Source organism: Antennarius striatus, chromosome 5 (assembly GCF_040054535.1).
Source record: "Antennarius striatus isolate MH-2024 chromosome 5, ASM4005453v1, whole genome shotgun sequence".
NCBI lineage: Eukaryota > Metazoa > Chordata > Actinopteri > Lophiiformes > Antennariidae > Antennarius > Antennarius striatus.
The window spans coordinates 11,263,121-11,333,414 of NC_090780.1; the positions used below are offsets into that span (position 1 = coordinate 11,263,121).

General features: G+C 39.8%; 5 protein-coding genes across 13 annotated transcripts in view; 2 read left to right on the top strand and 3 right to left on the bottom strand.

The window, feature by feature from the left end:
• The first annotated feature begins 7,336 nt into the window (after window positions 1–7,336).
• On the top strand, window positions 7,337–15,754 carry rdh20 (retinol dehydrogenase 20). Its single transcript, XM_068315807.1, has 5 exons — window positions 7,337–7,867; window positions 8,925–9,023; window positions 9,300–9,445; window positions 11,542–11,673; window positions 15,414–15,754. Exons 1-5 carry the CDS (start codon window positions 7,415–7,417, stop codon window positions 15,532–15,534), a joined length of 951 nt encoding a protein of 316 aa, XP_068171908.1. The 5' UTR covers window positions 7,337–7,414; the 3' UTR covers window positions 15,535–15,754.
• A 764-nt stretch (window positions 15,755–16,518) lies between these two features.
• Window positions 16,519–27,363, bottom strand: stau1 (staufen double-stranded RNA binding protein 1). Of its 4 annotated transcripts, none has more exons than XM_068314936.1 (15): window positions 27,183–27,363; window positions 25,084–25,381; window positions 24,391–24,512; window positions 24,146–24,290; window positions 23,872–24,025; window positions 23,596–23,767; window positions 23,402–23,497; window positions 23,024–23,236; window positions 22,800–22,943; window positions 22,547–22,693; window positions 22,381–22,456; window positions 18,376–18,695; window positions 18,164–18,286; window positions 17,417–17,496; window positions 16,519–17,284 (listed from the first exon to the last, which is right to left on the bottom strand). In XM_068314936.1, the coding sequence occupies exons 2-15, from the start codon at window positions 25,274–25,276 to the stop codon at window positions 17,197–17,199; spliced, it is 2,073 nt and encodes a 690-aa protein (XP_068171037.1). In that variant the 5' UTR covers window positions 25,277–25,381; window positions 27,183–27,363; the 3' UTR covers window positions 16,519–17,196. The 4 variants fall into 4 exon arrangements, with proteins under 4 accessions (XP_068171037.1, XP_068171035.1, XP_068171034.1 ...); XM_068314934.1 differs by having other exon boundaries at window positions 23,872–24,028; XM_068314933.1 differs by having other exon boundaries at window positions 24,134–24,290.
• Window positions 27,364–27,651: 288 nt separating this feature from the next.
• On the bottom strand, window positions 27,652–40,544 carry pbrm1l (polybromo 1, like). 2 transcript variants are annotated; one of them, XM_068314604.1, is made up of 30 exons: window positions 40,469–40,544; window positions 39,996–40,182; window positions 39,779–39,876; window positions 38,660–38,807; window positions 38,371–38,517; window positions 37,939–38,055; window positions 37,782–37,850; window positions 37,585–37,683; window positions 37,266–37,351; window positions 37,058–37,149; window positions 36,753–36,969; window positions 36,425–36,566; window positions 36,018–36,103; window positions 35,632–35,911; window positions 35,431–35,536; window positions 34,442–35,081; window positions 33,778–33,992; window positions 33,476–33,667; window positions 33,085–33,242; window positions 32,742–32,984; window positions 32,317–32,462; window positions 32,025–32,182; window positions 31,260–31,443; window positions 30,938–31,145; window positions 30,653–30,851; window positions 30,500–30,571; window positions 29,674–29,835; window positions 29,246–29,310; window positions 28,573–28,777; window positions 27,652–28,073 (listed from the first exon to the last, which is right to left on the bottom strand). In XM_068314604.1, the coding sequence occupies exons 2-30, from the start codon at window positions 40,137–40,139 to the stop codon at window positions 27,910–27,912; spliced, it is 4,842 nt and encodes a 1,613-aa protein (XP_068170705.1). In that variant the 5' UTR covers window positions 40,140–40,182; window positions 40,469–40,544; the 3' UTR covers window positions 27,652–27,909. The 2 variants fall into 2 exon arrangements, with proteins under 2 accessions (XP_068170705.1, XP_068170704.1); XM_068314603.1 differs by having other exon boundaries at window positions 30,416–30,571.
• A 3,418-nt stretch (window positions 40,545–43,962) lies between these two features.
• Window positions 43,963–62,806, top strand: camk1a (calcium/calmodulin-dependent protein kinase Ia). Of its 3 annotated transcripts, XR_011035413.1 has the most exons (13): window positions 43,963–44,158; window positions 46,209–46,327; window positions 55,061–55,192; window positions 56,089–56,163; window positions 56,717–56,855; window positions 56,949–57,075; window positions 57,334–57,409; window positions 57,479–57,591; window positions 57,671–57,749; window positions 58,399–58,486; window positions 58,618–58,792; window positions 60,670–60,828; window positions 61,279–62,806. XR_011035413.1 is itself a non-coding variant. In XM_068315244.1 (12 exons), exons 2-12 carry the CDS (start codon window positions 46,242–46,244, stop codon window positions 60,771–60,773), a joined length of 1,194 nt encoding a protein of 397 aa, XP_068171345.1. In that variant the 5' UTR covers window positions 43,963–44,158; window positions 46,209–46,241; the 3' UTR covers window positions 60,774–62,806. The 3 variants fall into 3 exon arrangements, 2 of the variants coding, with proteins under 2 accessions (XP_068171345.1, XP_068171346.1); XM_068315244.1 differs by having other exon boundaries at window positions 60,670–62,806; XM_068315245.1 differs by lacking the exons at window positions 43,963–44,158; window positions 46,209–46,327 and adding an exon at window positions 49,518–49,549 and having other exon boundaries at window positions 60,670–62,806.
• Window positions 62,807–66,796: 3,990 nt separating this feature from the next.
• si:dkeyp-67f1.2 (uncharacterized protein LOC556106 homolog) overlaps window positions 66,797–70,294 on the bottom strand; it is a 3,865-nt gene continuing 367 nt past the window's right edge. Inside the window, exons 2-9 of one of the 3 annotated variants that reach the window (XM_068316158.1) lie at window positions 69,374–69,472; window positions 69,233–69,274; window positions 69,002–69,131; window positions 68,866–68,924; window positions 68,387–68,437; window positions 68,200–68,284; window positions 67,270–67,396; window positions 66,797–67,181 (exon numbers count right to left, since the gene is read on the bottom strand). In XM_068316158.1, coding sequence (XP_068172259.1) covers window positions 67,077–67,181; window positions 67,270–67,396; window positions 68,200–68,284; window positions 68,387–68,437; window positions 68,866–68,924; window positions 69,002–69,131; window positions 69,233–69,274; window positions 69,374–69,472 — 698 coding nt within the window. In that variant the 3' untranslated portion in view covers window positions 66,797–67,076. The remainder of the gene's footprint in view (window positions 67,182–67,269; window positions 67,397–68,199; window positions 68,285–68,386; window positions 68,438–68,865; window positions 68,925–69,001; window positions 69,132–69,232; window positions 69,275–69,373; window positions 69,473–70,294) is intronic. The other 2 variants (XM_068316159.1, XM_068316160.1) reach the window with 2 other exon arrangements.

The following is a 70,294-nucleotide window of genomic DNA, read 5'->3' on the forward strand; positions in this document are numbered from 1 at the left end:
TTGCTGATAACTATGATTTATTTTGAGAAAATATTACACAAACGCTTGCTCATCTTCTTACTGGAAATTATGTACGTTAAGATAGTAATGTGCACAGAAACATCATCACCACAGCAATGGTGTTATGTATAATATCTAGACTGTAAAACTGTGACAGGATACCACTATAATACTTAAATCCTTTTTTGGGGTGGGGGGGCACTTAACTATCCATTTCCTAGGGAGCCACTTACATTAATGAACGCTAATAGTATGACTACGGTTTTCATTCCCTTGAGATCCCTGTGGGGATGTTCTGATCTAAAAAAAATCTAAATCATAATGTTTTATGAAGAAAACTCACTCAAGTGACTTTTTTCATAGCTCATTTATTGATACAAGTTTCTCAAAAGTGTCTCAAAGTTTTCCACAGCAAGGCTCCCCACTGTACAGTAAATACTTTTAGTTGGGAACAAAATAAAACTGATTGTTGTGCTTGCTGCTAGTAAAGTGGTTCTTTTTTTTCTTTTTTTTTATTAGAACCCCATAGGATCCTTTCCTGGACATGTGGTAGTTTCTAAATCCCAGTGAAGACCACTGCTTTAGGATGTAACCCAATTCCACATACTCTTAATATAACACTGTATAACAGGGTTGGGGTTGATTTAGAATGCCTCGATGGAGTGCACATCTAACACTATTAAAGGAACCAGTATTTGAGCATGAGACAGATCCACTGCACATTTAAAACAAACTATATTTTTTTTACATTTTAAGCTCTCAGTGGAATTGGCCCCAACCTTGCCTAAGCCATCATTCTTTGAAAGTACACTGTTTCCAGGGAATTGAAAAAAAAAAAAAATACTGAATGACCTTAGCCAGCTCTAATATGATGTTGTTTGTAGGTCCCGAGGCTGTCTTTTTTGTAGAAAGAAAACAAAAACACAAAAACAAAACAAAAACATTTTTACCTGTTGACTTTCTATGCTGTTGTTTCTGTATTAATGTTCTGTTGTTCAGTGCATGTTGTAACTCTGGCGTTGTGACTGGTTGTGGTTCAAACAGAGCCAGTACTTGTCATGTAAAAAAAAAAAAATGTCTCTATGTCCCAAGATATTTCTATTTCTTAAGAAAAGTAATATTTCCCTTGAATGAATAAAATAAATCTAATCACTTTACATTTTTATTAGGATTGCTGACTTCATTTGTGAAAAATGTACGTTAGACAAACCAGTTCTTAACTGTTATGTTCTGACGAACATGTAGAAATATAGTTGCTGCAGATTCATCCTTGATATGAAATGTAATTCAAATTAAATGTTTGGATGTAGTTGCTCTATTATTTTTGTTTACAATGACTAAAAATCCATAGCTAAGCTCTGACACGCTGGTTAACGGAGCATGTGCAATGATTGGTGTAACTGTTCAGCCTTATTTGTATTCACACTGGTAGACTGTTCTTTATGCTCCAATTTAAGTATACATGAACAGGATGGAAACTAATGGGAGGAATGTGGATTTTAGGTGAAGAGGAAGCTGTGGGTTTGGCAGGGGCAGGCCTCCATCCTCCTGGTACACCTCCATACACCCCTGCATCGAGGGTTTTCCACTGCCTGCCACTGGAGAGAGTGTCTTCTGCAGTAAGCAGGGTTGGAGAAATTAGTTAGTGGCCACAAGATTTCTTTGCAGAACCAAGTGATGAACAATTTTGCCACCTAGTGGTTATCTTCACTGCTACCAATCAGATCTGAGAGATCAGGTGTCTTTCCAATCGGTGGTCTGGGATGAAATACAAATCCTAGAAATGTAACCCAGGCACATCTGTTACAACCTGTTTGCATATCAATTCTCTATGCATCATCATCCCAACATGCAAATGTTAGTGTTAGGGAAAAGGACTTCCCTCTCTGCACTGTAGTGGTCCTTCATGGCTGCAAATATGATCAGATATATCTACAGACATGCTAATATGCACAGTATGTTTTAAAAATGCTCCCTTAATATGAGTATGTTTAGACTTAAAGAGACAGTAAAGTTAATTTTAAGTAACATATATGTTATTCATCATTATGAAAAATAGAAGAAAATATAAATTTTATGTGTGTAGCATCATCCGTTTGGTCAAAAAAGCTTAAAATCTGCGCTGCAGCAGCTTCCGCATTCAGTGGTCACGTGGGCGTCAACGTCACTTCGCCCAACATAGCTTGACAGCCATAAGAAACAATGGAGCTCTAGACGCGGTTTACACCAATAGTTAGTGATGAGCAAATGAAGCTTTTGTGAAGCACTGAATCACTTGAGCCAACTGGTTCGAAAATGGGTTCATTACTCGAAGTTTCAGTTATAGTGACCTCTCCTGGCGAAGTTCAAACCCTGCACTGCAAGTTAGTTTGACAAGAAGCTTTCAACTACACACATGCACCATTATCTCCTTTTTGCTTGGACTTAAAGCATCTTTCATTTTAAATTTTGATATACCCTAGACTAAATATTATATTCGATGTACTTATAAAAATTGACAAATGTGTGGAGTGTTGTTGAGGAGCGAATGCAGGGAAAATCTGGTATTGGTTGGGTGTGCTTGTGCAACTATGGAAGGGCTGATAATTTGGGATGAGGGTGATCAAAGATTTTTATTGAGATACATTATTTTTTCCACAGTATTTGGATTAAGTCTGTTTCTTTTTTTAGTCACAATTTCTCCACATTTGGAAAAGACTTATTCACATGGAACAGATGAAGCCGGTGTGCATTAAAAAAATTTGCCAGTTTAAACATATGTGGGTATACATTCTGGTGGTTCTTCCAGTAATCCACTGGTCTTCTGACCTGGCCAGCGGTGGTTCGATCAAATACCGCTGCACCTCCACAGTTGCGTCTGCAGTAGCATTCCTTGCCCTCCTTGCTTCCGACGCAACGCAATAACAACAGGAACAACAACTCTCCGACAAAAACCCACAAACGGTGCATTTTCCAGAGCGTATATAAAGGAGTTTTGGCGCTAACATTCAAAACTGTCACAGGTGAGGAAACGTGTCAGTGAATGACATCCTTGGACCGCGAACCAGTCAGGTGGTTCCCTCGGGAAACGAAGCAGTTGCTGCTTTGGACGTCATTGTCACGTGACTGTCTTCCGCCCCAAAGCAAGCTCCGAAGCAGTGGTTCTATTGAATTGTAGTTCTAGGGTTTGAAACGTATACCGAAGCTTCAGTGTCGAACTAGCGTCTAGAGCTCCATTGTTTCTTATGGCTGTCAAGCTATGTTGGGCGCAAGTGACGTTGACGCCCACGTGACCACTGAATGCGGAAGCTGCTGCAGCGAAGATTTTAAGCTTTTTTGACCAAACGATGATGCTACACACATAAAATTTATATTTTCTTCTATTTTTCATAATGATGAATAACATATATGTCACTTGAAATTAACTTTACCGACCCTTTAAATTTAGGTAGAAGAATATCTTGAAGTAGATATGCTAAGTAGAAGCATTTAAAGTTCCCATTGGGGTTTTTTGATGTAAAGTATCCCTAGGAATCAGTATTTCTATGCTGCTCCGTGTTTTTTTTGTTGTCTTGTGCATGTGCTGATATACAACAAGGCAAAAACTGTGGAAAAAAATGTACTGATAAAAAAAGTTAAAAAAGAAAGTCAAAATTAATTTAAAAAACATTTCAAACTGTTGTACAAAGAAAAAAATTCACAGCTTATTTCGGTGAATCGTGTTGATGCACTCCTCCTAAAGTACACAATATTGAAATAATTTATAGTTACTTTTCCCTGAAATGATTACATGTATTTTTAGAAGAATAAGTCCATATACTGTATTTTAAGAAACTGACTTCCTTGTCGGCGTAAAATAATCTCCATCCATCCATCCATCTTCACCGCTTATCCGGGGCCGGGTTGTGGGGGCAACAGTGTCAGGAGGGATGACATACTCCCCTGTTCCCAGACACCTCCTCCAGCTCCTCTGGGGGGATCCTGAGGCATTCCAAAGCCAGCCGAGAGACATAGTCCCTCCAGTGTGTCCTAGGTCTTCCTCTACGTCTCCTCCCCCGACGTCTCCTCCCAGGCATTTGTTCCGGCATCCGGAACAAATGCCCGAGCCACCTCTGCTGGCTCCGTTCGAGGCGGAGGATCAGTGGCTCTACTCTTCCCAGTGACTGAGCTCCACATCACATCTCTAAAGGTGCACCCAGGAGGTGAGCCTGACTATATCTGGTCAGTACCTCTTAACCTCCCTCACAAGCTCTGGCTCCTTTCCCCCCAGCAAGGTGACATTCCATGTCTCTAGGGCTAGACTCTTTGTATGGGGATTGGGTCATCGAGCCCCATGCTGACGACTGCCACCCAATCCACACTGCACCCGTCCCCTACAGTTTGCTCGATGGGTGGTGAGTCCAGCAATGTTTGATAAGAGACTCAAAATGAGATGATTATGACAGGGTGCCCAGAGAGGAACTGTGGTATTGTATGAGGAAGTCTGGAGTGGCAGAGATGTTAAAGCGGTGAAGGACATGTATGAGGACTGTAAGACAGTAGTGCGGTGTGCTGTAGATGTGACAGAGGAGTTCAAGGTGGAGGTGGGACTGCTTCAGCGATCAGCTCTGAGCCCCTTCTTGTTCGCTATGGTGATGGACAGGCTGACAGACGAGGCTAGACAGGAATCTCCATGGACTATGATGTTTGCAGATGACATTGTGATCTGCAGTGAGAGCAGGGAACAGGTGGAGGAGAAGCTAGAGAGGTGGAGGTTTGTCCTGGAAAGAAGAGGAATGAAGGTTAGCCGCCATAAGACAGAGTACATGTGTGTGAATGAGAGGGACCTGAGTGGAAGAGTGAGGTTACAGGGAGAAGAGATCAAGAAGATGGAGGATTTTAAGTACTTAGGGTCAACAGTCAACAGAAAATAGGTGCAGAAGCGTGTACAGGCAGGATGGAATGGGTGGAGAAAAGTTCTCAGGAGTGATGTGTGATAGAAGAATTCCAGCTAAAATGAAAGGAAAGGTGTACAAAACTGTGGTGAGACCAGCGATGTTGTTTGGTCTGGAGACAGTGTCACTGAGGAAAAGACAGGAGACAGAGCTGGAGGTAGCAGAGATGAAGATGCTGAGGTTCTCTCTGGGAGTGACCAGGAAGGATAGGATCAGGAATGAGTACATCAGAGGGACAGCACATGTTAGAGGTTTTGGAGATAAAGTCAGAGAGGCCAGACTGAGATGGTTTGGACATGTCCAGAGGAGAGATAGTGAATATATTGGTAGAAGGATGCTGAGTTTTGAACTGCCAGGCAGGAGGCCTAGAGGAAGACCAAAGAGGAGGTTTATGGATGTAATGAGGGAGGACATGAAGGTAGTTGGTGTGAGAGAAGAGGATGCAAAGGACAGGGTTAGATGGAGGCAACTGATTCGCTGTGGCGACCCCTGAAGGGAAAGCTGAAAGGAAAAGAAGAAGAAGAGATGATTGTCGCCAAAAGAAAATTGAGTCCTTCCATCCATCCATTTCTTGTAGATGAGAATTAAAACTTGAGATCTGATTGAGTCCTGATTTATTATAAAAATCTGCATATCCTGCTTTGTAACTCACATGAGCACCAGGGAGACAAGAATTAATTTAAATCAAATGAATATATAAATAGCAATTTTTTACTTTATTTTCAAGCAATTTGTTTCTTCATTAAGTATATTTCTCTCAGGCATTACGAAGTAAAATACAGACTCTACAATAAAACTAACTGATTTAAAATGATTGCAGAAATTAAGAAGATAATACAACTAGAAAAATGCTCAAATGTGACTGAGTTTTTTTATGTAGAAAATAATGAAGTTTGGAGTTCGAACTGTCTGCATAAACAACTTGACTACTCTTGTAGAAGTAGCTGGCTCCACATATGCTCCAGCAAAGGAAAAGAATGTATAATTGAAACTCCTGTGGTCTAGGTTATTCATGCAAAAAACAAAAAACAAACTATATGAGCAGGGCAGACTAGCAGTGTTTTTTTTTCTGTGTGTGTACTGACAGATAGGAACATAAAGAGAGTGGCATGCATGGAGCTGAACGGCCGATAATACGACCCCACAAGCCAAACTGATAGTTAAAATGATTGTGTTTGGTCCATGGTGTGCCTACTTTCTGGACCCTTGTATAAAATGAATAACTTGCTAGATTGCAGGCCATAGACTCATGCCCTCTGTTTTGAAGAATGTATGTATACAAAACACAAATAATGAAAAAAAAAAGTTTACTTCTTGTCCAATATTCCCACGAAGTATAATGAGAAATCATAAATTGTTTTCTTTTGGAAAGCAAATGGGATGCTTCACAGAAAATTATGACCACTAGGTACATACAGTATGTAATAAATTTGTTAAAACTAACTCTGTGGCTCAAATGCATACATACTGTAGGTACTAAACAAGGCCAGCACTGTTTACCTTAAAAACAAGAACGTGACACCAAAACAAGGAGCCTTCTTTGGCTATAAGTAACAATGAAAAGCTCAACGGTTTCAAATAATCTCCTTATGTTCTCATCCGCTTTGGCCATGACTGTTTCACTGTTTGTAGCCTCAGATTCACTCTACACCTTTCCAGTATTTATTACATCCAACCAAGTTTAGAACATGTACAGTACTGCACATGTTGTTTTTAGAAATAAACTTTCCGCCCAAAGGTCCGAGTGGGCTTGCCTCACTCTCCTGTGTCGTGTCCATCTCTGTTGTCAGTCACCCTGCTTTTTGACTAGTGGCGCAGGTACGAAGTGACGTCACTGCAGCCTACGGGTCCCTCAATGGGCCAGATTTGCCACTCGGGATTAATTGCGTTAATTTTTATAGCGCGTTAATTTGCAGCGTAATCAATTAATCTAATTAACGCATTAAAGTGACAGCCCTAATATATATATATATATATATATATATATATGTGTGTGTGTGTGTGTGTGTGTGTGTGTGTGTGTGTGTGTGTGTGTGTGTGTGTGTGTGTGTGTATATACACAGTACATATTGACATTAGGAACAAATACTACATGCATATAATGCATGCAGATGCTTACATTATGTGCATCTGCATAGCATATAAAAGACAGTCACAGATACTGTATAAATGTGCAACTTGTGAACTAATTCCCCAACAAGAATCTTTAACGCTGTGAAATGCCATCTGACACATGTTGTTTTGTCACTAATGGTGAGCTTGGAACAAAGTGGATTTATTAGGAGCTGGAGGCATTTCTCTAATCTGACAGGAGTGTTGAAATAAAGCGTGCACAGAGGCCGGGGGTCACAGAAGAGAAGGAAACACCAGCTTGGCTGTCTGCACATTTTGTACTCACACAAACTAACAACAAGCTACACAGGTACCAGGTCTGAGTTCCAACCCACTGTAAGACATCTTTGCTCTTACAATCAGCACCATCACAAGCAAAATAGATCAACATGATTTTTCTAATGGACCTCCAGATGATGCTTCTGGATGTGATTTATTTCATCCTGCGAAATTCTTTGCGTGTCATCCTGCGCCCACGCACAAAGGCTATTGATGGAGAGCTGGTGCTGATCACTGGGGCAGGCGGTGGCTTGGGTCGTCTTTTTGCACAGGAATTCTCTAAGCATGGGGCAGAGGTGGTGCTGTGGGACATCGACAACCGATCCAATGAGCAGACAGCCATGCTGGTGCATGAGATGGGGGGCAAGGCATACACCTACACTGTGGATGTGACCAACAGGGAGGATGTGTATCGCAATGCAGACCTTATTCGAAAGGATCTGGGCCGGGATGTCACAATGCTGGTGAACAATGCTGGAGTCGTGGCTGGGGAGCGCATGTTAGACTGTCCTGATGAGCTGATGGAGAGGACAATGAAAGTCAACTGCCATGCCCTCTTCTGGGTGAGAACATCTTAGTCTGGATGAAATGTGATGCTGACATTACACTTAAAGTGTTACGCCTTTTCTTTTGAGAAGGCAGTGAAAAATCATTATTTCCTAAACAGACACAATGCAATGCTTATCTGTCCAAATATAACATTTAGTTTCCAACGAGTTACCAACTAATCAAATTCATGAGTTAACTTTCAGATGATGCTTATTTATCTGTTTTCAGTTGCACCTGAACAGAAAAATCTGAAAATACGTTCCAGTATTACCCATGATTTCACTTCCTTACTCTTTCTTTCTCTTCCAGTCTATTTCCATAACTCTCTATATAAGTTTGTCTTCTGATCTTAATCAATCTCTTACACAAAACCCAGCCACCCTGAGTTTTGGATTCAATCAAGGTTTTTCCTCACCACTGTCAAGTGTTTGCTGATAGTGGATTGGTGGGGGGTCTGTACAATGAAGTGTCAGTCTAGACCTACTATCCTTGGAAAGTGCCTTTTGAGACACAGAGCCAGCAGAAAGATAAAAAAAAAAAAAAAAAAAATCAAGGTGAAAAAGGTTTCTCCAAGCGTAGCACAGACCAAACCTATAGACATAGGGTGACTTCTTTTTCATTTTTACTTCTATATTTCCCACTATTAATTTCTGTCAATGACATGTAACCTTCTTTGCAGGTGATACTTTTTAAATTAAAAATAAACTGAAAGTTTGACAACTGGAAAATAAGTATTTCAATTTCACAATGTACAGCATAATCCTTTCAGGATCAGCTGCCACGACGCATTACATGTAAGGTGTATCACATAAATGGCTTTATCCCCTTCACTTTATGGACCATAGGGTTCCCACGTACTTTAAATCCTCTTAATGTGAGGCTGCTCGAGTTTTATAAAATTCCTTCACATTGAGCAACATTTAAACCACAAATCAGATGAATTTTGTTGCCTCATAATAACCTACTGTGTGTGTGTGTGTGTGTGTGTGTGTGTGTGTGTGTGTGTGTGTGTGTGTGTGTGTGTGTGTGTGTGTGTGTGTGTGTGTGTGTGTGTGTGTGTGTGTGTGTCAGACAGTGAAGGCCTTCCTCCCTCAGATGAAGGCCCAGAACCATGGCCACATTGTGACCATCGCCAGTGTCCTCGGTCTCTTCAGCACTGCTTGTGTTGAGGTGAACCACGAAGAAAGCATCACAGCAACACTATGACGCTTCATAGTCTCAGTAGTTCACACAGCTCTTTGCTCTTGTTAATAAATTAACTAAAATCAAATAAATATCACAAGATGATTCAGATCCAATGACACAGTATTTAAAAACTCAATTTGTGCTTATGTGGAAAACCCATAACTATCTAGAAGAATATTATCAGGATGACATAAAAGTTAAAACGTGTCTAAAAATATGAAAACAAGCAAAACACACAAGTGTGGTTTTTGTCTGAGACAGGACTACTGTGCCAGTAAATTTGCCGCTGTGGGCTTCCACGAGTCTCTGGCCCATGAGCTGCTAGCTGAGGACGTTGAAGGCGTGAAGACGACTCTTGTGTGCCCTTACATTGTGAATACAGGCATGTTTGAAGGCTGTCAGATACGGTAGGTCAATGGTGTAACCATGAATATAAGAATACAGTGGTACCTCTAATTACGAAATTAATTGATTCTGGAAGAAATTTCGTAAGTACAAAATTTCGTAAGTAGAGAAGCGTTTTTCGATGCAAATGCCCTAATCCGTTCCAAGCCCTCCAAATTCAGACATAAATGTTTTATTAAGCATAAAAATGCATCAAAATATGTAACAAATACAGTACATGTTACAATTAGATTAATACACAATAAATGAGAGTTGTGCATAATATAAAAAACAAGAATAAAGAATGAAAATTATGGTCATTTACCCTTTAACTGCTATCCTCATTGTTTTTTGCCGTTTGGTTCATGCACTCTTGCCTCACCATGCCAAACAACAGAGTGAATTCCAGTCCTTCATTTGAACTTCTCAAACCACTCACGCGATGCCTTAAACTCCTTAAACTTCCTTTTGTTTTAATAACATGGCGATTGTAGATGCATTGCGGTCATATTCTTGGCAAGATCAACCAAACACATCCCTTTTTCATGCTTTTCTATTATCTCTTGCTTTGTTTATACGGACAAAAAAACTCTTTTCTTCGTCTTTTCTTTTCCTCCGTCACTTTCTTGGGGTCCATAGCGAATACAGTGGTACCTCTATTTATGAATGTCTCTACTTACGAAATTATCTACTTACGAAACTTCTCAGTAGGAAAATATTACCTCTAGTTACGAAAGAAATTTCGACTTACGAAAGGTAAAAATACAGTATGGGCTGATACTCGCAGCTCCCAAAGGTTCCTGAACGCAACATTCTCATAGCTGCTCTGCCATTGGCTATTACCTAGTGTCTTCCTGGCATCCCATTGTCTAAGAGGGACCTCTGTGTGGACCTAGATCGGTGTTTATGCAGGGTCCTCCTGATTCGGCTCTCGACCCATGACGTGTTCTGATAGTTATTAAAGACATATTGAAATTGGTTTTTTCAACACTGCATCCATATGTTTGCGAGCATGCATGCATTTTAGGCTTTTTGCAGAGTGTAGGGAATGGATGTTCTGAATGGTGGGAATGAATTGGAAACCTGTGGAGGATGTGTGAATAACAACGGCCGGCCTGCAGCCACGGGCTTCGACTGTTTTTATCAGCAGCTGCAGGATTTCAAGTCCATGTTGGATTTTGGTGGCATCTCATACCCAGAATGACATCATGTCAGCATATATACTGTATGTCTCCTGATTATAATTAGTCAGCCACTGTTGAATATGACATCTATATGTTAAAATGCTGTCTGCTAGTCTGCTAGCCATCAAAAAATCAGCCCAGGAAAGAGTGCCTTGAACGCACCGTCAACCCACTTATCAGACGTTTGGTGGTTTGACTCCCTTCTCATTACCCTTGAGCAATCTCAGATGTGGAAGGTTTTACAGTGGTACCTCTACTTACGAACGTCTCTACCAGCGAAATTTTCTCCTTATGAAACGCTGCTCTGCCATTGGCTATTACCTAGAATCCTGGCATCCCATTGACTAAGAGGGACCTCTGTGTGGAGTTAGATAGGTGTTTATACAGCGACCTCATCATTCGGCCCTCGACCCATGAGGTGTTCTGATAGTTTTACGTAAATATATTAACTTAACAGCTATAAGAACGTTGCGTTCAGGACCCTTTGGGAGCTGCAGTATCAGCCCATACTGTATTTTTACCTTTCGTAACTCAAAATTTCTTTCGTAACTAGAGGCAATATTTTACTGTTGAGGCTTTTCGTAAGTAGAAAATTTCGTATGTAGAGACATTCGTAAGTAGAGGTACCACTGTATATTGCAAAACCTGGACAAAAAATAACTGGTAAGTGGTAAAATAATTGCCAATACGCTATTGTTGAATTTACGTTGCAAATTAATTTTTCTGCATTTATACTAAAAATCATTCAAGAAAAATAGGAGAAATGCACGGAAACTTTTGTATTTTTTAATCTTCTAAATTTAGCGCAAAATACCAGTAAGTTTAGAATGTACAGTATATTCTGTAAAGAGTTTTGTGCAATTGTTTTAATAAGCTACTTAGACACTACACACTGGATGTGATGGTCTGTCTTTGTGCTTTGGTGCTACTAATAGGGAGGAGGTGGAACTGCTCCTGCCTCCCTTGGAGCCCCAGTACTGTGTTGAACAGGCCATGAATGCAATCCTAATAGACCAACCTTTGGTGTGCATCCCACGTCTCACCTACCTACCTTTCTTGTCCAGAGCGTGAGTATAAAACCTCAAAATCATATGGCCAAAAGTCCATACATCGTTTTTGTGGCACTTTATGAGACAGGTTGCAATTTGCAGAGAAATTCCAATGAAGGTATCATTAAAGTAGTTACTCGTTCCTGCTGACACTTGAATGCTGATATAACGTAGTGTAATGTCAATGTGGGGAACAGAAGTGTTTCACTGCACTGACATTTTGCAGATGACATTAAATTTACCTATACTGTATGATCTGCTTCATAGTAACAATGTGTTACAAAAATATCAAGAGAATAAGAAAGTAGGGGAAAAGAAATTCAGTCTTCTTCTTCTTTTCCTTTTGGCTTTTCCCTTCAGGGGTCACCACAGCGAATTAATTGCCTCAATCTAACCCTGTCCTTTGCATCCTCTTCTCTCACACCAACTACCTTCATGTCCTCTTTCACTACATCCATAAACCTCTTCTTTGGTCTTCCTCTGGTCCTCCTGCCTGGCAGTTCAAAACTCAGCATCCTTCTACCAATATATTCACTATCTCTCCTCTGGACATGTCCAAACCATCTCAGTCTGGCCTCTCTGACTTTATCTCCAAAACCTTTAACATGTGCTGTCCCTCTGATGTAGTCATTCCTGATCCAATCCATCCTGGTCGCTCCCAAAGAGAACCTCAGCATCTCCATGTCTGCTACCTCCAGCTCTGTCTCCTGTCTTTTCCTCAGTGACACTGTCTCTAGACCAAACAACATCGCTGGTCTCACCACAGTTTTGTACACCTTTCCTTTCATTTTAGCTGAAACTCTTCTATCACACATCACATCTGACACTTTCCTCCACCCGTTCCATCCTGCCTCATCCTGCCTGTACACACTTCTTCACCCCTTTTCCACACTCTCCATTGCTCTGGACTGTTGACCCTAAGTACTTAAAATCCTCCACTTTCTTGATCTCTTCTCCCCGTAACCTCACTCTTCCACTCAGGTCCCTCTCATTCACACACATGTATTCTGTCTTACTGCGGCTAACCTTCATTCCTCTCCAAACCAGGACAAACCTCCCCCTCTCTAGCTTCTCCTCCACCTCTTCCCTGATCTCGCTGCAGATCACAATGTCATCTGCAAACATCATAGTCCATGGAGATTCCTGTCTAGCCTCGTCTGTCAGCCTGTCCATCACCATAGCGAACAAGAAGGGGCTCAGAGCTGATCCCTGATGCAGTCCCACCTCCACCTTGAACTCCTCTGTCACACCTAAAGCGCACCTCACCACTGTCTTACTGTCCTCATACATGTCCTGCACCGCTCTAACATACTTCACTGCCACTCACAGACTTCCTCATACAATACCACAGTTCCTCTCTGGGCACCCTGTCATAAGTTTTCTCCAGATCTACAAAAACACAATGCAGCTCCGTTTGGCCTTCTCTGTACTTCTCTATCAACATCAAAGCAAATACTGCATCTGTAGTACTCTTTTTTTGGCATGAAACCATACTGCTGCTCACAAATGTTCACTTCTGCCCATAGTCTAGCTTCCACTACTCTTACCCATAACTTCATTGTATGGCTCATCAGCTTTATTCCTCTGTAGTTGCCACAACTCTGCACATCTCCCTTGTTCTTAAAAATGGGCACCAGCACACTTCTCCATTCCTCAGGCATCTTCTCACTATCTAAGATCCTGTTGAACAAACCAGTCAGAAATCCTACTGCCACCTCTCCTAGACACTTCCAAACCTCTACAGGTATATCATCAGGACCGACTGCCTTTCCACTCTTCATCCTCTTCAGTGCTCTCCTCACTTCATCCTGCCTAATCTTTGCTACATCCTGGTCCACAACAGTCACCTCTTCTAGTCTTTGTTCTCTCTCATTTTCCACGTTCATCAACTCTTCAAAGTACTCTTTTCATCTTCCCATCACACTGCTGGCACCTGTCAATAGACTTCCATCCCTATCCTTAATCACCCTAACCTGCTGCACATCCTTCCCATCTCTATCTCTCTGTCTTGCCAACCGGCATAGATCAGTCTCTCCCTCCTTACTGTCCAACCTAGCATAAAAGTTATCATAAGTTTGGCCTTTGCTACCTCTACCTTCCCCTTACGCTGCATCTCCCTGTACTCCTGTCTACTCTCCTCAGTCCTCAAGTACTCTCCTGCCTGTCTCCCTGATCACATTAGTTGTAGTTGTCCAGTCATCTGGAAGCACCTCCTTGCCACCCAGAGCCTGTCTTAACTCTTTCCTAAAAGTCATTTAACACTCTTCCCTTTTCAGCTTTCACCATTTCGTCTTCTGCTCTGCCTTTTCCCTCTTCATCTTCCTCACCACCAGAGTCATCCTACACACCAACATCCTATGCTGTTTGGCTACACTCTCGCCTACCACTACTTTACAGTCACTGATCTCCTTCATGTTACACCGTCTACACAAGATGTAGTCTACCTGTGTGCTCCTACCACCACTCTTATAGGTCACCCTATTTTCCTGCCTCTCCTGGAAGAAAGTATTCACTATAGCCATTTCCATCCTTTTTGCAAAGTCAACTACCATCTGTACTTCTGCGTTCCTCTCCTGGATACCAAACCTGCCCATCACCTCCTCATCACCTGTTACCTGCACCAACATGTCCATTGAAGTCTGCTCCAATGACAACTCTCTCACTTCTAGGTATGCTCTGCATCACTTCATCAAAGTCCAACCAGAATTTTCCTTCTCTTCCAGCTTACATCCTACCTGTGGAGCATACCCACTAACAAAATTAAACATCACACCTTCGATTTCTAGCTTAAAGACTCATCACTCTATCTGACACTCTTTTTACCTCCAGGACATTCCTGACAAACTCCTCCTTCAAGATAACTCCTACTCCATTTCTCTTACAATCTACACCATGATAGAACAACTTGAAACCTGCTCCTAAACTTCTAGCCTTGCTACCTTTCTACCTGGTCTCCTGGACACACAGTATGTCTACCTTCCTCCTCTGCATCATGTCAACCAACTTTCTACCTTTCTCTGTCATAGTTCCAACATTCAACGTCCCTACTCTCAGTCCTATACTCTTGGCGCTCCTCTTCTCTCTCTTCGTGCGAACACACTTTCCTCCTGTCCTTCTTCGACCAACAGTAGTCCAATTTCCACCGGTGCCCTGTAGGTCAACAGCGCTGATGGCGGTCGTTGTTAACCCGGGCCTCAATTGATCCGGTATGGAAGTCATGGGTTTGATTCGCATGTTTGATTTGGCAAAAGTTTTACACCGGATGCCTTTCCTGACGCAACCCTCTATATTGGGCTTGGGACCGGCACAATAAGACACTGGCTTGTGTCCTCTTGTGGCTACATTAGGGAAAAGAAATTCAGTAAAACTATATAATAAATATGGACTATATTATGAGTCGGGTGTCATTCGTACTTGAGACTGACACTACATAAAATGCTTTTGAGCTTTTCATATTATTTCAAAGGTTCTGCTGCATATCAGTTCATTTATCTCTATCCCCTAATGTTCAATAATTTTCTCTGCTAATGTGAACATATCTGACTCTTGCCCCCTTCTTTCCCATTGTGTTAACTATTTCACTGCACTTCAGTTAAGAATAATTTGTATTTGACTTTAACAATAAAATGTTATAAATTCCACTGTAAACAGTAAAGTATTATTAATTTAGTTGAAACATTTCTTCATATGAGCACTTCTATGCAAAATATTAGCTGATGCTCAGTATTTTGAGATATACTGCTCATGTTCTCTTTCAGGTTGTTGCCTTGGGAATCTAATGTGGTTGCTTATCGTTTCATGGGATCCGACAAATGCATGTACCCGTTCATTGACTCCATGAAGAAGCACACGCTTAATGGTTCCATTGAGGTTGCATAGTCATACCTAGCTAAAGTCAGGGTCTAATAAAATGTGCAGAACCACAATAATATGGAGATTTTGACTCATGATGATGACTCAGCCAAGTGATCATCAAAGGCAAAGAAGTTTGTGGTTCAAGTCAAGCCTTTAGTTCCTTTCAATTGTTTTCACCATATTTTAAACAACATACTTAATGGTAACAAAATTATGGCTTTTGCCAAATCGGGAATGCCTTTCATATCTGCAATTTAACAATGTACTGAAATATTGTCTTTTATTGTTTCCAAAAAATAAAAGAATTGAAAACCACTCAACCCAGTAGGCCTCTGCTCGATATGATGTGCAAATATTTCACTTCTGCAATCACAAGGTCTATTTGAGTAATATTGGTGTCATAATAAAGAGAACACTTGGAACACTTGTTCAGATGTTTTTAGAATCAGTACACATCACTGACTCTGAGTAAATTAAGATTACATAAGGTATGAATAAAAGATTTTAGTTTAACCTTTAGTTTACTGTTAAAATTAATCTCTGAAATGCTACAGTTCAAATGTAGAAATTTTTTGTTGTGGGGCGGCTTTCCCAACTGGGCAATAAAATCAGGTCGTGTAATTTTCAGTTCTGTTCATAATAATTTTAATATTCACCGTTTAGTTTGTCAATATTTTTATCTCTTTGCAGTCCTAGATATCTTTTTGCCAAATAGTTGAAGCCCTTCATGTGACTTCTTCTGTGTGGAGTTTACGTTCTCATATGAATATTTTTCACTGCAACTCAACTTAAGTGTATATAAACTATACTTTATGAAGTGATATCCCTGTCATCTCCAGAATACACTCCAGTCAAAATACATACTTATGGGGAACAATTTGTTTAAAACATGATGGATAAAAATAACTATATTTATAAATGTCAGTGAATTTAATTATTACACTGCTCCACATATCTTGAGATTTAAATATATATTACATCAGTAGCAGTTCAGAAAGACAACAGAGGTGTTGGTTTTGTGCACATAAGCACACAAATTTAATCACCATGGGTAGCAGAGAAGGAAGGTTGACAAAAGGGAGAAAAAGAGTATGAGCGAAACTGACGCAACAAGGAAACATCCCCGTCACACACAGCAGACACGTCACTTTACATCACACGCTACATTTAGTCAGAGTCTTCCCAGTCCTACATGGTAATACTGATAACACTGGTTGTTGATGTAAAGCACCCAAGGAAAATCAAAGGTTCATTAGCTGCACCCAAGGCAGAAATGATGTCCAAACCAACAAGCTTTTAATCATGATTCACCTCAGTGGGGATAAAACACAAAAGACTTAAGAATAAGAGAACATCTCACAGAAAGGAAAAAGTTCCTGGCAGAAACAGAACACAGGCCGTAACTGGATTCTGTTTTTCACCATGTATACCCCACAGTCATTGCCTTGGATGCAGCAATTTTTTTCTACAAAGCAACAAAATAAATAATGCAGACAATTAAACAACATCAAGGGAATAATCTACTTGTTCCTATCAATCTTGTTTAACTGTGAACATCTCAGAACAATGGATATTAACAGTGATGTTTTGGAGGCCGATGATGCCAAAAGCTTCCTACTGCCTTCTAAAACTGACTAAGAACACAGTGTGAGTTTTCTATAGTGCTTTTACAGACAACCTGACCATCTAAATAGTGCCATCCAAGGTCTGTGTCAATGTGCTTGAGTTAGCCTGTTTGAGGTGCAAGTCACCCTCCATTTCCTGCTTGCCACACCTGTGGAAAGAAAGTCAAATATAGTCACAGTCAGTTTTTAACCAGCCCCAAATCATGGTGTTCCTGTCCTGACCAATTATTACAATCTGGGTTGACACAAGGCATGGCACTGTAGTGTTTGTCACAGCTTACCGAGAGACTGGTCCATTTCCCGCCCTTTCATTTGACTGCTGGTCCAACTCAGCGAGCAACTTCAATATATTCAGTGCAGCCTGTCAGGGTGAAGAACAGGGTAGGTTACTGCTCCTCAGCTGAGAACAACCCCATAAAGTAAAGTTGGACTACATCTTTGTCAGGACTCATTAAAAAAGCACTAGGTGTAAAAGACACATCCCACCTACACCTTCCACTTGGAGAACAGTTATACATTTGCTGTGTAGTAGCATGAGTGTCAGTAATCAAACACACCATAATTTTTAATAATCCATTTCACGAGAGGGTTTTCAAGTAACGTTTGAAAACTGCCTTTCTTTTTTCTTTTAGGAAAGGTGTTTCTAAAAAGCTTTGCATGCCGGGTTCCAGTGATCAGATGACACAAAGATGTTGTTGTGATTTGGATGTTGCTCTTTAAAAAAACAAACTTTTACTGTTGAATCATCACTAAATGATTAATTGCAAGCATAGTCCGATCAAACAGATGTTAACCTACTTAGACCTACTTAGAATTGGCACAATGAGCCACTCGTTTTTAAATCAGTGGTTCCCTAGTTCTTCCAAACACATCCACATCAGTCTACATCCCCAGGTTTATGTCATCTCTTCTCACAACTACAACAATTCATACACACTATGATTTGTCACACTGACGGATGAATCTGACATACAGTGTAGTAGTTTAACAGTATTAAACAATGTGTATTTATTTTGGAGTAAACCTACCATATCATGACATGAGTCTACATCTTTCCCAATTCCATGACTGATGAGCGGCGGCTGGGAAGAGCAGTTAATCAGTGACACAAACTCGTTCTTATTGTTTTTGGGAAAATCTTTGTATTCCACCTAAAAGCAAAAAAGAAAACTTTAATATCTAAAATTTACTCTACATCACAAGTGCAGCTATGGTCTTATTGGGACGTGCTATCAGTTACCTGCAGGCCCTGAACAGATGCAAGGAAGCTCAGCTGCTCTGAAGGCCTGGTGAGAGGTCCATGGGGAAGTTTATTCATGCTATTTTTGTTCTTTAAGATGGTTTCAGCAGTCAAGGATGTTCCTGCATACAGCAGCTCATTGGCAATCATGGCAGTGATTGTGGCCTTGCCTGGGTTAGGTATAGCTCGACTGTAGTCCTTAGCCTGGGATCCCTGGCAGGCCCCAACCGCTTGAGCTACTTCAGGGACCATAGGTAAAATACCTGCAGGCAGCTGCTGGTGGTTCAGGTAAGGCAGGCGAAAGTCCTCCTCCTTACAACCTTTAAAGGGACAGTCCTATTTGTTAGAGCATTGGTCACCAACCACCGGGCCACGGGCCATTACACCTGGAGACACACTACGTCTGGAAGACACTACACCCGGTACCGGACGACTGCGTGCCATTACATACTGGGCGGCACAGAACATTTGATTTTTTCTTTTTTATCTTTATCGGTCTAAAAGATGTTTCATTTTGAAAAGTGACTTCTGTGCGGTATGACGCACAGACAAATGCATGCGTCTGTGCGTCTTGACAGGGCTCAGTCAAGTGACTTGGTCAGGTTACCAGCCGTTACCCCCACATTAAATGCCCACAACTGTGCCAGTGTTCTGGATTAAAATCAAGCAGAATATCCTGAGATTGGCCAAAAAAGCATTGAAACCCCTGCTTCCATTTCCAAACTCCTATCTTTGTGAAGTGGGATTTTCTGCAATGACCGTAAATTCTCTTTGGGGACTACTAAAGTACAGTATTTTCTGCACTATAAGGCGCACTTAAAAGCCTTTAATTTTCTCAAACCCATGGTGCGCCTTATAATCCGATGCACCTTATACTATATTGGCCAGAATATATGACGAGCCTGATTATAAGACGACCCTCTCTTTTTCAAGACTCAAGTTTGAAAAAGACTTTTTTAACACCAAATTTAATTTTTATGCAGAAAATAATTGCAGTACATCTCCGTACATTACACTGTGTGACACCATATTTCACAGCCGCTTTGCAATTGTTTGAAGACTGCCTCATTTATCACCATCATCTTGTAGTTTGCATCATTACTTCTCCTTAGCTGCCGGTTAACCTGGCCGATCTTCGACCCACTTTTCTCCAGATTGTCGCTACATTTCTCCGTTTTCTGTTTATCTCTTCTCTTATTTTCTTCTGTTTTCTTTCTTACCGCTATTTTTTCTTTTTCTTTTTTCGTGCTATCGCTATTTTTATTTTTCTTCTTGTGACAGGGGTTCGCTTTTGCCTGGGGAGTTAAGTTAAGCATTCGCTTTAAAGATTTCTGGTGCAATCTAGCGTTGTGAATGGGTATAATGTCTAGACCAAATGTAAAACGACCCCCACTTTTTCAGTCTTATTTCGATGCAAAAAACACCGTCTTATATTCGCGCCAATACGGTATATGGATTAATATTCATATTAATATTAGTTAAAAACAAGATCGCTGAAAAAAAGCCGGGAGCCTGGCCGGCAGTCATGCCGCACTCCGCCACCAGGGGCACCCTCACAAGGTACTCGGGCCCAAGCCCCCTAACAACGGTAGTCAAGGGGCGTCACCTAAGTGCCTTCTAACTGACCTGCTTTCTGACGGCAGAGCAGCCTGCGGAGAACACCGGTGCCTGACTACGATTCCACACAAAAACATAAGGAATTTTCAACAATTCTATTAATAAAGTTTGACTGACTGATCTCAGTATTTCCCAACCACTGTGGTGCTGGAAATAACCCACTTTAAAGTTAATTGGTCTAAAAAAATGCTATTGTCGAGTGTCAGGGCTGCAATCTGGTATCTAGTGACGGTCAATTCTGTTAGTCTGCGGAAACACACGGAGAAACTGGCATAAAGGTGAATGAAAGACCCTCAAAGCTGAACTTCCAGCCTTTTCTGAAATTTCAAAAACAGAGTCACTGCTAGACAAAGGTGGTGTGCTGCAATTGATTGGCAAATGTAGTTGATACCTGAAACAACACGTTAGGGGGGGTGCATTTTAGGCTTGTGTATTCTGTCTGGTTCACGGTGGTGAGACAGTCAGTTCTAGGAGTAAAACAGCGTCGCATTTGCCGGTAAATTAGCAACCTGACATTAAAAATGGGTTAAAAAACTGTTTAGGACACACAGCAGCAAATAGCTGCACTTCACCTCCGACTGGACTACCGATCGATTGAAACAATATTTAATTTATAAACGAAGACTAATGTCGGAGCTTAAATATCTGTTTCGAACTTCAGATCAGGAAATAATCCACCCTGTTCGAACTGAGTGGTCCACTCGTAATGAATTTAACCAGTTTTTAATGTCAGGTTTTTTAATATGGCGTATTTTGCCAGACTGGCAAATAAGCCACTTTGTCTGGCTCATAGAACTGACTTTTACGTCGGTGCCTCACCTCCATGAACCTCACCACACGTCACTGAGAGCTATAGAAATAAAATCTAATTTGACTATGTTTTTAGATAATTTTGCACTACAGTATTTTGTAGTATTTTTATCAGTAAATCTCAGCAGCTGAGGAAAAAATCCAAGCGTGTTGACTTCTTTCTAAGATGGCAAAGTGATCAAGTGATCAGGTTTCCTTGATGAGGCTCAGGCCCTGTCCACACGATGACGGACTTTTTTGAAAACGCAACTTTTTGAAAACGCATCAAAAACGATTTGCGTCCACACGACAGCATTTTCAAAAAAATCTTCGTCCACATGTAAACGTTGCAGTGCGTTTTCGAAGACGGCTATAAGCGTACCAAACCATATGGTGGCAGTATTGAGTCAAATTTTATCCAATAGGAATCTTCCGTGTTTTGTTGTCACAAAACGCCTGCAAGAATGCTGCCATCAACAAGGTTCATACATCCGTCATGTTTGTACACACGGGCCCATAAATATGTCATAGCGGTTTTCGTCGCAGGCAAGATGTCAGCGTTTTTGAAAAGTTGCGGATACGCCGTCCACATGACAACACAGACCCAGCGTTTTTTTAAAAATCCACCTAGGCTCAGCATTTTCAAAAAGTTGCGTTTTCGTTCCGGATATCTGCATTGTTGTGTGGACGGAAGGCGTAAACGCAACAAAAAAGTTGCGTTTTCAAAAAAGTTCAGTCATCGTGTGGACGGGGCCTCAGAATGGCCTCATTGAAATAACAATAGGGCCGTTCACAGCTGAATAAAGGTACTCGCAGTCATGAATGCTCTAGCTAGTGGACGGATGGCGCAACTACAGCCACTAGTTTTTTAAGTCTATTTCAATTTTTTTTTATTATATGCGCCTTATATATGAAATAAATTATAATATAAACAATTCATTAAAGGTGTGCCTTATAATCCAGTGCGCCTTATAATGCAGAAAATACTGTCTACTAAAACAAAAAAACCCCAACCAAACTACGTACACCGGATGTCCAGAACACACTACGGGGGTCACTGTGTCCTGTTACACCTAGATGGGACCGGCTCGTTGCTGAGAAACAAACTCAGAGCTCCCACTAATTGTCATTATTATTATTTGACTGAGCCTTCTATACAGAAATAATCAGTATTTCTCCTTCGTTTAACGCACTAATTACCAGTCGCTATATTTCAAAATAAACCTCATCAGCGCAATGTCTCGAGTTGAGTTTTTTAATATATTTACTTCTTATTAAAAAGGATTTTCATTCTAAAATAAATAATTTCATTTACAGAGATGTTGATTATTAATTTATAAATAAAGGTTGTTTATTGTTGTTGTTTGCATTTGACATCAGACCACTGCAGTAATTATTAGATTACAGCTGTCCTGGCGTCATTAACGATTATCGAGCAAATGAAGGCTGGTCCGTGAAAATATTGTCTAAGATAAAATCGGTCTGTAGAAAACCGCAAAAAAGGTTGGGGACTGCTGTGTTAGAGTACAGAAACACAATTTAGATAATACAATATGTACCATGGCCAAACACGAGTTGCGTGGGTACACAGATACTTACTTAATGATGTGTCATCCACAGAGCCAGGTTCAAAGAAGGTCACTTTACGTCCATCACCAGGCTTTTTCATTGGGGTCTAAATATCACAAAAACAACACATGCAAATGACAGAGTAAAGGTTGGTCTCTGTCTACCACGTATGGAGTACTTTTTGATGTTGTAGGACCTTTTCATCTGTTTTGAGTGCCGGTTTAGGGGGCTGAGGCTGAGGCACTTTATATCCCAAGAGCTCCAGCATTTTCTCTGCTGCGTTCCTCTTGGCCACCTTCTTACTAGGTCCCATACCCTCTGCAGTCTGACCACACACCATCACCTGCACAAGAAAAAATAATAATTGAAAACTAAATGTGCCAGATCCAAAAACAGAAGAAAAAAAAAGACATCATAGTAATGGCAAGTTTCAGCTGCTGCTGAGTTACCTGCATAACAAACTCCCTTCGCCGAGGCAAACCTCTCTCCGTCACCATGCTGTACTCCGGTTCCTTCTCTTTCTTGGCCTGCTGAATCTGAGCCAGACGGCTGATAGGATTCATTCCTTGACCATATTCTGGACTGGTTTGCAGCTGTTTGTGTGAAACATTAATCATGAATTGATGAACAGGCTTCTTCACGTCCGTATTGTCCTACTCACTCTTCACATTACCTTGATGATGGATTTGGTTTTCTTTTTGATTCGTGGCACTGTCATTTCCAAAACGGGAATATGGGGTAGCTTCTTCAGCTCTCCTAGCACTGCTGCTGCTGCCAGCTTCTTGGCAATCTTTTTACTCTTTCCTTTGCCCTCTCCAGTGAACTCCCCGATTGTTACACACACTACAAACATTTTCATGTGGGGAGGGCCTTCTTCCTTTACAACCTGGAAAACAACAGGAAAAGATTTTGACGTACAGCAGACCATCTTAGTATGCAATATATCTGGATAAAAAAGTAGAAAAAGTCAGGTAGCTTGTCTATGTAATAAAAAGACAACTACTTCCTATTAACATTTATAAAATCACACAGACATAAACAAAAAAATCACCTCAAAATTGACAGGTAGGTTGCGTTTAAGTGCAATTTCAAACACTTGACTAATTTCTGATTTGTTGAGGTTCTCCTCCTCGGGTTCCCCGTTCATCTATGAGAGAAGAATGTTTCAATAAGAAAAGCAAATCTGAATGAAACTGCATAGATGCTTTAGAGAACTCTTGCACGTGTGTGCACTTCTTTTCTTACCACTGGCAACTGCTGCAGTATTGGCTCCTTGTGCAGTACTTTCAGCGCTTTAGCAGCAGCATCATGTTTGGCTAACTGCCGCGTGCGTCCCTTACCAATGAACTGCTGGCCTCCAATAGAAAGCTCCATGTGGTATATCAATGGTCCCATTGGAGGAAATGGGTAGTAGTACCTAAACAAAAAAGGCACTGTATTTTCCTTATCTCAAAAATAACCCCCATATTAAATCAAAAACATTCAAAGAGTATTGTTAATATCACAGTGAAGACAACTCACTGATGCATTGAGCGCTGATAATGTCCTGGAGCCCGGATGTTGTAGTTGAAATTTGGTGGTCTCATACCCGGGTACGGGTCGATGGGTTTATACAAAGGCTTTTTACCAAGCTTCATACATAATGCATTTAACTCCATGGTATGTGTCACACTATCTGCTGTGAAGCCAAAACGACGAAAACACAACATGAATCTGATAGTAAGCAAACTTGCAATTAGCAGTCAGGCATTAGAAAAAGAACAAGACAGCATGAAGAGTCCACCTTGGTTCTTGCCTGTGTTGCGGGACGTCCTCATGGTGGGTTTAGGAAGTGTTGTTTCAGCAAGGGCAGATGCTGCAGCGGAATGCTGGGCTTTCTTGATGCTGGTCCCCTCTGCTTCCCAGTGCTGATCTCCCAGTGTAAGTCGAACTGAGAAAATCTGACAGGGGTAGGAAAACCAGGAAATCACTGACACTTTGTCACTAGCATCATCAAGTGACACAGGGAAGAAATATAAAAATAATTTGCTCACACAGTACCTTTGAGTGAGCTGGTCCTTGCTCACAAAGCAGCTTATACTCAGGTTGGATCTTGTTGAAACGGGCTAACTCATTCACCAAACACATGGGGGTCTTCTCTTTAGGGTTTGCCATGTTAGAAACTGTAACAAACATAACTGTATAAAACAATCTAACAATATAGCAATGACTCCTGATGAGCCTGCATGTTGCTGACATATAACTCATCTGATCCACTTTATATTTGGCAGTTAAATTATTGAAGGCCAAAGAAATGTATTGTGTACATTTGGTAATGCTGATGGTGTATTACTGCAGTACATACGAGGACTACCTCATACGTACTGCAAACTAAACTAAAATAGGCCTGTTACTGTTTAATATTGTTTTGTCTACATTTATGTTGTAATGTGTTTTGTCTAGGCTACTTCCAGCAGTTCACTTCCACCTATTGACTTGTGGTCTATACTTCATCTCTGTACTGTAATTATAACTGCGAGTAGTAGGAGACTAGAAATTGGCTCTAACTTTCTGTAATGTCTGCAGTGCTAAACAAATGATGAGTGTGATGAAATAAGTAAAGATTGATGTACATTTTAGTTTTCTTCAAGCAGCCATAGCAACAAAACACTCTGCACGCACAAACATTTGTCTGAGTCCACCTCCCCACAAAACACATTTGCAAAGACAATTGCAAACAAACATAAAATAAACCTGTGGTGGTGTTGTAAGGAGTGGCTGAGGCTGCAGGTAGAGCAGAGCTCCTGATGGGCTGGCTAGCACTCTCTGAGGGTAGGGTGCCTGAAGAACAAGGGAGGCTGTAGCCAGGTTGTGGCTGCCCCAGCTGCAGTGAGGCAGGGGCAGCAGGCATGGGACTGGAAGGACACTGGAACTGGAGCTGGGACATCCTCGTTGTAGTTGCACAATTTTGTCAATTGTAGGCTGAGATCAAGTAAAGAACTTACTGGCGCAGTAATGGTAAATGCCCAAGTGGTAAGACCGTTTGATGAGCCTGGGAAAAAAAAAAAGGGTATGAGTAATGTCAGTCAGTCATCTTCAGATTACCACCGCTATATCCACCAAGGCGGGTCACAGGGAGCCGGAGCCTATCTCAGCGCCATAGGGCGTGAGGCGGGGGACACTCCGGGCACGACGCCAGTGCACCGCGGAGCCACAAACAAAGACATGCAACCACGCATACATACACTCATTCCTACGCCGCACAGAGCATGACTCGAACACGGGTCCGCCGTGTTGTGAGGCGGCAGAGCTACCCACTGCACCACCGTGCCGCCTGGTACGAGTAAATGTGCCAAATTGTTGTTTTGAATATAATGAAATATGCCTCAATCTTTTTTCTTTGTCAGATTCTAAAAACCTTTGGACTGCCTGTCACTTCTGTCCTCCACAGTCCAGACATAAATAAATGAATTTTAAAAAATCCCATCCCTATCTATGCACAATGTTGTGCCATTGGCACAATTTAACTGAGCAATAACAATGCTCACTACTGACCTTCACAAGTGGCTTTTGCACTGACATTTTTTCAATCATTAAGTTAAATCCTTTGTTGAATTTGTCATGATGGTGTAGTGGTTGACCCTGTCATCCCAGACAGAAGGTTCTCTTATCATGCACAGACACCGCTACTTTCTGTGACCAGTTTGTATGTTCTGTCCAGATAGATGGATGGTATGAAACCTGACAAGCATAAAGAATACTGTATTTTGATTTACAAGGTTAGCTTTAACAGTGAGCAAACAATTTAGGTTGTATGATAAAACCTGCAGTCCAGTTGAAGGTTTGGAAATCATACAGAGCAGTTGTTAAATATGTGGCAAAAAGTAACAGGACGTGCACTGTAAATATTACAAGCATCGAGGACGTCCAAGATAATATACCTCACGTTTTCTCCTTAAAAATATACACTATAGGTTATGATTTATGTCCAGCCACAGAATGACACAGATGTGAGCATCACAGTCACAGCTAACAACAGCAGGGACAATCAATGTAGTCAGGTGGAATGAACATTGATGCGCCTGCAGTCTGAGCTAGATTAAACCACACTGCTGGGTGCCATTACAGTATTTCCTCACCTTGACATTCAACGACACTGGTTGTCAATACTGGTTGACAACAGAATGATAGAAGTTTAAAACTACCTTGTGTATTCAAGGTACAAATTTAGGAAGCTATCACAATCTGGGTGTTGTGGGGCCCTTGAAACCTTGCTAAAATACAACTAAATATGCACTGCATTAAACGAGCACCTTATTTCACCAGATGTTTTACGCAATTTAACAAAACAGATGTATTGTCTAGCCAAACATTCTCTATTTTATAGCAGTAGCCGACACGCTAGGTAGCGTTAGCTGGGGGAAAAATCTTAGCCCAAACCACTTGCATTGCACACACGACCATTGGGCTCATACGAGTAGAATTATATGTTTTCTGCAGTCGTTGGCATCTGTCTAAAAAAGAAACCATTGTTGTCAGCAACACATTAGGTAGTCTAAGGTGTACATTAATTTAGGCCGCCAGATAACTAAAGACACCTCCCAGAAGACCACGTTAACATTAGCAAACGAGCTATGAATGAACCGAAATCGAGCTGAGAAAGAAGAACACTGTGACCACAGTGTCAATGCTCTATCCGGAAGAAGCATTCATGTGTCACTGACTACAGCACCTGCTATTGTTCATTGATAATTGTATGCCTCAATAATTCCCAGCGAACCTGGACGAGCCAGTGGAGTCGCTAGCTAGCCAAACTCGGCACTCAGTACATCACTGCAGAAAAATAACCTCACCTTGCCGTTCTTTTTGTTCGGTTGTTACCTAGTCCATGACACAAATTAAACCAACGTCCTTAGTTTTTACTGATGGGCAGTTTTAAGTGTTTGAAGTTATTCTTTATCAAAATACAGGCGCTTAACAGATGGGCATTGGGAATACAGGGCAAACACTAAAGAGAATAGCCCTTGCGGAATTCTCTCCCCAGGAAGTGACGTTGACAGACAGGAAGCGGTATCAAAATAATGCCGGATATGATTTTATGTCAAGAAGAACAGAAAAGAATCAACTGGATTTATCTAAACTGGGTTGAAGACGTTGCTCTTCTTGATTTAACTCAACCTGGATGATTGGGAACCTGCACAGATATTTTAATTTTCACTTGTTTCTCTTCGAAATACAGTATAAACAAAAGTCTTTTTTTCAAGGCGTATAAATATAAATAAATGGGGACTGATGCAATCTACCAACAAATTATAATCAAGACAGTTTTGGTACATTTTATTTTGGTAGTATCAATTAACCAAATTAACACCTTTTGATGTACAATTAATCTGGCCTGTAAAAAATGAAAATACACACATAATTATCAAGCCCATTACATTAGCTAATAAATATAAAAATGATAATGATTCCCGATAAAATATTGCTTCTATGAATTATAATCCTTCCTTTCTGTCTAAATTCCATCTCTTAAGGGCAAGAGCAGTGAATGAGTTGATTATAGTGGTTGGGGCCAGCAGGTCACAAGTTGTGTGCCTGACAGATGTTCAGAGAGTCTCTCAGCATCAGATCACGCAGACGCCACAGTGCATCCGCCATGGTGGTGTGAGCTCCCTTGCTTTTCAGCCAGTGAACTGGCAGCCGGCTTTCCTGCTCTTTGGTCAGGTGAGCATCACGCTTCTGAGCTGTCAAGGCAACAAAGAAGAAACCATTATTTTTCCATTAAGTATTTAATCACAAATCCTGCGTATCTTGCTTTTTGTTAAAGAAAAAAAAGAAGACATGAGACACTTGGTCTGATAAAAAGGAACCACAATTTTAGCTTCAAAAGAAAATGAGTCTATACATCACAGCAAAAACATCTGCGGCTTAGATAATAAATGTCATCCGCATATGGGAAGGTTAGCGGTTCCAAGACCATTTTCCCATCAACTAACTTTCCTTGAGACATAAATACACTTTAATGCGTTGACGTTATTGTCTTCACAATTAGCTAGAAAACAGTGTTATGATTTTTGAAGAAAAATGTAATATTAAAAAACAGAAAATTATGAAAAACCTACTCAATCTAATTAGATCATTTGGGTAGAAACACTATGGAGTATCTGTAGAATAATTATCATGGCCACAGGAATGCTTCTGTACACATGCTATAGATGAAAAGATGGAATTAGGGAACACCACCTTTTAGCGTTTGGTCCCACTTGCTGACGGTACTGGATTCTGCGTTCAAGCCCTCAATATACTTCAGGTAGGCCTCTGAATGGAGTACCCTCTGGGTCTTTGGTGGTGGAGCCACAAACATTGGTGTGGTGGGCTGAAGATGTGAGGGCTGGCCCTGTCCTGGATATGGCGGTGGAGCTTGTGATCCTGGGCTGAACATCCCAGGCTAAAACAACACAATATACTTTTTAGCAAGTGGACAATGTGTGAAATTATAAGCTATGTCGTATACGATAATTCAAGAGGGAAATTATTTTTTTAACTGAAGCATTCTGACCACATCAATGCCAAAAACAAAAACATGACTGAAGCAGAATGTCAGCACTAATGAACAACAGAGACAATAACATTATGAATATTTGTGACCAAATAGAGTTGTGAGTTATGTCAGTACCTCCACGAAGTTGCAGGCTCAACATCAATGACTGCTCTATTTGACTAAACTTGAAGAAAGCTATAGTATTATGATTGGTCAAATCTGGAAATATGTGATCTGCTATATGACCAAAGTGATAAGGTCAAGCAGAAAGTACAGTACTGTAGAGATTGGCTGAATATGCTGTGATTGCGACATCACAACTTCCTTGAGGGACAGGCACATGGACTCATGGATATTTTCTAAAATGGGACTCACCTGCTGCATAAAGTTTCCTGGTGGAGGAGTTCCTGTAATGCCATTCATCCCAGTGCCAATTACACCTGTTAAATAATAAAATGTGTTTCTGTGTATTTTGTAATTACAATAAAACTAAAAGCTTAAAAAAAAAAAGTTGTTTCATGTTAGACTACAATGCATTTCTAGTACTTACGGAAAAATATTTTTTTCAAATGAGTTTCACATTAGTAGACTGGTTTCACATGCATTAAATCTGTGAATGTCTAATATGGATGCTGTCTATTTTAAGAATGGCAGGTGAGTAAACAGAGAAGTTGAGACCAAATAGTTTTGACTGTTTGCTGAGTACATCAGGCTGTGCAGCCTGTGGATCAGGTAAACCCCTCCAGCAGGAGAGACAGAACTGGATGTGACGAAGCAGGTGTGGCTTGGACAGTGACCCTTACCCTGATGAAGCATGCCAGGGTACCCAGGCATGCCTTGCTGGAGATGGTGAGGAGGCAGATGGGCGCCCCCTGCAGGGTATGGTGACATTGGTGCCACACTTAACAAGCCCTCATAGGGGCCCTGCATTGGCAAGTAAGGTGGGCCATAAGCTCCCATCATGCCTTGGGGAAAAGGGTGAGGAGAGGACAACACATCCATGCATAAGTGACATGCAGGTGACTCTAAAACAACATGCACTACGACTGCACACAGTGCCCCTTTCACACACAGGCCTTCAGATACAATTTCCTGAAGTACTATTCAAAATGACAAAATGTGATGGACTCTGTGTGTCTCCATCCTCAACCTTCATGCAACATACAGACCTCTGATAAAATTTTGCTATTGAAAGAGACTAATATGTAGATCATGAAATCCAACCACACCCAGTGAAGTTAAAGGCTCAGTGTGCAAAAGGGGCGGACAAAACAAATGGATCTGTAAATGTTAGCAGGCAAAAGAAAACAAAATAAATGAAGTTATTCACAGTTCAAAGTCAGTCATGCAATCAATGTCATGCAATTTCATGAAGCTAGCGGCAATAAAAACTAGAGATAAAACGATGCAACAGAAGTAGGAAAACATTGCCTTAAGATTGTACGTTTTCAGATAAATATGTTAGGGTATTACAATTTTTAACAGTCCAGCCTCATTTTCCTGCTGTCCTGTTGCCAAACTCGTGCTGCCTCTGAGAGGGGTTACCTGACACAGGTGACATGGTCTGGTTTATCATTCCCATAGTGCTAGGCGAAGGCACCACCCCCATCAGTGCCCCTACGGGGGTACCTGCTCTAGGGGACACTTGCTTCTGCACTGGTCTGTCACGATCCTGTTGCTCCACTATTTTAGCTGCGCGTTCTGAAACGAATCATGTCAGTCTTTACATCAGCTACTGTATCTTGAGAGAATGCTAGCAATACATTAATTGCGTCCTCTCACCTTCGTATTCTGTTTTTTTCTGAGCTTCTAGGTTCCTCCACTCAGTGCCAACAAGGCGACTCAGCTCCCCAAAGGAGAAGTCTGGGTGTCGAGCCTTAATGACTGCTCGCATTTCACTGCTGAACAAAATATAGCCACTCATGTTCATCTTCCTCTTGGCCCCTTCCTTCTTTGATAAGCCCTTCACCTTTGGAGTGGACTTAATGAAAAAAAAAAGTTAGATAAAACAATCAGGTTCTGTGAACTGAGATTTAAGATTAAGGTCTTTTTTTACTACATGGGTACCTGGGAGGGTATGTATGGCATGTTGTCCATATCACTTGAATGTGGGGTTTGCATCTGAGGCATAGAAGGCATCTCTTGTGACTCCTCCTCTTCATCCATATCATCCATGTCATCATCTACATCCTCTATATCTGCCAGTTTAACCTCAAGCTCTTCTATCTTCTTGTTCAAATATGGAGATGCTTCCTTCTGTGGTACTATTAATTTCCTACATAAGTCACAGGGAAAAGACGGCACAAAAAAAAATTCAGACTTTGCACAATAGCTTTGCAATAACCATATAGCTTTTGATTAGAATCTATGTTGTGTTTAGCTGACCAACCTGAAATAGTAGATCTCATCCTCCACTACTTTGGAAGAGTATGAGAAGCGTTTCAGACCCTTGAATTTTTTCATCTGTTTCTCTATCTCATTGTAGCGGCTTTCACACAGCAGGACATCCTCTTCTGCAACCTCAGTCTGTCTGCAGGACAGGTAGTCCTTAAATGATGACACCACACATTTTCCTGGAGACAGGAAGAATTGAACTTGTTTGCTATCAAGACTGTTGATGATTAACATGTGTTAAAATAATACAAGCAGAATGAAGACACACAATTTCAAGATTTAAAGCTCAAACAAATCCTAACATTTTAGTTCATAAGGTTTAAAGGTGGGTTTTGTCTCTGTCAGAAGAATAAGAATTAACCTTCATTAATCCCACGCAGGAGAAAATATTATTTCCACTAGTCGTTATTAATCATATGTGTGTCTGTGTTGTGTCTGTCTGTGTCTCTGTGTGTGTGTGTGTGTGTGTGTGTGTGTGTGCGTGTGTGTGTGCGTGTGTGTGTGTGTGTCTTTGTGTAGGCCTGAAATACTGGACATGCAGATATTGGTGAGAGTTAGCGCCGTAGCCAGCTCCTTTGTGGTGTCAGCCATTTCAAGTGATGCATGACAGTAGCCTCAGGTTAGGACGGACGCATTAATCTTCTCATCTTCTCATTGTTACTACCAATGCTTATTTCCCACAATGTTTGAACTATCCATGAAGGATGCACTGGATTTCTGAAAACTGAGCAAATGTTCTGTAAAGCCATTAAGGCAGTACCTATGACACAGGTCAAGGGTAAGGTTTCCTCAAGATGGCTCAGAAAAACTTCTCTCTTGTAGAACATCTTTGTTGGTTCGTGCTCCGTTTCCTCGGGATGAATGAAAATGGGCCCAAAGAAGAAAACAGTTCCATTCTGCATCCACAGCTTCTCCATCCTGCAGGAAAGTCAAGGGAACCATGTTAGTAATAGTTAAAATCACAGTAATAATTATGCAGGACCAACACAGCATCTGACTTAATTGAAATGATAGGCATTATTCTACTATGGAGGAAATGTACGTTCACCCACCTAGCAACCCGGGGCTTTGACAGACCGTGAGACTGGATGTAAACACAGTCTCCAACTTTAAACCACACGTTGTTGTAGCGCAACTGTTCGTAGTATTGACAGTCAGGCTCAGCACTGCTTATTTCCATAGGGACATCCTCTTTCTCCTTAATCAATAAAAACACACATGTATGTGAGTCACGTACTTGCAATGAGACAAACTTCAAAAGCGTGGACCACATGGCAAATATCAACAAGATACAGATGCCTCTGGTTTATGAATTAATTTCCTATAGTCAAGACATTTCTTGGTGAAATATACTGTGTCATTTAGACCCATAAGTCAGCCTTCATCTTCACCTTAAAAAAATGACAATTTGTTTTCTGAAAATTTAAAAAAAAAGAGTAAAATCATATGTACAAAATCTAGAAATCTGTCTCCTCACCTTGTCCACAAAACTGGATCCATCTGAATAAGTAAATGAAAGCTTGTCTTGGTCAGGCTTGGCAAACATGGAAGACACACGGACAACAGGCAACGGAACCTCCCGGTGGATCAACTTTACAGAACTCACAGGAACAGCCCAGATCTTGATCTTCTTGAAGGACTTGCACCTGGCAGCATAGCGGGACTCACACACGTACACATTGTCTGCCCCGAAGCCCTCAGGTTGCATTTTGAAATAATCCTACAGAAACATGAAACAAGGCACAGTTATGTGAGGAGATCTTAGTAATGAATTACAAAAAACAATTTTCCAGAGGCGATTTAGTTTCTGTCAATCTTACCTTTACAAACATAACCACACATTTGCCCAGAACTTTACGAATAGACACTTTGTTATAGTAGTCACTCTTGAAGACCTCCTTTTCTAGAAACTTGCGTGTTGCCAGGTGAAAGGTTTCACTGGGTCTGTAGAACCAGCAGCCGTACAGCCACTTCTCACCTTTACACACAAGCAGACACGTAAATACCAACCAATATTCAGGACAACAAAAAAAAAGAAAGAGAAATAATAAAAACTAAGCCAGTGTCTACAGGCAATTTAAGGCCATGACTTTTTTTTAAAAAGAAAGACACAGTTCCTATATAGCCTATTTGTTATTTGAAAATTGCGTTGTAGCCAGTCAATCATAAATTTTCTCTATAACTTGCCAAAAAATGGATTCAGTGTGTTACCTCTTTCATCCTCCCACAGGCGCTCAATGCAAACAATATGTGGCTTCAGGTTTGGCTCTGAAGGCTCCACATAGACAAAGTCCCCAACGTTATAAACGTTGTTTTCAAAGCTGCATTCCTGAATGTACACACGCTCCGTTTCACTCTCTGTCTGCCATGACTCTCCTTCCAAGTCCTCAGCCTTGTCCTTTTCTTGAAGTGAGACATAAATAGTAGTTTGATTAATACCACATAAACATTCTAAAATATCATTTGTATTGTGCCAAGCACCCACGCTTACATTCACACACACTCAGACACACCTTTCTTTTCCTCCTCCTCTGTTTTTTGTTTGTCTTCCTCAATTTCTTTAGGAATTTTTTCCCTCTTCTCTTGCTCCACCTCGCTGTGAAGGTGTTTAAGTGTGAAGTTGAGTGAAGTGGACAGCAGTATTTCTCCATTCTTGCATAGCTCATCCCTGATCTTAATGAAAAATTGTTGAAGTTCCACTGCATCTTCAAATATCTCTGAGTCAGTCCTGCAAATGCAAAAAAGAGACATGTTCAAAAACAGCTTAGATTTCTCTTTATCCTATTATCAGTAAAGCATACCCCGATTCAGGACACGATACACTCATATACACTCATTTACAGATTAACTGGGAATTCAATTTCACCTTGTAAGAAACTTTACCACAAATTAAAACATTACACATAAAATGGTTGCACTATTTTACACCGAATGCTTGTAAATGTGTTTAAAGCTGAATCCTGAATCTGGATCTAATGAATTAAGACCACACATCATGTCATCAAAAGCTTGAGCTCTAAAAAAGTTCATGCATGGTATTTCAAGCTATTCAGTTTAAAAGCAAAAGTTAGTCAATGAACAGTCATACGCTTCATCAGCATAAAATTCCCCATTGGGAAAATTCTGTTTTCATTGATGGCTAAAGCATGTTAGCCTCTTACAAATACACTGATGTACCTGTTTAACCTCCTTGCCTTCTCCAGCACTTCAAACATGTGTTCCTGGAAGACATCCAATCTCCTGTAGCGACCACGTTCCACATTCATCCTGATCACATCAAAGTTTAGTGGTGTTTTCTCAGGGGCAGTTGGATCAACAGCAGGAATTTCAGCCAGTGAATCACTGTAGCATCGGCCTTCCTCATCCTGATGGCCCAGCACGGACACAAACAGGTTCCTGATCAGCTCTCGCACGAGAGGTACCACAGCTGGAGGCCCGGAGTCCTCGCCTTTCTCCTGCAGCTTGCGTGTTTCCAGCAGAACCCTGTGCAGCACTAGAGCATCCCGGTAGATAAGGGACTCTGGCTCGTTATACATGCAGGCATTGTTGAACATGAGAGCAAAGTCCTCTACCAGGGCTTCAACATCTTGGTAACGACTGGCCACCATATGGCTTCTTATGCGCTCCATATCAATGGGTTTCTTGATTGTAGCGTAGTAATCGGGCAACTCGGCACGAGACGGCAGTCGGAGGAAGATTGTGCTTAGCCTCCGACCTCGACGGTCAGTGAAGTTTCGCACAGCATCATACAGTTCATTTAACTTCTGCTGGAGAGGAGTGAGGTATTTGGACTTCTTTGGAGAAACACCACTCTTTCCTGGGTTATAAAAAATATATTTACTAGTAAAAGATATAGAGAACTGCAATCATCCAACCACAAGAAAAACAAAAAAAGTTTTACAAAAAACTAAGAAACAAATTTCCTTTGTGCCAGTTAGATAGCAACGTGGAACTGGCAATGTTTGAGCTTGTGTTAGAGGAAAGATTATTATATAAATAAAAAAGGACTTTTTCCATTTAGAAACATACAATTTTGAAAAAAAAATGTTTAAAATAGTTTCTGTCTAACACATCAAGAAATTTGCATGACACAAAGGTGAGTTACACGGTGGGATTTCTAGCCAATGAGGTAAAGATCGAAGAAGACAGATTTTTATCAAACTCACTAAGTTTCAGTTTGGGAGATCCCACATCATCTTCCTCCGGTGGAGGTCCCAACTCCTTGCGCTTGTCTTTTAGAATCTTTTCAAGAATATCGGCATCATTGTAAACCTAAAATAAAGACCCCCAGAAAAGATGGGTGTTAGGAAAGTAATAATTCAGGAACAGCAAAAGATAATGTTGCATCATTTCAATGGATTGTCTACCTGAGAGCCCTCCTCATTGTAATGTCTGGCATTACGGAACATGAGCTTCATGTCGTCCATCAGCGCTTCTTCTGTGGCATAGCGTTCAATGCGAATGTTGTGCTCAATCGTTTTTAAATCCATCGGTTCAAGGATGACTTTGTAATAGTCAGGATAGTCTTTCTTGGATGGCTTGACCATAAAGAGATCACAAAGACGCCGATTGGTACCCATCTCCCGCGCCTCCGTCACTGCAGTGTACAAGACTTTCATTCGGTTCTTTTTAACATTTTTCTTGTGGCTTAAAAAGAGAAACACAGAAAACAACTGAACTCAATTGGCAACACTGTGACTTCAAACTACATTTCAATGGTCATGCATTTTATTTTTGCAATTAGTAAGCAAACCTTTTCCTCTTCGTGCTCCCTGCATCAGAGGAGAGGATGCTGTCTCCATCCTCGTCATCTCTCCTCAGAAGTTCCCTCCTTTTCGCCTAAGTGCACAATTTTAATGATTTCCATGACTGTAATTATTATACTAATTATGTTACATTGTATCAACAAAACATATACCGATGTGTTTGTGTAAAAAAAAATAAATCTATATACACAGTATATACACACATACACACACACACACACACACATATATATATATATATATATATATATATATATACATACATACATATATGCTCTTTTTCTGTTTCTCTCGCTCTATAGGAATACATTTTTTAAATTAAATTTTTTTTTGAAGATTGAAAAAGAAAACCTGGTAGCACAGCCTGATAGAAAAAAAAAATCAATGTTCTTACCTGCATTATCTGCTGAAGCCTAAAGGCTCGTTTGTAAATATTTGAGTTAGGCATGTTGTATCGCTTCGCATTCTCAAACATCATAGTAAGATCCGCATCCATCTGTTCCACGCTCTCATACTCGCCATTCTTCATTTTTGTTCTTGAAGATAAACAAAGAGTTTTTACCTTGTATAAACAATCAATTTATGTTCAACTGTACTTTGGTAAATATTCAACATACAAACAGATTAGCAAGCATAATTACAGAAAATTAACCAATAAAACTCATTACTAACGTTACGTTAACTCATGTTGTCATGTGTTACAGGTGACATGTATTTCTTACCTGATCTGCTGCAGAGCAATGGGCTGTTTAATCTGCTGATAATAGTCTGGATATTCCCTGCGAGAAGGCAAATGCTGGAATGGTTCAGAAAAGATCTGGCCCTGGTTGTTCCTGGCGCCCCTCACAGCTTCATACAGCTGGAAGATCGGGTTGCTCATTTCCATACTAGAGCTCTGACTCTCAGCCTCTGACTCTCCTTCGTCATAACATACAGACCCTAAAAACATGTACATTTATATTACAAACAGTGATTTTTCTCAAAAAAGGGACAAGGTACATTTGCCACAAACTAAAGGACAATTTACCAGAGATTATAGGGTCATCCTCACTCTCTGACCCATAGTGTAGAGGTACAGTGACACCAGAGAGCCGATCCCCCTGGCCAGACCTGCGATTTCTGAATAGCAACAATGAAAGTGCTCAGCATGAGCATGAAAACTGTTATCACCTGTAATTTTGTGATGTGTTTTTGACCAAACAAACATTAACAACTAAGTAACTGAGGTGTAATACCTGATGCGTGTACTCGATTTAATGGGTTCAGCATGTTCAAGTTCTGTTTTCCGCTGGATGAAGACTTTCTTTATGGTGTTTGCATCCTATATACACACAAACACGGCAAGCAATTGTCAAGACTTGAGGAGTAAACCCTTTTTGAGAGAGAGAGAGAGAGAGAGAGAGAGAGAGAGAGAGAGAGAGAGAGAGAGAGAGAGAGACACAGAGAGAGAGAGAGAGAGAGAGAGAGAGAGACACAGAGAGAGAGAGAGAGAGAGAGAGAGAGACACAGAGAGAGAGAGAGAGAGAGAGAGAGAGAGAGAGAGAGAGAGATTACCTTAAAAACCTGAGATCCTGGTTCATTGTAGGTTTTGGCATTTTTGGCCATCAGGTCTATGTCCTTAGCCATAGCACTGACACTTTTGTAGTGTCCAATCTATGCAAGTACAGTAATACAAATTAGGATTGGTTATAATAACATAATTATTATTCCATTTGTGAATTTATGAAAAATCAGTCAAGCAAAATGACTACCTGAATTCTTTGTGCTATTGTTCTCAGATCTATTGGCTCCTTTATAATGGCATAGTAGTCTGGGTAATGCTAGAGAAGATAGACAGACATGTCAGTGTCAACATGTACAACACTTTCTGAGGCACTATTTGAAGTATGAACACATTCAACGACTCACCACTTTGGAAGGCAATTTCTGGAATAGCTCACTGACCAGACGCCCTGATGGATCAGCATGGGACACCACAGCTTCCAAAAGCTGCTCCAACACCTCCTTCAAACTGCCAGTTGAGGCCTGAAAGAAATATGGTGACAAAATATAAATGACTGAAGGTGTTATCGACAACTGTTTTATTCCTGTGATTAAAGTGACAATAATAACAGATATTTTTGGTGGTGCTGTATGTCTACCCACTCAGCCCTGTTTATAAACATGAATGACAAGTGAATTAATTACAACCAAGTCTGCCATCCCTTTTGCATGGATACAGCATTGTGTATCTCCATTCTATTTCTTCACCAAAATCTCCGGCCTCCTCCCGGTAGGACAACAAGAACATATGGTGCGCATATGTGACAGTGTCACAAAGAGGAGAGGAAAAGAACTTGCCTCATCTTCAACTGCCATTCCTGGATTATCCATATCATCACCATCATCCTCATCCTCATCTCCTTCCCCAGGTTGGACAAATTCAGCCCTTGTTTGCAAATGTAACTGCCACAGCCTACATGCAGCTCGATACTCTTCACTGTCGCTCTAAGTTATTGAATGACATGACATAAAGAAATGGCTTGAATGTGGAGACCACAAATAAAAATAATGAACTGTGAAATTTTGATGTTTAGAAATAATTGTTCATCTATAAGAGCATGATTGTGCCAAAATGTTTTGCCCCCACCTTGTAGAATAACTTAGCATTGTTGAACATAAGTTGGAAGTCTGCGGTAAGTTGTTCCACGTGAGAATAATCTTCTGACTTCAGTTTATACTGAATTTTAGTCATATCAATTGGCTGGGACACCACTTCATAATAATCTGGCTGATTCCTGAAAAAAATAGAAATAAAAAAGGAAACAGATGGAATATTACTGTGTCTTTAATCCTGAACAGCTGCCAATCAATCAAATAATCTGTAAAAGATCAATGTGACATGTTTAGTTTATAATGTGTCTGTACATAAACTTTGAAGACATTTAAATGCATGCTATTCATTATTTGCTGGCTTCATAAGTATTTAATTTTAATCATACAATAAACTTTTCTATCACTCTGTCTCAGTAAATTTCCACACACTTGAACTCATCTAATTTGACACACACACACACACACACACACACACACACACACACACACACACACACACACACACACACACACACACACACGGTTGCAGTGGCAGTTCCATTTGGAGGACATTGGCAAACTTATCTAATCTGACACTGACACACACACACACACACACACACACACACACACACACACACACACACACACACACACACACACACACACACACACACACTTACAATAACAAATCCCTTAATGGAAGTTTTCAGTTATGGGGTGATCAGGATGCAGGGAAGTTTGTTTACAGGATGAGACCGGACACGGAAACTACCCCGAGAAGATGTGGCCGAAAACCAGTCACGATCTGATTGGACCAGAAGACACCACATCCCCTCATGCATATTCCTAATCTGAATTGTTTAAATCTGACCGGGCCAAGATTGAATTAGCTCTTCTTCACCTGTGTCTGATGTAAGACCCATTTAGTACTAGCAGTCAGGGACACTGAGAGAGCCCGGATATCTGTATTAGACTTGTTGCCAGGAATACATTTTTAAACTTATGACTATTGGCTAAGTCTCCTACTTTACCTCAATAACAAGAACCCAGAGAATAAAGAATCTTAGAAAGGACTTTGCCTAAACTTCAAGATGTATTTTGGACAGGTCTGCCGACCCATCCTACATCACGACCAAACTAAAAATGTAATCTGAGTTTTAAGCGGCCATACCTTCTCTTTGGTACCCTTAGGAACACTTCACTCAGCTGCCTTCCTTGTTCATCCTTGTAGTCCCTCACGGTGTTGAACAGTTCGTGACAAACAGCAATCTGGACAAAACAGGTAATAATAAACATGCATATCTACTGGAAGGTAGCAGCGTGTAAAGATATTAAACAAAAGTATTCAACACCATACAAATGGAACAGTAAATAAACAATGAATTTACCGTGTCTACAGGAGGAACGTTGGATACTCTTTTCCTTTTTCTCCCACTCCCAGGAGTGGAGGATGAGACATCATCCAGGTCACCCCCTCCGCTAACGCTGCTGGAAGGCGAGGTGGCTCTTCTCCTCTTTGAGCTCAGTGACATCGCTGATTATTTTTCTATTCTTAATAACAGGCTAGTTATCTAGCTATAAGACAAACAAAAAAAAGAAAAAAATAATTCACATGGTTTTACACGGGATTGATATAAAAATGTGATTTATTCCAATCGCACAATTCACGTCAAGACTAACAATTATAACATCCACGACAGACCGCCGCTCGGGATGTATGAAACAAAGCGAACAGGCGAGCGGCTGTTAGCATGTCTACCCGCTAACAAACTAGCACAGCCGGCATGAAAAATACATGCAAACGTCAAGAAAACACGCAGAAGCAAACATTAAGAAAGAAAGTGACTTCAAAAAAGCTAACCTTGTGGCCACAAAGTTTGCAGTAATTCCCTGAGCAAAAGATGTTTATCGCAAGCTAAGTGCTGTTTGAAAACTCCTACCCGGATGTTGAGGTTGTATTGTGCTTGAAATGCTGTAAAAGAACAAAGCGCCAAATAATGTGTCCCTCTACAGCTTAGGAATGGTACTGCACCTAATGTAGACGACAAGCATTCTAGTACTGTACTGTATTCTTAATGATCATTTATCAGTGTTAAAAAGATTACTTGAAATATTAATGTCTCTTGAAAAGCCTACAAGATACTTTGTAAAAAATTTTATTTGCAGTGTGTTTTCAGATTTTACAGCTTACGCTGTGGAACAATATGTGCTGAACGTATGTATCAAGAGAAAATGTTGTCCTGACGCTAATCAAACACAGAGAAAAACGAACCACTTTTCAGTGCTTTATAAATTACTTGTGATCCTGTTGTCAAGCAACTGGTGGGTGGTAACGTCAAATATTTATATTGTTATTCTTTTCTCACAAATTTACAGTTCTTTTTAAGTAGGCCTATTGGCAGATGCAAGAGCAGATGCAGATGCAAGAGCAGCTAAAAATAATGTAGAAAACATAGTTATATACTTATAGTTGTGGGACACTGAGAGGACTGAGGAGAGTAGACAGGAGATGCAGCATAAGGTGATGGTAGAGGTAGCAAAGGCCAAACAAGGGGCTTACGATGACTTGTATGTTAGGTTGGACAGTAAGGAGGGAGATACTGATCTATGCAGGTTGGCAAGAAAGAGAGACAGAGATGGGAAGGATGTGCAGCAGGTTAGGGTGATTAAGGATAGGGATGGAATTCTATTGACAGGTGCCAATAGTATGATGGGAAGATGGAAAGAGTACTTTGAAGAGTTGATGAACGTGGAAAATGAAAGAGAAGAAAGACTGGAAGAAGTGACTGCTGGGGATCCAGGAAGTAGCAAAGATTAGTCAGGATGAAGTGAGGAGGGCATTGAAGAAGATGAAGAGTGGAAAGAAAGTTGGTCCTGATGGTATACCTGTGGAGGTTTGGAAGTGTCTAGGAGAGGTGGCAGTAGAGTTTCTGACTGGGTTGTTCAACAGGATCTTAGATAGTGAGAAGATGCCTGAGGAATGGAGGAGAAGTGTGCTGGTGCCCATTTTTAAGAACAAGGGAGATGTGCAGAGTTGTGGCAACTACAGAGGAATAAAGCTGATGAGCCATACAATGAAGTTATGGGAGAGAGTAGTGGAAGCTAGACTAAGGGCAGAAGTGAACATTTGTGAACAGCAGTATGGTTTCATGCCAAAAAAGAGTACTACAGATGCAGTATTTGCTCTGAGGATGTTGGTAGAGAAGTACAGAGAAGGCCAAACGGAGCTGCATTGTGTTTTTGTAGATCTGGAGAAAACTTATGACAGGGTGCCCAGAGAGGAATTGTGGTACTGTATGAGGAAGTCTGGAGTAGCAGAGAAGTACGTTAGAGCGGTGCAGGACATGTATGACGACTGTAAGACAGTGGTGAGGTGTGCTGTAGGTGTGACAGAGGAGTTCAAGGTGGATTAGCTCTGAGCCCCTTCTTGTTCGCTATGGTGATGGATAGGCTGACAGACGAGGTTAGACAGGAATCTCCATGAACTATGATGTTTGCAGATGACATTGTGATCTGCAGTGAGAGCAGGGAAGAGGTGGAGGAGAAGCTAGAGAGGTGGAGGTTTGTCTTGGAAAGGAGAGGAATAAAGGTTAGCCGCAGCAAGACAGAGTACATGTGTGTGAATGAGAGGGACCCAAGTGGAAGAGTGAGGTTACAGGGAGAAGAGATCAAGAAGGTGGAGGATTTTAATTTAAGTACTTAGGGTCAACAGTCTAGAGCAATGGAGAGTCTGGAAAAGAGGTGAAGAAGTGTGTACAGGCAGGATGGTACAGGTGGAGAAAAATGTCAGGTGTGATGTGTGATAGAAGACCGACGAACGAATGAACGAACGAATGAACGAACGAACGAACGAACGAACGAACGAACACACGAACACTGACAATTACAATACATCACCATTTTGAAGCAGGATGTAAATATAGCGATAAGAGTAAAATGTTAATATCAATGTCAGTTTATAAAAGATGAACTTTGATGTTTCTCTTCTGTTTTTAAATGGGGGCCTTCCAGAACTTTACTCAATCCCTAAGTGAAGGATCTCTAAAGTCTCCAGCCAGATATGAGCAACAATAAGTTACTGGAAAAGAGCAAGCATATTCACTTTTTTTTATAAGGGGTAAAATAACTGAGAAATTCACGGTTCATTTATCATTTTTGGTGCACAAACATCTATTTGCTGGTTCTGATTTATGATAAATTATTTTACCTGGGATAGATTTTGTCCAGTGATTTGAAGTGATGGTTTGCGCAGGAGAGTTGAGGAAAGGGCAGATGACAGAAGTGCCTGGGAGAGGAGAATATTTCAGCAAATTAGAATAGAAAAGTCTTATAGTATAATTTATGTCTTGACCACAAAATGTATGGTAATTTGTATTTATATGCTCATGGTTATATTTGCAGGTTTTTCTTTTCATCTTATCTGCATCCTGTCCTATTCTTTAATTCTCTCTGACTACTGCTGCTGTCATTGTGGAAGATTTCCCCACTGTGGGACGAATAAAGGCTTATCTTATCCTATCTTTTTCTTTAAAAAAAGGACAGCGTAATGCACTGATTGATATAGTTATAAATCAATTAAATAAAGTTTAAATTAAAATGTGAACTATTTTGGGGTGGCGGGAAATGAATTGTCAATAGACTATCATTATTATTGTTATTATTATTTTTATTATTCAGTTCAAGACCAGCATTGACCACATATGGAGTGTGAACTAGTTGCTGGAGGGGTACCACTTCACCTCCTGGACACTGCCAGGGCAACGTTTAACAGGGCATCAAACAGCCTACCCTCCCAGGGCGCCTCCATATGTCTGCATATCACTCCATCCATCTCTCACTACTTGATCAGTTGACACAAGGTCCAGAAGGCAAAGTAACAGGGACAACTTACTTTAAGGTCCAAACATACACTTGTAATAAAATGATATAAGTTCTGACAAAGCTGTCTGGCACATCTTATCATGTCTATCATGTGAAAATGTGTGTACAGGTGTGTGTGTACAGGCCTCACCCCTCACACACATAACACTAATGGTTTCACACCCCTGCCAGCTCCCACCACGAGGGCGTGCAGACGGCTCAATTAGTGTATGAGTCAAAGACGCAGAGGATACACTATCACAGCTTTAATCACCTGAAAGCTCACGTTTGGAAAGAAACGCACTGATCCTCTTTCAAATCTCTGTATTTTCAGAAAGAATCCAGATCGCCTGTGTGGCAGTGTTGTATGATTAACTATTCACACTGACAACTTATTCCTGCTTCTATAATCGTCTACGTACTCTGCCTCGAAACGAGCGTTTTCCAAGTGCGCAGCATGGAACTTGCAGAAAATAACAAGCAGGTGTTCCTAAAAGCTGTTCGCATTATCTCCTGACAGACGGCAGCTCGATTTGAACGGGGAGTGATTTTATGCTGCACTACGTCCTCAGACGTCTGGTTTTCTTGACGTCAGGAGAAGTGCGAGCGGACCCAGCGCTGCGCACAAGCACAGCAACCACATTGCTCCCAACGGGAAGGAGAGCACTTCACAGCTACAGAGGCCATTTAGGTATGTTTTTTTTCCCCCATTCATTTAATAACCAAAATTCACAATTAATCGTTTATACTTTGTCCGATCGCGGTAAAACTCTCTAAACCTTGACAGCGCTTACAGATTCCAATCCAATCCGAAGATGCTGCCTTTCTTTGCCTGCCATACCCTTGAGCGCTGCATAGGCTACGGTTCTCGCACTCGCATTGCGCGCACATCTCCGACACGACAATCGGACTCATTTCAGGATGGCAGTCTTACTGCACTGACAAAATGTTTGTCAGTTCCATTCAGCGTCCGGCACGTCATTCACTTTGTAAAACCTGAATACAGGACATGTTATCAAATGTTCCCTTTCAAAGCCCCCGTGTCCTCTACTCTTCGTCAGAGAAATCTAATTGTTTAATGCTTCAGATGTTAAATATAGCACAGGTCCCCCAGCTGGTATGAGTCTCTGCTGACCATGCCTTTGTTTACTGAGACTGTACATGGTCCCTTTCCTGTGAACATCTCTGCTGCAGTTTGCCCTACTTTCAAGCTGTTATTTACTGCTATATTGTTGCGTGAGTGTTTGTCAGCAAAGAAGTCTGCACATATCATGGCTATTTTTGGAGAGTAGTCACATGGTATTGTCAGTGCAAATCATTTTTATTAATATTGATATATTTGATTCATTTCTCATGAATATTTCTGGTCCTATTCAATTGTCATTATAATTCGAGGGAGTTTGCTCAGCCTCGTATAAGTTGTTGTTGTATGAAACACCAGATCATAGATTTTGACAAATAGTATCCAGCATAGAAGAGTCCTGTTTTCTTTGACCATAATTTGATTTTACTGTGAAGATTCACATTCATCCAGATCATGGTAGACATGATTCCTACATTTCCCAGTTTGGGTTAAAGAAAGTCCATCCATCCATCCATCCATCCATCCCTCCATCCATCCCTCCATCCATCCATCCATCCATCCATCCATCCATCCATCCCTCCCTCCCTCCCTCCGTCCGTCCGTCCGTCCGTCCATCCCTCCATCCCTCCATCCGTCCATCCATCCATCCATCCATCCATCCATCCATCCATCCAACCCCCCCCCCTCTCTCTCTGGGCATGCCTTCAAGCTTTTTGTGCAAGTCTTGTTGACTTTATTCAACGCAGATGTACTTTGATTGGCGTGGCCTGTAGCCCAGCCAAGTCAAATGAAGTGGTCTTGAAAATGCAAGTAATGACTTTAACTAAAACCAATACAGTCACAGACTGCAACATCCTGCGACACCCCTGAATTCAAAATTTTACCCTAACCTACTTGCATAGGTCAAAGATCAAAGCTAGTGCTCTGATCTACAGCCATTGATCAAAAAACTAACTTTGATCTATGGTTTTACGCACAATCACCTTCTCCCTCGTCTTTCTATCTGGTTCCTGAGTGTACAAAAGTTGAAATTTGATCTTGACCTAGTTTTCTTAAGGTCAAGGTCATCATCTCATTTTCATCCCCTTTGCCGCCCAAGTAATGTGCGTTTTGTTTCATCTTTCTATCTGCAACAGTTGCGAACAAATTTGGTGGACATACTAACGGATGGGCGGACGGACAGACGAACGAATACACGAACACTCACAATTATAATACATCACCATTTTGAAGCGGAATGTAATAAAAAGTTATCATTCAAACTGCTGTGAACATTTTTAAAGGAGGCACAATATCTCACACTATTTATATTGTCTATAATCTCTTAATTACAGTAAAGAGTGCTAGAATACCAATTGATTGATTGATGATTATTTTAGTTTTAATATTTCCCCATTGTGTGTGTTGCATTTTTGTTTCTAAAACAGCATCTTAAAGTGGCCACAAGCTGATGATGATGTATGCTGACTACTGTATCTCGGAGGTTTTTGTCTGATCATTAAAAATGACTGGTCCTCTATAGGATATCACCATTGGATCAATGTAGCCATACCCTCCCAATCACTTTTTTTTAATAGGTTTTTCTGGGCAGACAGTGGGATAAAAACATATGCATGTACTGTGACTCCTTTTAAATTATTTCCTTTCTGTCCCAAAGCTGCAGTGTCGTAAATTCGATCAGCATTGTAGGATGCCTCTTGGGGAAGATGGCAATGGGTGGAAAAAGAAGACATCAGAGATCAAGGAACATTATAACTTCAAAGAAGTGCTCGGGACGTAAGTCACACTGATCATTTGGAATTGTCATGGCCATGATGGTGTGCTAACGGGGCTTAGTGGGCGATGGCAATGTACCCCACACTTCTAGGGCCCTAACCAGCTCACCTTGTGTCAGATGCATTATTTAACTGAGCTTTTTTTGTTGGTTTTTTGTGATGAAGAATCTGCAGAAGCCTCAACAGTTAATGCCTCAAGGTTAGATTGAACTATGAAAATTATAAACATAAATAATAAAGTAGAACATTTTACTGTGATTCAGATGAACTGTTGAATATGGAACACTTAAAACGCCATATCGTGTCTAGTAGACTGTTTTGTGGTAACATGGACCACATCTTGGGCGGCATGGTGGCGCAGTCTGTAGTGCTGTCGCTACACAACACGGCGGGTCCGTGTTCAAGTCCCGCTCTGTGCGTAGTTTGCATGTTCTCCCCATGTCGGCGTGGGTTCTCTCCGAGTTTTCCGGCTTCCTCCCACCTTCAAAAACATGAGCTTCAGGTTAATTGGCCGGTCCCAAATTGCCCGTAGGAGTGAGTGAGTGTCTGTTTGTGTGGTTGTCTGTCTTTGTGTGTGGCTCCGTGGCGCACTGGCATCGTGCCCGGAGTGTCCCCCACCTCACGCCCTATTCCAGATGGAATAGGCTCTAGCTCCCCGTGACCCGCTGTGGCAGACAAGCGAAAGAAAATGAAAAAAATTAAAATGGACCACATCTTGTTAAAGTATAGCAAACATTGGTTAAATAAAAATGGAGAAAAACACAGAGCACATACATTTATCCACTAACAGTCTACCACTCATTTTTCCTCTGCTCATGCTGCTAGATTTTTTACTTTTTCGAAAGATGACTGACATCGTCCCTTATGCCTATTTTTACTTGTCTTGCTATTGGCCAAACAATTTGCAAGTGTTCACTTTTGCAGTTAATGGAATTTAACAGAATATATAAAACTGAAAAAAAGGCTAGGATTAGGGTGCTGGAGGTGGAGCTTGAGTTGTAATATGTATTTAATATGCATATGTTTTTATTGTGGCTGTGTTCCTACAAGCAGACTCATGGGTGAATGAATATATTTAAAACAGAGCTTCTCATCTCGGTTGAAGTTGGAGAACCAGGTGAAGGCTGTCGACTGGTTGAGAGATTGAATGAGTGCTTGATTCCAGTTGAAGCCTGAATTGTGCCTGAGCAAAGAATGATGAGGCGTGAGCCAGCAAGGGAAGGAGTGGCGACTGATGCAAGAGATCTGAATGCAGAGAAATCATTGATTAATTTTGATATAACTGGAGAAACACTAGGAGAAAATATACAGGGATAAGTGAAAAGAGTGATATAGCTACCATATGGTTAGCTGACGAATGCAAGACAAGCTGAGTTCTGCTTTTTGACAACTTGAGAGGCAGCAGGTGAGGAATAGATTGGGGACAGGTGAGGAATTGTGCAGGAAGCCAGGATGAGACGGCATGCTTGGAAACACAGAGAGGACAGGAATGTCCTGGTGTGCATTGGTGTCAGGGGATGACAGCATTCTTGCCTTCATGTCAGCTCTGATTTGTTTCATGTTTTAAGGACAAGTTGTGTCTGAATGGACTTAAAGCAGGTGTCAGCACTAGTATTTTTTGTAGGAAAGCCTATGTTTCACACTGCCATGTACACTGAAATCGAAAGTCAGTGTTTCATCTTATTGTACACAAACACACACAAACATTCTTCAATCTTGTAATATAATCCATCTGTCTCTGAAGGCGTCAGACTCAGCCTCACCTCCTTCTGCTCATGCGATGATTGATGTTGTGTGAGACAGGGGAGCAGGTCACATATCACCTTCGTTTCAGCTTCATTTATTCACTAATCAAGAGCATATATTTGCTCACAGCATTAGGAAAGATCATTCTAATTGTAGCTTATTAATATATGAAATAATTTCAAAACTCAGGTTTAACCATTTTACCAGCCAACCAGCTATTTCTCATTGCAGTTACACTGACTCTGGTTTAATCAATTTATTGCTAGAATCAAAAGTAGATTATATTTTTTATCAATTTAATGCAGCTGTATCATGCAGTAAAGTGGAAAACTATGAGCACTAAACTGAGAGAGATCTGTGAATGCCCTCTCCAGGGAGACAGGGTTGAGTCCATCACCTCTCCTCCCACCCCAAACTAAGCACAAGAGGCACAGCACATAACCACCTGTGATGACATGACTTTGCTGTACGGAATGTTATCTTTTTTAGGTTCTTCTTGGAACCGCACCTGCCTCCCCAGTGAGACTTCAAACAGTCAGATTTTCATGACTGTGCAACTCTGGTTCACCTCCAAAAAAGTGAAGAAGGAGTGGGACGATAATGAGGCAGTCTGGTTATTGTGAGTGCTGGAGGAGGACATCAAACGTGACTCCACCAGTCAGTGTCTCAGTGCCTCACATACTGTATGAAATGCTCTTTGACTAACAGATTATAGATTTGATTCATGATTGCTGCTGAACTTTTAACAACTTCTGTTTGGATTCCACTTGGACTCAAAGGAACTTCAACAGTTATTGTAATTTGATGTGTGGTATTAAGGTTATATAACAGGGATTGAAGGAATGAATTACCAGGATACCATTCTCCCATATTTCAGGAAATATAGAGGGAAAAAATTAAACTATATTTTTTCCCACCTGTCATTGTAGGTGGACCTGGCAGAGGGCAGAATTAATGTGTTGACGGAAAGCTTCTTATCCTCAGAGAGAAGATTACAGAGGAGCTTTATCCAGGAACTTAGTATGTGACATTAATTGATTTATGTTGGAATATAATATTCAGATCCAGTCAATCCTCACAATAGTAGGTATGTTTGGAGTTTGATTTAGGACAACCTGTCCTTAAGGTAGCAGAAGGTAACAGATAACATAATGGTCAGCCTTTGATTGTACATATTGCAAGCCAGTTACGGCCTCAGGTAAAGGAATTTCAATATCTTGTCATAAAAGAGGGGAAAATTGATCAAGAGATGGACAGGGTTTTTGGGGGTGGTGTTAGCAGTAATACTGGTGCTGTGTCATTTCATCATGGTGAAGAGAGAGCTGAGTCATCAGCCAAAGCTGTGGGTTTATTTCCAACCCTTTTCCCATTGTTTTGAGATCTGGGGAGTGACTAAGGATTCACAGACATGAGCGGCTAAAATTAATTTTCATTTACAGGGCAGTACAGGCCAGCTGAGCTCAACCCAAAAGTCAAGGTGAGGACTTTTGTTCTTCCAGGAGTCAGTTGTGATGGTTGTGTATCTTATTTACAGTAGATGCCTCCAGGATGCCTACCTTTTGAGGTTCTTTGCCACTGTGACATGACCCCATGGATGGATGCATGGATGGATGATGGATGCATGGATGGATGCTGAAAAATATGCATTAGTACAATTCATCATGGCCCAATAAGATGTTTGGTTGATACTGTATGTGAAGTTATTTTCCATATTGATGTTGCCTAAAGTGTGGAAAATAATTATTAAATAAACATGAACATAAATTAATTTGTATGTAATGCCTACACATATCCACACTTGATTTATGTTTCCAAGACACACACATGCACACATGCACACACGCATGCACATACACACACATGCACACACACACACACACACACACACACACACACACACACACACACACACACACACACACACACACACACACACACACACACACACACACACACACACACACACACACACACACACACAGTCAAATTGATTGGGCAAAAAAGAGAAAGCTTTTTTGGTCTTTTGAAGGCATGTTTGCACTTGCATCATTGGGAGATCAACAGATTGATCATCCATCAGTCTCATAGCTGTCTACAATAGATACATTGATTGTGAAACTGTTTTACTGAGATTGTGTCTCAATGTATTGTAAAAAATGTATTTATTTTACTGTGGTAAAACCCCAACATCCAGGTTAAGCATCTCACTTGCCCTATTATGTCATTGCACCTCACAATATGACTCCACAATGGAACAATGTGTTTGTTGTGGGAAAACTGAGGTAAACAAGTCCAGTAACAGAACACCACCCAGGTTCAAGATCATGCAAGCTGTTTCTGGTCAGAATATCATAGCCTGCATTAGAATTCGAGGAGTCTTCAAAGGCTGGATTCTCCTAACTACCATTTGGTGCACGGACACAACCAACGGTCAATCCCAGGGAAAAAACCCTCTTGTTTACTGGGGTAAAGACTCAACATCCAGGCACCAAATAGGCTCCCACCTTGTCATTGGCTCTCACCAACTTAAAATAGAGTCCAGGCCCTCCTGATGAGCTTGGTTCTAATAGCCATGCTGTGGGTGGTGGAGAACCTTATTATACAGTGTTCTTGTTTGCGTGCATCATTGCGTCTTTGATGCACATTTTTTGACAATGATGCATGATCGTCAGACAGCATGCATCCTTGGGATGTATGCTTTAAATGCACTTCCATTCAACAAAAATATTCACAATTTTCCATTTCTCCACTTAAATTTCAACATGGAAATTGCCATTATGCTTTGATCTGGCATGAGTTTCTTGCTCGAGTTTCTTGCTCACGAGACTCACCTGCGTGATTTTGCCCTATTAAAACTGACAAAACGGCAACACGACCGCTGCTTGTTTATACACTGCAGTGAGAGCGAGGAGTTAGTGAGGCCCTAAAGAGCAAGCATAAGCTGTCGCTTATGCTTGAAGAGTACTGTTGGGTTTCTCTGTCTGTTAAAGTGCTGTGAAATGTCTGCTGATGTGATTAAGCGCTATACAAATAAAGGTTGATTGATTGATTGATTGATTATCACCATGCCTCCAAAAAAGATGCAAAAGTTGGAGAAAAAGCAAGTGACAATGAGTGCTTTCTTGAATAAAAAAGAACCAAAGTTAATGAAGCAAAAAAGACAAGATATTACTGACAGATATTACTGAAATGTGTGTGGAGAAGGCTCTTTCAGCATGGAGAAGGAGAATACAATGTATGAGTTAAAAGCAAAGACAACTAAAGTGAAAAGCAAAAGTGAAAAAAACTGTATTACATCTTTCTTTATTTCTAAAACTGATTTTTCAAAATGATTACTAGGCTTAATGTTTTGATAAAACTAATATATAATTTTACTCATTTTTTACTTAAACAGTTATAATGTTATTTATAAAAACACTAAAACTAACAGTTTGTTTAATTCTAATATTGTACTATTGGCAAAACTCAATCCTTGTGTACGCTTTTACTGTATATTCTGTTATTACATCTCGCTTCAAAGCAGTGATGTGTTGCGATTGTCAGTGTTTGTGCATTCTTCCGTGCGTTCCTTAATTCGTTTGTCCGTCCGTCCGTCCGTCCGTCCGTCCGTCTGTCCGTCTGTCCACCAAATATCTTTGCAACCGTTGTAGATAGAAAGGTGAAACAAAAAGCACATTAATCGGGAGGCGAAGGGGATGAAAGTGAGATGATGACTTTGACCTTGAGAAAAGTAGGTCACGGTCAAATTTCAACTTTTTCACACTCAGGAACCGGATAGGATAGAAAGACGAGGGAGAAGGTCAGTGTAAGAGCCTAGATTAAAGCTAATGCTTTGATCTACCTATGCACTAGCTTTGATCTACACTGGCCTTCTCTATATGCACTAGTCTATGAGTCAGGTACTGCTTTTGGGATACCCTGACCTAACCTGAGAGAAGGTCAGGGTAAGTCGGGGATGTTGCAGTCTCTGACTGTCTTGTTATTACTTTTGGAATGCATAAATGTCATGTTAGGATGCACACATTTTTCTTGAAGCACATCCCAGGGATACACTACTTTCTTGGGGTAAACTGAACTCTGTTATGTCTAGTCAGTATCAGTCAGTGACTCTAGAGTGGGGTCCTTATATACTAAATGTGGGCAAGGCAAGATGAGTTGTACTAATGTTATTCACATTGGCGTTACGTTTAGTTCAAAATACATGACCCAACTGCAGACAAGATGAGAATGAAACATAGATCAAATAAAAATACCTTATTACCTCCAAGTCTGACGCCATGAATCTGTTGGAAAAGGATGAGTACCGTAGTTGCTGCATCAAGTGAAGGAGCTAAAGAAAAGTTAAAAGAAAAGAGTTGAAAGAAAATTAATAATATGTAAGATCTAATGCCTTACCAGTCCACATACTAAAATCAACCACACATTTAATTTCGAACATACGAGGAATCTATAGAGCGTCCTCTTGAGGGATTGTCTTACACTGTACGATGCAATAGCACCCAGCATACTGTTGGCGCTTGGAACATTACCATAGAACACACAACAGCGGCACAAACATATTATTGTTTAATTACAAATATGAAATGCAAATTCCAACGGGTGGAATAATTTGATGTGTTATTTGAAAGTAAGGATATGAATGTTATGTTATGCTATGCTATGTTAATAAATATTCATTTGACTTAATTATAACCTCATTTTTAAGTGATGCTTTACCACCTAAGAAAAAAATATCAACTTGATTTTTAATTTTTGTCAGACCTGCTGCATGTTAACCACGTGTAAACTCATCACAATCCAAATTACTAAAATAATCTAATCAGACATTTGTAAGTTTCAGTAGTCTGTCTTATAAACCAACCACAAACTGCAGTAATTTACAATTTTCTGTCTTTTTTTAATGCAGGAAGGAAATTGTGGGTACTGTAGAAAACTAATCTTTCCAGTTCACAAATCAGATTGCAAAGCATTTTTTGGTCATAAAAGAAAACAAGAACCAATGCAGTCACAGACTGCAACATCTTGCGACATCCCTGAATTAAAATTTTTACCCTGACCTACTTGCATAGGTCAAAGATCAAAGCTAGTGCTCCGACCTACTGTCATTGATCAAAGTACTAGTTTTGATCTATGGTCTAACTTCTATCTTATCTGGTTCCTGAGTGTACAAAAGTTGAAATATGACTTTGACCTAGTTTTCTCAAGGTTAAGGTCACCATGTCATTTTCATCCCCTTTGCCACCCAAGTAATGTAATGTTTCTATCTGCAAGATAGAAACGAAGATATTTGGTGGACATACGAATGGACAAACGGATGAACACACGGACACTGACAATTACAATACATCACCGCTTTGAAGCGGAATGTAACAAACAAGTGAACAAACAAAAGTAGACACAGATGTTTACAGAGGACATAGTCCTTGTGTGGTGGCTGATGACTCGATTCCAGCCACACGCTACATCAGTCATCCTCACTCCCATTTTCACACATCTTCAGCTATCCCATCCATTAAAGGCAAAAATGTTGACAATAGCATTCCCGTGATTGCATTAAAATGTACAGTTCACGTTAGCTCACAAGAGGAAGTATTTTGTGAACCTTGTGAACTGAACATGTTTAAATCAAACAAAAATCCATTTCAGTTTTTGGGAAAAAGAGACTTTTTACAATCTTCTGACAAATTAAAGATATAATTATTAATCAATTAATGAAGAAAATAATCTGTAGAATAGTCAAACATTGCATTTTCATAACCATCAAAGATTTTTGTCAATGTGCAGAAGTTTGTGTAATTTGTAGAAATTTGCCTCGTATATTATTGAATTTAGCGTCTTACTTTTTGTTTACTGGTTTTTGATTTCAAAGGCAAAAACGCCTATTTGATAATTGCTCATTGACTGTAAAAAGTTTACAAATCTTAATCTTTTTAGAAGGCAGTAGCTGTAAACCATAAATCAATGAGAATTTGAACTTTATGTAATTTCACTTTTATATTTTTCAGGCGTTTCACAAATGAAGCCAGAGATATCTCTGGGAATAAATCATCTCTGCTCATGTGCATCAGCTCCAGTATAAAAATGATTCCGCCACACTGGTTCATTAAGCATAACATGGTGACTGCGTATAGCCATCTCAGAGTGACCATGGATCACAAAGAATGAAAGCGTTAATGTTGGTTAAGTAAAATTAAAATTTCAAGTTTTATGTGCCCGATGAAAAAGAAGAGGGAATATCTGTAAAAACAAGGACATTAAACTTTCCATGACAGAGCATGACAGAGGACACACATGTAGAGGATCCCTGCAGATCCTGACAATGTTTGTTGAATGTAAAGGCCACATCCTGAGCTCCCTCCCACGCTCCTCTGAGGAGAATGTCTAAATACACACCATTCTCCCTCTCACCATCACCATAATCCATAATGGTGTCTCGCCTCGCTCAGAGCCAGTCACACAATATTTATTGTATCTGTTACTGAATCAATAGAATACAGTAGTTTCCTTTTAAAGCAACTGATAGGCTTAATAGCATGTGTGTATGAGACTGTTGCTTCACCTTTCCCTCGAGCACAAAGCCTCTCTTTAATGTCACCATTTTGAATTAATCATATAATCTCCATTCATACACACACTCACACACATATCTCTTTTAAACTCACTGGTGTTGTGGTAAAATGTAGAGGGAGATTTTAGGAGGCCACATAAATGTGTGATAACGGAGTGTTAAACAAAGTGAAACAAACAAAAGCACAGCTTTATACAGAAAAGATATGATTAGTATAATAAAAAATTAATTAGTATGAAATATGAATATGTTGCTCTTTTGTACTTCTTTTTATATTTTTTAAAAATCTGTTAGTCCAGGAGAATTAATCTCATTTAAGCCATTCAGTTTTGTCCATTTCACCTTGTAGTACTTCAGATTTCTGTTTGTGTGCTTCTATTTGATAAATTTGTGTGTGTGTTTTTGTTTCCTCTGCTACAGGGGAGCCTTCTCAGAAGTGGTTCTAGCAGAGGAGAAGAGGACCCAGAGACTGGCGGCCATCAAGTGCATCCCCAAAAAAGCACTGGAAGGCAAAGAGACCAACATTGAAAATGAGATTGCAGTCCTGCACAGGTGAGGTTGTGTGCTTTGTGATGTTCCAGCTGAAGCTTTGTGTTCAGAAGGAATTAGTCAGCCTCTGACAACAATGCACGTATAACTACAGAAAATGTGCAAGTGGTCAATTAAATAGGTGACTAAATGCATGGTGTCAGTAGAAACAGTAGGATTGTGCACCGGAAATGTCAGGAGTAAAGAAGATAGGCCTATTTTTAGTGTCCTTGTTGCTAGGGCAACAGCACACAGAGATGGATGGTGTGGAGTTCCCCGCAGCAGTGTGCTGAGAAAAGAGAAAGAGATATAGAGGGTGGAGAAGTGACGAAGGGGTAGGCTATGATAGCAGGATGAAGATGTGGAAGAATGGGAGGAGTGGAGCTTAGACAAATACCTCAAGTCATTGTTAAATAAATACACAAAGAAGATGAGAGAAAAGTCCACAAGTAGGGATTTTCCATCTCGACCAAAAGTTCCTTTGGCTCCACTCTGCCGTTGAGACGTTGTAGTGATGCTGGTTTTAGCAACTGAGTTTGAAATTCAAGAGAGATGCATAACCGTCTGCAGAGTTGTTTCATACAATAAATGATTCAAGTCTCTTGCTTTTGTCCTTCTGTGAGACACTGCATCTGATGCTCTTCTATATTGATGGATCCATTGTCAGACATTGGTCAGCTGGAGCAGGAGGTAGTTTCCATGTCTTAAGTTGTTCATTATTTTTTTCAAATATTGTTTTAGGGCAAGGCAGGTTTGATTTGCATTTCCTGAAGACCATAACAAAGGAGTGAACCGCTCTACAGTTGAATTATGCAGCAAGAATGCCATCTGGTGACCAGTTGATTGTAAGCACTAGGGACAAGTGGCTCATTTGAAAAAGCAGCATACTCTGATGACTTCTGTACATTTTGCCCTCTCAGAATCAAGCATCCCAATATTGTTTCATTGGAGGACATCTTTGAAAGTACATCACATCTATATCTCGTAATGCAGCTGTGAGTTTTTGCTCTTTCTTAGACACATTTGCCAGGTTCATGATCATTTATAATCATTTATAGCAAAATTTACCAGGAATGTAACAAGCAAACATGTGACCATTTGCTATTGTAATTATTTAGATTGAGGATTCATATACAGTACGACATATGTATGATCAAAAAGGCTATAAATAAAAATCAAGACAAACATATTTTCATAGTTATCCCAGAGGTCCTGTATATCACTCATACAGTTTCTGTCAGATTATGACAATCCAATTCAGACAAGCTGTATTTACTGACAGTGTCTAACATTAAAATTTGTTTTATCAATATTTGTCTGCAGAGTCTGATAATTGGTCTCCACTCTCCAGTAACAGCTTACATCTTAAATGGAAGTACTTGAAAAATTAATCGATTTCAAATTTTGTGGATTATAGATTTCAGATACAGACTTTATAGATATTGAAAACCTCTGCATAGTTGAAGTTTGAATTTATCAGAAACGCTGTTATATTTATATCGTTAGCAAAGGTGCATCGGTACTGAACAGTTGTTTGTGACCTGGCAGGGTGTCTGGGGGTGAGCTGTTTGACAGGATTGTGGAGAAAGGTTTCTACACAGAGAGAGATGCCAGCCAGCTCATCCACCAGATCTTGGATGCAGTCAAATATCTCCATGATATGGGAATTGTCCATAGAGACCTGAAGGTATCATTGTTCTGGGAGCACAGAAGAATAGTAGTTGATGTTTTTTTCCATTTCAGAGCCATCCTTTTTTATCTTTTTTCTTCGTCTTTGCAGCCAGAAAATCTGCTGTACTACAGCATGGACGAAGACTCTAAAATTATGATCAGTGATTTTGGACTGTCTAAGATTGAGGGGGCTGGCAGTGTCATGTCCACAGCTTGTGGTACTCCTGGATACGTGGGTAAGGCATTGTATCTCCTTTCAGTAAGGCTCTCCTCAACTCTCTCTTTCATGAGCTCAGCGTTTGTTGTTACGGCTGATACCCCTCTTCAGTCATTGTGTTGTGAGAGGCTCTTTCATTCTTGACTGAATCATTTTCAAGTGTCTCAGAAGGGCTCTTGACCTGTTGAACTTGACCTACCGGGGCCCACATGTTGCTTAAAGTTCAAGATTACTTGACTGCTGTCATACACTTTTCCTGAATGTGTGTTTTTCACAGCTCCTGAGGTTCTTGCACAAAAGCCGTACAGCAAGGCAGTGGACTGCTGGTCCATAGGAGTTATTTCTTATATCCTGTAAGTTTGAGTAAATCCAGTCGGTAGAGTCATTGTTTTCTAGTGCTGAATACATTCCAATATCCTCAGGTTATGTGGATATCCTCCATTTTATGATGAAAATGATGCCAAGTTATTTGAGCAGATTCTGAAAGCAGAGTATGAATTTGACTCTCCATACTGGGACGACATCTCAGATTCAGGTACAACCAGTTATTAAAAATGCCTGCTTCCAGGTGACTTGGGACAGTTGGCAGAAAATTTGCATTTCTTTGTTTGCAGCCAAAGACTTCATCTGTCACCTGATGGAGAAAGAGTCTTTAAAAAGATATACATGTGAGCAGGCCCTCCAGCATCCATGGTAAGAAAGTTGATAGGCCTGATATCTACAGAAATAGCTGATCAAAGAGCCCAAAAAACAGAACAGAACTGAAATGAATCACAGAACAAGCAAAGTACCTCAAATTGTGTAGTTTCATTTTAGGATATATAGGTTTTATGTCGTACTTCCTATGTATATAAATTGACCATCGTTGGCATTTACTGATAAAAAAAACCCCATTGAATTATAAGGATTGAAAATAGGCTTCTATCTTTTTTCACTATTATCTAACATACTGCAGACCAAATGAAAATAAAACACATGAGGAAGATGTACGACAAAAGTAATTATTTCACAAAACCGTTAGTCTCTTGATGTCAGAAATATTTACATTCAAATGTTTTGTTCAATTTCACAGAAGGTGCAGAAATCCAAGATATTTATTTACCTTTAATATACCCATGATAAATTTAATTATAAAAGCTGATTCTATCAGAGGCTAGAACTGGCCAATATGAAAAATTTCCTTGAAAAATGACTATTGATAATTGAATTTATCAATTAATATCAAATTTAAGAATGGGTTAAGTTTATGTTGATGTTTTAATTGAGAGGATAAATGACTCAAATGGTTCCAAGAAGTCTCCACAGCTAATGTCAAGTTGACCTATTCTTCATAACTTTGCAGGATCTGCGGAGACACAGCGCTAGACAAGAATATCCATGAATCTGTCAGCGCTCAAATCAAGAAAAACTTTGCCAAAAGTAAATGGAAGGTCAGTGTATTGACTGAAAGAGCAGTATTAGGACTGGCAGGAGTTACAACACATTTTGTTTGCCTTTGTTGTTTTTCCCCCCAGCAGCTGTCAAAAATGCTTTTTCGTCCTTTCTCTCTGTACCCATCTAGCAAGCATTTAATGCCACAGCAGTGGTGCGCCACATGAGAAAGTTGCAGCTGGGCACTAGTCTCGAGGGACCCAGTCAGCTTACTCCCACCAGTCCCTGCCATGGACATCTGCTCCCAGAGGAAGAGGAGGAGGAGGAGGAAGAGGATGATTTAGGAAATGGGGAGGAGGAGAGTTGTAAGTTATCATTTCACAGTAAATGAACAGTTCCTTACAGTTTTCAACCCATGCTTTAAAAAATAACTGAATATAAACATAAATAAATAAATAGTAAAAAACAGAATAACATATTATTGTTAAAGTTGTTCGCTGTCTTGCTGTATCTTAATTCAGACGTCACAAATTTCAAAGAATAGATGTATGAGGAGATGATCTTTGTAACCCACTAATTATTAAGAGGTTCCTGTGTTAACCATCTTAAGGGCTTACTTCTGTCACCTTACATTATTGAATTCTGAAGTTGAGTATCTGATAAGTCATTGCAAATCTAAATCATTGTTGCAAATTTCTAAAATCTGTGTCAAAGTAGTGGTAATGGTAAAAACTGTTGGGCAGTAGTAGATTCTAAAAAATGATTCAAGGACCTAGTAAATGTGACAGTAATAATTAGTTATGCATGCTCAATAAAAATTCTGAATATCATCATGATGAGTATTTGATTTGACTACATCAAAATTAATTAGTAAAACTCCAACAGGAATATTTGTATGAAATAGACACATGTAAATTAAATTTACTTACTTTAAATAAAGTATTATTTGACCCACAGATTATATTGGTTTAAATACTTGTAATAATAAGTGTATGTTTCACCAACCTTTTTGAGAATATATTAACAAATATCAGTTAGTTTTAATGAGTGCAATTATTAAACAAGTCAACTCAATTTTATTGGAGACGTAACAACTTAAAAACATCAAGTAAACAGAAGGGTAGAGCAGATGTCTTGAAGACAGATCGCCCAGCCATCAGTGGTTCAAATACCACTCCTGCCAGGACATCCCTTGGAGTGTGAGATGACAGTGGGAGTTGTGAGCTCACCTCCCAGCCACTGCCAAGTTGCCCTTGAGCAAGGTGCTGTCCCCCCTCTTTTTGGGATGCACCCCCCCCCCCTCCAAATTCAGTTACATTTACTCAATTTGTGTAGGTAATTGAACCAAATCAATTCGTTCAGACGTACTACAAAATATTACTTAGATTTTACTCATGACTCAGGTTTTGTTTTAACAGATTTGAGAGCTTTCATATCTACTCAATATTTGTAAGTGTAAAAATGTTTCACTGATTGAATTAAGTAACATGCAGTATTATTTTTTTAAGTGTATAAAACTACCACAGTGTGTTGTAAAGTAGTACAGTAAAGCTGTGTAGTAGAAAAAAAACATAATTGATACACAATTTGTTACAAATAGATTTATCTATATTTAGTAGTGTATTGAAAGGTACCTTGAAATCTTTGGAAATCTGTATAAATGACAAGAAAATTTTTTCATCATTTCACATAGTACATAGACAGTACACAGCGAAATAAACAGATACTACAGAAATGTCCAATAGCAAGCCTCAGTTTGTTTACTTCAAATAATTTGGCTTGGAGAACCAGAAGTGTTCTTCGGAGCTGTGAACATCTTGTAGATACAGCTGGTATCAGTCCATCTGTAGACACTACAGCCGTCTGCCGTAAAACCAGCCTTGAATTTCCTCAGAAAATGTTACACTGGCTGGTTCTTGTCGAACGAGCACACACTTTAAATTGAGATCAACCTCCAGTGTGGAGCATGTAAACAAACCAGAGTGTGCAGATGAACAGGCAGCTGTTTGATTCGTCGACTGCTCATAAATAGCTCCTCATGCTGTTAGGAACAGTATCTAATTCAGAGAGCTTTAACTTTTACTGAACATTTAAATGCAACTGTAAAAGGTTTGGGGTTTGTCGTGGTATTATATTTTCTATTATTTACCTAATATCTCTGTGAGAGCAAACTTATTTTGACCTGCTCTACATTTTGAGAATAGAACCCTTTAACTTCACTTGTCTCCCTTATTCTCCTCAGTGTCCCACTATGAAGATGGTCGCCGTGGGAGCACTGAAGGTAGCACAGACCGGGACAGCCTGAGAAGCTGCACCTATTGCTGCAGGCCAACCAGCCGTGTTTGAGCACAACCTCCATTTTTCACGAGGCACTCAGAGCCCGCCCGCCCAGTCTGGCCAGGTATCCAGAGAATCAATCAGGCAACATACAACAGAGTAGATCTACAGCAAGCTGATGAATGACATTGAATCATACTGTCAACCACCCCCCCACCCCCCAACACGTACACACACACATGCAATGACCCTAACCCAATGACAAAAAAACACAAAGCTGCTCTCAGTCACTTTGTTTTAAAGAACAGGACTGTATGCTTGTTTTCCTTGAAATCAATCCCTCAGCAATCTAACTTGCAGTTGTCTTTTGTGCAACGATAGACGGTGGTTGTTTGTCTCTGTGTTACAAGAAGTGGTGTGTCAGGAAGGATCTAAGCCTTTGGAGTTAATCAAAGACGAGCCAGTGGCCTAAAGCTGTCCTCTTTTGTTAGGTCTGTTCACACATTACCTGTCACATCTACCTCTAACCACAGTGTTTGTCTGTCTTTGTCCATCTGACTCTCACACCCTACAGTTCTGGCAGCTTTCTTTGAATATCTGGCCAGACAGGGCACAAAGAAAAAGGGATCACTTTCTCGGGGGCAACAGTTCCGAAAGCTACTCCTGCATGTCTTATAATCTTTACTCTTCAATGTGACCGAGTCCAGTCACTGTAGCTGTTTGGTGGAATAGATTTAATCTCAAGGAATGTCTGCAAAAGGGCATGTGACACTGCTGATGCCACCTGTCCGTCTGTTCTGTTCAATAATTTCCATCTTTTTTCTCACATTAAGTGTTCCTGTCCTTTTATAAGTATTTTAGCTTTTGTTTGGTAGATGATTAAGAGTTTATGGACTCTAATTTTCTGAGTCAGACTGGGTTTGTGAAGATTTTTCCTGAGCGTGGAATATCTGCATGCTTCTGTTTGGAAAAGCATCAAAAAGTATGAACATCAAAAAGACCATTTTGGACCTGTTGTTTTATGGTTATGTTATAGAGGTTCAAACTGAGATCCCTGTGTCTGTGTATCCGAGTGTGACCTATCATAAAATCACCTTTTACCACCGTGTTAGGTGCTATTTTGAATTATGTTGAGACTCCACAATGCCTGGAAAGAAAATGATCATATTCCTGTTTGTGGCAAATTTCTAAATATCCACCAGCTCTCAGTCTCTGGGTTTTACGCTGAGTCGGAAGGATCTCAGTCTGGGCGCTCTGTTTTCTCTGTGCTGTGTACCTTTAGTGGAAGAAATTTTGGTCTACTGTTTGCATGACCTGGTTAAATATGTTTACATGAATGATGGTGACTTAGTATAAACACACAATTATTATTACTCTGTTGTATTGAAAAATTATGTAAAACTGTAATTTTGAGCTATGTAATGTGAAGTGAGTAACACCAGAATTAATGTTGTTACAAAGTACAACACAGCACAGTGGACATCATTTGCATTGACGCTGACAGTCAGGTCTCTACCTGAGTGACACTTCTGTACTATGTTTACCCACAGCTGAAATAGTCTTTCAATCTGTTTTCTTGCTCTTGCTTACTTCAAACTTCTTAAAAAGTTTATCACTTCCATGATTTAAAGAAATCCCATATCTGAATTTCAACTACATGTCATACAAAAATGACTCAGATGAAGGGCAACGGGGGCAACCTTTTGGTTACAAGTGAGTAAAAATCCATACAAAACCATATTATTTTTGATTTGTAAATGTATGTGATGACATAACTACTGAGATAGTCAACCAATACATCATGAAAAATGTCGCCTATAGATCCACTGCCTTTGATTTGCCATGAATACTTTCAGGTCAATAGTACAGTAAAATAATGTGATCTCTCTGGATTTACATGACTGCAATTGTGGAAAATATGCAAACTGAGTGAAGGGCTTCATGTTAACTGTAAGATAGCTAATGTTAATGACTTTTAGAACCTTGCTATTATTTGTTTGGTAATGACCCGATGTTAACTTTACCTGAGGTTTGTTTCCACTTGGCTGTGTGTGTTTTATAAAGCTCATTTTACCTGTTACACATTAAAATGCATAAAGAATTGTGTATATATATATATGTGTGTGTGTGTGTGTGTGTGTCTGTGTGTACACACACACACACACACACACACACACACACACACACACACACACACACACACACACACACACACATATATATATATATATATATATGTGAGTGTGTGTGTGTATATACACAGACACACACACACATATATATATATGTATGTATATATGTGTGTGTATATATATATATATATATATGTGTGTGTGTGTGTCTGTGTATATACACAGACACACACACACACACACACATATATATATATATATCCATGTATATATATGTGTGTGTGTGTGTGTATATATATATATAAATATATATATAAAAATAAGTATATATTGTATATCTTCTTTTGTAAAAGCTGTTTGGAGCTACAAATGTATGGATGCAATGCATCATGGGTTATTGAACAACATGTAAGAGATACGATTGCAGGAAAATAAATTAAACTTCCTTGTCTATGCATTGTGTGTTCTGTCATCATACACACGTTTTATTTTTACGTATCTGCTGAGAACACAATGTCCTGTGAGGAAGCACTGGAAAAGATTTAAATGTATAATTTTAGATTCACATATAATATGAAGAATGCAAAATTGATGCATTACTATATACAGTATATATATATGTATATATATATTTTTTTTTTAAATGTGTACTTATTTGACCTCTTTGCTACTTAAACCATATAGCACTGCTGTAAATTACAGCACAAATAAACATCTCTCTCATTGCCAAATGAAGTTAGGCTTTTTTCTGTTACAATATTGTAAATTTCTTTTATCTCTTGCCTGTTCTTTATGTGATAATTTATTGTCATCAGACAACATATGAAAACATTATTTTCCTTATCAAAAGAGTCACAAGAGATGCAAGAGTTATTTTTATAATCAATTTATGAATTGACAGTATAGGAACTAGTCACATTGGCAGGGCCGTCTTAACAGTGGGCAGCATATGATGCCGCACACCACTGAAAACACAGAACAGAGCTGACATGGCTTCATGAAACGTAACGACCTAATTCATTCAAACTATTGATTTTAGTGTATCAATGAAGTGGAATGACTAATCCATCAATGAAACTAATATTGATCCAAAGGAAACAAAAAGCTCCTTTAGTGCCTCTTACGCATTTGAGAAGTGCATCACCAGCTGAGCTGTGTCAGCAAAAATAACAATATTGGGGATTTTATATTCTTGTTATTATTCTCAACAGTCTGTTAAGAGTAATAACAGACTGCTGTTCACGTCCTGTGAAGCCAGAGTAAATATATCGTACTTTATGAATGTTCAGGTTTATTCCAATGTCCTGAGATCCACACAATTACAATCCACAGCTGCATTGATGTAAATGGTTTCACAAAATAAGCTGCATGACGAGAAATATTGACCATCTTTACGAGCTGTCCTTAACCCCATATAGCTTATCCGCTCAGAGAAGCCAATGTGTCTAAAAGATTTCCTCCGCTCTTTGCAGTCAGAAAGGATGTCGATGCTGCTCTCCTGTGGTTCACTGTAGAACAGCAATGGTGCTTCATCATCTGACATTATGAAGGTAAATCTGTAAATAATGAACATCTTTACAAAATACAACACTTTATGGTCTCTGAATGGATAACTGATATTACAGAACGTGACCAGAATGTTTGCTAAAAATTGAGAAATGCAAATTTTCTCTGGCCTCTGATGGCTTTTCAACAGCTCTTAATGAAGTGGTGATCACTGTTTACATTCATCTTTTGCCCACTTCTTCTTTTTTAAGAGTCCTTGAAGCTTATTAGTTCTTCATTTTTTAATTCTCCTAACAGGAAACACAAAAGACTTTTTAAAAGTTTTATACAACCAGTAAAACACTGAAGTGCGAGTATTTATGTCTATGTGTCAGGTGTTGACCCTGCTCTTCAAACTGTGTTATCTTCTGTACTGTGAAAATGCAGAATGCTTTGTCGGTGTCTGTGTCAGTTCTCAGTTATCCAGGTCATGGTTATCCAAAGCTGTTTAAATCAGTCCACTGGACTTAAAGAAAGTTTCTTGAAAACGTTTCGCCTCTCACCCATGAGATGACTGTTTAAATCAGTCCAGTGGATTGATTTAAACAGCTTTGGATAGTATGTATTGTCCCAACATCCAAGCCATCATAACATCCACCAAAGTCAGCCTTACAGCGTAAGGCATATTGACATAAACCATTGCAGTTCTTATGACCCACAATCAAACCTACTTACAGCAGTCAGGAATTTTAGGCTCCACAAAGCTGAGAAATTCACTTCAGTGGTACAATTCTGTTGGTCTGTGTGACTGTAATGGAGCACTGACACACTAATTGCATAACTAATTTCCACAATGATTTTCACATCATAAAAATGTTTTTTGAGCTACTGTACATTTTAGATTAATTTAAAGGAAAGATAATAAGGGAATTATGTTGTTGGGCTACATAATGGTCCAGCAGCAGTTCATCTGAGCTCTGTGTGGTGTATAGTATCTGACATTTTGATATTGGTGTATAACATTTTAGACTTTTGCACTTGTAAAAATAAATTTGGACATGAAATTAAATTAAATCTACTTCATTGAGCCCCATAGAGGAAATTATTTAGCCACACTGTTGTCATTCTTAAGTATTGTTTTGTGGTATTTTATTAAGCTTTGATTAACAGTGGTGATTAACATTAAGATTTAAGATTTAAAGATTATTAAAGATTTTAATAATCATGAATATGGCTGACTCCAGAAAGTGCACTTCCAAGGAAACAGCAAGGTTGGGGTTAGAGTTAGGGTTAATGTTGGGGTTAAATACTGACATGTTTGCAATTACAACACTAGGTGCGTTTAATTAAAGGCTTCATTTTGTTGCTTATACAGAATTTAAAAAAAAGGAGCATTGTCATTTTTGATGATGATGATGATGATGATGATGATGATGAAGATAATGCTGATGATGATGAGACAATGATGATGAATTTATGCTAGAGTAGCTCTATTTGTTCTGAAGAAGACCTGTTTTATTCCTGACTTTCAAAGATGTTGGATATTTTGTGTACATGTTTTGTTATCAGTGGTAATCAGCTACACAATATCTGGGCATCAGAACAATAAACAGTATGTATATCAGCCATGATTAATGTACTCAAAAGCCAGCAGTCAATGTACAAAAAGCTAAAGTCTAAACAAGACGAGTGAATTATCAGAATGCACAGAAGTGTAATCATTAATGAGGCATTTTAATGGTAATTCTGCTGCTGTTTGGTTGATGAGGAAAGAGTCCTGCTTGTTGGTTAAATCTCCATCAGAGTATTTTGTGAGGAGGAATTAATAGGATGTGACGGAATTAACACTCTCCAAGGCCCACAGTGTTGGCAAGGCTCTTTTTAATTTGATTAAGGCCTGTTTTGTGCAGGAAGTCACTGTCTTTTTAAAATAAATGATAAATGTTTACAATATGTTCAACAGCTTTTAGATTGCCATGTATCTGAGAGAGTTGTTGGCCTCTATCCCATTACCCTAACCTAAGAAGACAGTGTTCAGCATTGTGCTGATTGACAATGGCAGAATAATAAAACTTTACAGGATGCTTTCCCTTTGCCAAGAACTGAGGAATCTTTGGTTATACTGTCTGGAAGAAAGTTCAGAGGTTCATTTTCCATGCACACCATGTTGATATTGTACTGAGCCATCTGCAAACCCCCCCCCCCAAAAAAAACACTTTAAATTGAAGCCATATATAAGCATTCTTCAAAAGAAAGGTAAAGTACCATGGTCATGTTGTCTCCAGTGAGGGTGTGTGCACAGATGGAGAGAAAATATTCCTTTTAGAAGAGGACTGAATATCTCTTCCAAAACAGGTAGAAAACAGATATGAATGGAAATACTGTGGACTGGATGAGAAGGAAATAAAAAATGCTCCCGTGTTCAGTTTGAAAAAAAAAAGTTTAATAATATATGATTCTCCACCTTATGTAATCTGAAAAAAAGAAAGAAAAGTTTTTTTACTCTAAAGGGACATACAGTGGAATATTGAAGTGCCCACGTCAAGTAGTCAATTTTATTTACACAGCCCAGGACCACTAATGCCAAACGGCTTTACAGCTTATCCACTGACTTTACTTAGGGATGAGGAAAATCTCTGGACGACGAACAGAGAGTGTTTTCATTCTCTTATTGTGTCTAACAGGTTTTGAATTTCAGAAAGAGTGTAAAGCAATTTGAAGTGGTGTGATGATTCCAGAAATGTCTTGAAATCCATTAAAGGTTAAGTCCACCAGTCAAGGTCTTTGGGAAGCAGCCACCTATTTCCACTATCCCTGGCCATCCTTCATAAATGTTGGTTTCCTTGTTGCTAACAGCGTGCTGCCAGGGGACCAAGAGAGGAGAACAGTGTCTTACAGTCAGAATGTTTGTTTTGTGATACATAACCACTAAGAACAAGAGAACCAACCTTTTCATAGAGGCTTTTGTTTTGTGCCCCTGCTCTTCCAGCAAACACCCAGCCATCTCTACTTTTCACAGCCTCGATCAAAGTGCTTCCCATGCCAACAAATACCTCCCTTATTTCATCTGTCAGTCTGCCACAAAGTAAAAGAATATAGGTTGTCATCATTTTGACAGTGAATCACAGACACATGATGCCTGTTGAAACAGTCTGTAAGCGGTTGGTCATCAGTCCATCACCCAGGATTGTTGAAGATTACCAAGTTACCAAAACTGTGTGCAAAGTAAGTTGCAAGATTCCCCTATATTTAGCAACTTCTTTTTTCATAGTCATGTTTTTGTGTGTGACATAATGACATTAAAAAGTGTAATATCCCTTTAAAAAGAACATGTGGAACAGAAATGTGTGCATTGCCTGTCATCTACACCAAATTGGCAGTAGTGATACTTCATTTATCATATACTGTAACTCTCCTTATACACTGACAGGATCCAACAGTAATTCATTTTGTACACAAAGGTCAGAACAGTCCAGGTTCACACAGTGAAAATGCTTAAAGTACAGCAACAGTCAAGGCACCTCAAGGCACCTACAGACTGGAGGAAACAGTTTGTTCAGGTGGGTGACGTGGACATGCATTGTGACCAGGATCAGCTGATGTTCCCTTTAAATTGTTATTGACTTAAGATCAATTGTGTTTGTCTATGGTGCAGGATCTCCTGCTACCTCAGTGTGGCAATGAGCCAAAAACTGGCTTGATTGCACTTCATTTTAGGCAAACATTTTCATGGGTGCTCAGATGAGCACAAGGCTCCCCGCATGAATCTATTGGCCCTTGGGGACAAATATAGTTTTTTTTTAAATTGGATTGAAAATGAAAACTATGTCTGTCTGATACAAGAACAGACAGAACGGAAGATCGAGCCATTGACTTACACTTGTGTCACATCACCAAATGAGGCCGCCAGAACAATCATTCCTGGTTTTATGTTCCTCAAGTATTCCAAGATTTCTTCTGTGTCTTTTTGAAGGCATTAAAACACAAACACACCCAAATTATTCAATATTTCAAAGACGTTTAAAATAGGAACAGAATTGAGCAGATAAAAACAACTTGACTTACTTCCGTTCTTCATATTAAGGCTGTCAACATTTTCAACATCTCCACTTTCATCTGAGAAGGAAAAATAAATAAGTAATATAATATAATATAATATAATATAATATAATATAATATAATATAGTATAATATAATATAATATAATATAATATAATATAATATAATATAATATAATATAATATAATATAATATAATACCGATCAGATGTCATGGAATTTATGTTAAAATATCCTTTAATTGACAATCTACTTAGCTATCATAATGTTTTGACAGACTCCATTTTCTGGTTAAGATCATGTGGTGCAATCAAAGCTCTGGAAAACCAGCGTAAAAGAGCTGAAAGACAAACTACTTTGTGAAGTTCTGTGGTTAGTTCAAAAGATTTTAATCAGGTGACATTATTTACTTGATATGATTCTTTGCTCAGTAAACAAACCTGACAGAGTAAAGTGCATTGGTATTAAAAAAGATATTTTACTCACCATTCACCACTACAATGTTCAGCCCTGGCCTCACATTATTCAACACATGACTCATAATGCTGCGGAGAAACCATCAAGGCTGAATTTCACTGCAGAGCCACTGTTTTCGTCCTTAATTAAAATAATAAACACATACATTTTACCCTCAAAACAAATCTTTGGCCCGACCACATTAGCCGCTCCACTCCTGATGTTCAGAGCAAAGCGGTCTGGTAGACAGACTCTGGACAGGCTGCACTTTGGTTCAGGTGCGATTGTGACAGAAACTGTAAAAAAAAAAAAAAAAAGACTTCTCATACTGCATGATGGTGGATACACATGGTGTGGAAGTTAGGTATTTCTGAAAAGATGACTATCATTAATTTACCTGTTTTTAATGTCAGGGCAATTTCACGTATGAAATCATACTCTATAATAAAAGTATTGGAGACAGTTTTATTAAGATTTAATACGTAAAACCGAACAAAAAAAATGTAGCTTAGGAGATAATAAGTAAAAATTATCTCACCAAGAAATTGTCTTGCTTTCTGCCATCTATCAAATGATTTGCTTGAGAGTCCCCATGTTATCAGGAGGATAACCATTATAGCACAGATGTTAAATGTAGCTGTCAACCACAAAGAGTATATAGATGCAGATATTCAGACAAACAATTACAATCCCATTTCCAAAAAAGTTGGGACACTGTGAAATATGAGTAGAAATAGAACGTGATGACTTGAAAATTTTAAACCCCATTTTCTCAATTATAAATATGTCGTGAATTTGATACAGTTCTGTAGTGGGCATCAGTGCAGCGGCTCAGAAACACTCAGAAGCCACTGTGTGAACAGAGTTCATTATTGCTCCACAGCTGACAATCAAAAATCTACCACGCAAAAGGGAAATTGTATTTTAACCACACCCAGAAATGATACCTCCTTCATGGTCTTGAACTTGTTTTAGAGGGACTGAGAAGAAGTGGAAAACTGTTAATATAACAAGTCAAAATTAGCATTAAAAAAAAAAATTCTTTTATGTAATCATGGATGCCACATCCTCCAGGTTAAAGGAGAGGGACCATCAGGGTTATCAAAGCAAAGTTCAGAAGCCAGCATCTGTGACGGGATGGCAGTGCAGTAGAACAGATGGATGACCTGTGCATTTGTGAAGGTTCCATTAGCTTACTGTATAATAATGGTGTCTTTAATGTAGCTGTCTGTCTGAAGTACATCAAGCATGAAAGGGCAAATGTTCCACTTTCAATTTAGAGTAGTTGGTCTCCTCAGTCCCCAGTGCCTCAGTCCCCAGTGCTTGATACTGAGTGTTGTTAAAGGAGGAGGTGATGTAACAAACTGGACAATTTCCCATGGCTTTTCAAACCGTTGCATGAAATGATAGCATGAGAATCTAAATAAGAGTATAAATTTAATAAACAATTACATTTTTC

Excerpts from the sequence above, each read along its gene's own strand:
- rdh20 (XM_068315807.1), top strand. The coding sequence starts at position 7,415 with ATGATTTTTCTAATGGACCTCCAGATGATGCTTCTGGATGTGATTTAT. Across the intron at positions 7,868-8,924 it reads ACTGCCATGCCCTCTTCTGG|ACAGTGAAGGCCTTCCTCCC; the intron begins GTGAGAACATCT and ends TGTGTGTGTCAG. Across the intron at positions 11,674-15,413 it reads CTACCTTTCTTGTCCAGAGC|GTTGTTGCCTTGGGAATCTA; the intron begins GTGAGTATAAAA and ends GTTCTCTTTCAG.
- stau1 (XM_068314932.1), bottom strand. The coding sequence starts at position 25,276 with ATGTCCCAGCTCCAGTTCCAGTGTCCTTCCAGTCCCATGCCTGCTGCC. Across the intron at positions 22,944-23,023 it reads AAACCAAATCCATCATCAAG|CTGCAAACCAGTCCAGAATA; the intron begins GTAATGTGAAGA and ends TCACACAAACAG. Across the intron at positions 22,694-22,799 it reads GAAGGGAGTTTGTTATGCAG|GTGATGGTGTGTGGTCAGAC; the intron begins GTAACTCAGCAG and ends TTTCTTGTGCAG.
- pbrm1l (XM_068314603.1), bottom strand. The coding sequence starts at position 40,139 with ATGTCACTGAGCTCAAAGAGGAGAAGAGCCACCTCGCCTTCCAGCAGC. Across the intron at positions 38,518-38,659 it reads ATGCTAAGTTATTCTACAAG|AGCGACAGTGAAGAGTATCG; the intron begins GTGGGGGCAAAA and ends TCAATAACTTAG. Across the intron at positions 28,074-28,572 it reads GTGGGACCAAACGCTAAAAG|CTCAGAAGCGTGATGCTCAC; the intron begins GTGGTGTTCCCT and ends TTGCCTTGACAG.
- camk1a (XM_068315244.1), top strand. The coding sequence starts at position 46,242 with ATGCCTCTTGGGGAAGATGGCAATGGGTGGAAAAAGAAGACATCAGAG. Across the intron at positions 55,193-56,088 it reads GAGATTGCAGTCCTGCACAG|AATCAAGCATCCCAATATTG; the intron begins GTGAGGTTGTGT and ends TTGCCCTCTCAG. Across the intron at positions 57,410-57,478 it reads GGAGTTATTTCTTATATCCT|GTTATGTGGATATCCTCCAT; the intron begins GTAAGTTTGAGT and ends CAATATCCTCAG.